A 71,824-nucleotide genomic window follows, 5' to 3' on the forward strand; every position below is an offset into this window, starting at 1 on the left:
CCTCTAGAATTGTTTATACTCCCCTCTCATTCTCCCACAGGACTTATTGCCCAACAAGAACACCCAGTAGAATGGATGTATACCCGTTTTAAGGAAATAAAGTCACTTACACCCTACCTTGATTGAATTGCTCTAATCATTATCAATGGCAGAATTAGGACTAAAACTCTAATTGGCTCCGATCCTCATAAAGTTGTAATACTATCAATAAATACATATTACAGGTATTCCTTATAATCCACAGACACAAGACATAGTCAAAACAAACAGGTCACACACGAAAGTTACAAATAAAAAAATTTAAAAAGGGGGAATACACAGGTACACTACTGTCTTCCTTATCTAAAGCAGACTTTACTAGATTCTAACATATTTTCTAAACCTATAACTATTGTTAATACAGCTTTATTTGTTTTCAATTTAACTTCTTCTTAAGATTCGAGCCAAGGGGGCCCCAGGCGTTCAAAATGGAGATGAAACAAGAACCCTAGGAAGAAGAAATTCCAACATGGGCTATGTCTGCTCTAAAGAACTCCAGAAAGCACCACCCTCGGCGGCATCACCCCGATGATCTCCTCACTTGGAGACGAATAAAAACCCTACTAGTCAAGCTGAAAATTTGGTCTCTCAACAGGGATTGCCTCCGAGTCCTGAATACATTCTCCTGGCAATGTTTAGTCTTTAGGCCAGTACCTCCCCCGGCTCGAGCTTGGACTAATACCCAACCCCCCTCTATTACAGGTGGTCGGATGGACAGAGAGAGGACCAATCATTTCAACTAATGACTCTATACATATGCTTCCTCCCTAGTACATGAAAGGGCCCTCACACCCTGGGCAGGAAAGAAAACTAATGAACGTTTCTTTAGGCTGTGAAGTCCTTCCCTTGTGCGTGGGCCCAGCAAAATTGTGCATAAATGCCAGCCAACAAATTTGGGCTTTCGTCCTGCCTCCAAAAGAAGACTTTCAGACATTGCTTGGATTACTTACTGCCCTTTCTTTGTCTGTAAACCATGTTTATACTACTGAAACTTTAGGGAAAGAGTTAGGGAAAGAACAAAGAACTTTATGCAAAGGATTTACTTATAAAAACTTTACTTATACTCCCATTCCTTGGGATAAATGTCAAACCAAATCAAGAAAATCAATGTTTGTGGCTAATCATACAGTTGTTGATTGGGGACCCCATGGTATGTGGTTATCTGACTGCTCAGATGATATTAACAACACTGTGTGTGATATGGAAGGTCACTGACCCTCGATGGAACATTGCTATGACAAAGGACTTCTTGAGTGGCGTGACCATGGATTAGCCCCACCTCGTCCTAGGATCGTCCTCGATAAAGAGTGGGCCTGAACAATGGGCCATTTGGAAACTTGCTGCGAGCACCAGAGCACGGAAGAACTAGGAACTTGGACCGGACATTTCATAGGCAAGAAGAAATTCCAATATGGGCTATTTCACTATAATCAGTCATGTTTAATACAGGCCTGTGTCCCACTTCCTTTTGTTATAGCCATAGAAAATTTACAATTTAATGAGACTTTTACGTTCTGTACCTTGTATTAATTGCAAACTATCAGTTCAGTTCAGTTCAGTCGCTCAGTGGTGTCCGACTTTTCACGACCCCATGAATCGCAGCATGCCAGGCCTCCCTGTACATCACCAACTCCCGGAGTTCACCCAGACTCACATCCATCGAGTCAGTGATGCCATCCAGCCATCTCATTCCCTGTCATCCCCTTGTCCTCCTACCCCCAATCCCTCCCAGCATCAGACTCTTTTCCAATGAGTCAGCTCTCTGCATGAGGTGGCCAAAGTACTGGAGTTTCAGCTTTAGCATCATTCCTTCCAAAGAAATCCCAGGGCTGATCTCCTTCAGAATGGACTGGTTGGATCTCCTTGCAGTCCAAGGGACTCTCAAGAGTCTTCTCCAACACCACAGTTCAAATGCATCAATTCTTCAGCGCTCAGCCTTCTTCACAGTCCAACTCTCACATCCATACCTGACCACAGGAAAAACCATAGCCTTGACTAGACAGACCTTAGTCGGCAAAGTAATGTCTCAGCTTTTGAATATACTATCTAGGTTGGCCATAACTTTCCTTCCAAGGAGTAAGCGTCTTTTAATTTCATGGCTGCAGTCACCATCTGCAGTAATTTTGGAGCCCCCCCAAAATAAAGTCTGACCCTCTTTCCACTCTTTCTCCATCTATTTCCCATGAAGTGGTGGGACTGGATGCCATGATCTTCGTTTTCTGAATGTGGAGCTTTAAGCCAACTTTTTCACTCTCCTCTTTCACTTTCATCAAGAGGCTTTCTAGTTCCTCTTCACTTTCTGCCATAAGGGTGGTGTCATCTGCATATCTGAGGTTATTGCTATTTCTCCCGGCAATCGTGATTCCAGCTTGTGTTTCTTCCAGTCCAGCGTTTCTCATGAAGTACTCTGCATAGGATTTAAATAAGCAGGGTGACACTATACAGCCTTCACGTACTCCTTTTCCCTTTTGGAAGCAGTCAGTTGTTCCATGGCCAGTTCGAACTGTTGCTTCCTGACCTGCCTACAGATTTCTCAAGAGGCAGATCAGGTGGTCTTGTATTGCCATCTCTTTCAGAATTTTCCACAGTTTATTCTGATCCACACAGTCAAAGGCTTTTGCATGGTCAATAAAGCAGAAATAGATGTTTTTCTGGAACTCCCTTGCTTTTTCCATGATCCAGCAGATGTTGGCAAGCTATATACTTGTATTAATTCCTCTATTTCTTTAAGCTACTCGATTTTGTGTTATTCCTGTTCAATTCAATCATTGTGCCTACGACTGGGAACAAATCAAATTTCATTTACAAAATATACATGATCATGCCTCTCTGGATGTACAATTACTGTAAAAGAAAATCTTTAAAACTTTTTCTAAAAACCTGCCCTCTTCCCCTAATTTGGAAACTTTAGCTGAACAAATTACCTGGGCTAGATCCACGAGGATGGTTTCAAAGTATTACCCACAGTATCTAGTCTAGAACTGTAGCTTTGGTGATTGTCTTGATAATTATATTTGTTGTTTATCTTTGCCTTTCTATAAGATAGGTTAATACCAAACTTATTTGGTCAAGACCTTTTTTTTGCAAATGTAATAAACTATGGGGAATTGTCAGGAAGCATGTAACAGGAGGCTTCCTGTGTGCTGTTTTGGATCTGTCAGAAATTCTCTGCTCCTTGAGAGGCAAGCCTCTCCCGGGTGTTGAAGAATCCAGGCATTTCCCTTCATTAGTTTTTCTATACAGTGATTAGTACCCTCTTCCTTCTTGTGAACCATACACTAAAAGTGATTTGTTTTCAACTCTCTCTCTCTTTAATATGGATCGCCTATGTTTTGTAAGTCTGGAATTTTAATCTTTATCTTTGCTGAGAATAACTACCTTGTAAGACAGTATATATGCCCACACCATGTTGATTAAAACACCTTTGCTCCATCAGAGCTCTGGTTCCGTGTCTTTCTTTCTCTCTGTCTCTCTTTTTCAGGCTGATCCCTTGGATCTCTGAGTTCACTTTCCTGCCTGGGCTTCGAAGACCCTCTCAAGAAGGTGCTCTGCATCTTCACTCCATCGAGTGGGCGCCTGAGGCCTCCATGAACAGAGCAAGTCCCATGTCAGTGACATTATTGGCTTTCCGCGTAAACCAAGGAATATCATCCTCTTTCTCTCCTTTACCTTCTTATCGCCAACTCTGGACCACCAGGTTCTGGTCCTTAAAGGACCTCAACAAAGTGAGAGCAGCCTGGGGCTGGGCCCTTTGGATTGGCCCTCACCCGGTGAAGCGTCGGGATTGTGTTTCATTTCGTTATCATGCTGTGGGCTGTGACCGCCAGGGTGTTTTGGCCTTAATGGGCAGGATCGACCCCAGCAGTTTACCTTGTAAGAGGTTGTGCAGGTACCATCTTCTACTCCAGGGAATCTTCCCAACCCAGGGATCGATCCTGCCCTCTTGCATTGGCAGGCAGATTCTTTACCACTGAGCCACCTGGGATGCCCCCAGTTAAAAAGTATTACTTGGCATGAATGTCTCGAGATTTATTATATTCTGTATATCAACTTGCAGTGAAAAACTGGGTAATAGAATTAGTTTAGGATAACATTTTGTTCTCTCAAACTTAGAATGTAAAGCTGTTAACAAGCAGATTTTCTTGACGTTAAGATCAGTGAGAGACATTAAAGGTATTCTGTTACAGTATCCATGTGTTAGGGTGAGTATACACTAAGAGTGTACTAACGCATATACACACATCAACACACAGTGTCTCGGCCCCTTTTATTTGAGTTGAGAGTGCAGTTATGCATAGCACTTGAAAGATGTAGTTTGTTAGAAGAAGAATTAGGTCCCGCACATAAAGAGGTAAGTTTGATCAGTCATCCTGTAATTTCAGTTAAGGGTTTGTCGTTTGAATCTTTTCATTTTAAGAAAGAATGAAGGCTGTAGTGGTGGGCACCAGGTGTTATTTCTCTTTCTGATTGAGGACCCGCCCACCTCGGTTATTTAATGACTAGTAAACTAGCCTTGTGGCTCAGCACTGCAGGATGTCTTCAGTACCCCTTTGTCCAGGAGAAGACAAATTCTGACTCTAATCACCTGGTGGTATTCGGGATGGATAGCATCCCCATGTATTTTCTTTTTATGTTGTGTTTTCAGTTTCGAGTTGAGTTTTTCCAGGTGCAGTTTTGCTTATTTGTTTAGTCTGATTCAGTTTTTTGGTTTATCCACATTTATCCACAGTCAGGGCTTCCATGTAAAATTGGGTTCAGTTCCTGATAGACTTGAGCTGCCCTGAATGTCGCTGATGAGACGTGGTCCTCTTGTGCCCAGGTGCAGACCTGAAGGAGCAGGACTGGGAGCGTGCGCAGCAAGCCAGCGTGCTGGCCGACGTGGCCCGGGTGTTCGAGAGTGACGAGGGCACGTCTGACAGCGAGGGCGACAGGGTCACCCTCTTCAGCTCGGCCACTGAGCTGTCGCCCAGGGGGCAGGCCGATGCCGAGATTCTGAGTGTGAGGCTGCAGGAGCTGCTGGACGCCATGAACGAAGAGATCTGGTGGGTGATCCCAAACTCAGCTCCCCGGAAACTCGATTTCTCTCAGGAGCTGCCTTCTCCTAGAGAGGTCTGATTGTTCCATGGTAAGAAACATGACCTCAGATCTGCTTCAGGAATTTTCAGTTTTACGATTGCCCTTGATTATAGAGCTCAGTCAGCCAGGGGGTTCTGTCTACAGTGTGATGTCAGCACTCTGTGGGGGGGCGGTGTTGTGGGGTGCTCCCCCCAGCTCTAAGCCCCAAGGTGGGTGTGGTGCCAAGGCGGTGTCCCCTGTGGCCCGTGTAACCTCCTGTGTCCCTTGGAGTCCCCCATGTTCTGGTGAAAAGCCATCTAGTGAAAGCTGGGGTTTTGGGGTTGGCAAATTTCCACTCAGATCTGCATTTTCCTTTTTAACTTAATACAGTGTGAAGATTGGTTTGTTGTAAGACAGTGGTCCAAGGACGTGTGTTTGAGTTTTTCTCATCTCATCAGTATATTTAAGTTGTTTTCTTTAGACACCATCTTGGCAGTTATAACAATTTACAAAATGGGATAGAATCCAATGGCTGGCCTCATGGTGAGCAGGGGTCCTTGGGTCTGGGTGCAGCCGGGTGGCTGGGGGCCCGGAGGCCTGCCTGGTGCCACACCCGCACAGCTGTGCCCGTGTCCCGAGTCCACGTTCAGAGTGGCCGCAGGCCGATGACCCTGCACAGGACCAGGCAGAGCTGCTGCTCAGACTGTTCTCATCACATCAGCCCAGGCCGAGGTGCCCATTCCTGTCAGCCGAGCGCGGCGGGCTGGGGAAAAGGCGAGGGGGGGGGGAATGGGACAACCAGCAAACGCAGCTGGTGCCACCTGCCCATTTGACGCCAAGACAGACGGCTTTCTAGGCCGTGTTGGAGCACATACAAGCTCAGAAAGATGGTCTGTCTGCGTCCCCGCAGGAAGTATGGTACAGTTATATATTAATATTTTATTTTACAGCAAGTTGTCATGTAAAAGTGATTTTTCCTTATGCAACAAGTTGACTTCATGTAAATGTTAGATTCTGTCCATCAACTTGTTATCAACAGTGAAAAACTTTTGAGATGTATAAGTAGAAGTGAAGCTGGAGAGTTTACTTCCTGTAAGAATCTTGTATTTTAATTTGCAAATCATTTTATTTGCATCATCGTGTATTTAAACTGCTATATAAAATCATCCACGACACATTAGGGGAGAAGAGCAGAAACCGTGAGTTCTAGGTTAATGCAGCACATTGACCTGAATCCAGAAACTCACACAAAGCTGGTGCAGAACTTCCTCAAGTGATGTGTTTGTTCATATTCAACCTTGCATTAAAAAGAAAAAAAAAAAGATCAACTCAGCACTTCATCTGGTCTGCTCCAGCTTGTTCGTGAATTGCTGTTTTGATTGTACCCAGTTCCCGATTCCCAGTGGAAAAGACTTGCAGCACTGACGTGCATCTCTGCCCTGAGAGCGGGGAGGTAAAGGTTGTCAACATCAGGTATCTCCTCACAGGAAGAGCGTCGCCACCAGGGCCCCTTCAGAATGTTAGAGGAAAGAAGTGAAATCAAGCGTGAATGATCAGGGGCCAGTTTGTAAGACTCAATGCTAAGTTAGTTCTAAGTTTGAGAATATTCAAAAGAGGAAAAGCCGAACCTTTTGGCTGAGATGTTAATTGAGCAAGTGTTTCTGGAATTTGCTAATCGTGACACAGAATGGCAGCCCAAATTTGTTGTCTGGACACGTTCCTCTGCTGACAAAGGCAGGTGACAGGTTTTATTCTATTTAGGTTGATGGAAGAAGAGAAGGAGAACACGGAGCCGCGGGCCGAGGAGACTGAGAGCAGGGAGGGCAGGGGGAGCTTAGGCAGCCTCCGTCGTTTTAAATCGGTGAGCTCCCTCAACCTGCTTGCCGGCTCCTGGGAGCCCCAGAGTGGGCACTCCAAGCCCTGAAGGAGGCAGCACAGCCCAGCCCGGGAGGGAGACCAGCTGGGCATTACGACTGTGGTGTGTGTCTGCCTCCTCTCTGCAGCATCCTTTCCCCAGGAACCTGGTTTTCTTTTGTTTGTTCGTTTTTTTGGTTTTTCTCTTTTTACCCATAAGAAAATCAGGTACACTTGCTACACTTAGAGGTCTAAAAGTTTTTAAACTGCCTAGTCTTTAGTCATTCCACAGTGACAAATTATTCTTGATATTTGGACCACGGGCTTAGCCCGACATCATGAACTCAGCCAGAGCCTGCCTCTGTAACGTTGAGCCTGGCCTGTGCTGGGCACAGCAGCTGCAGGGAAGTTTTTGTCTCAGGGAGCAGACTGCTTCGTGAAAGTAACCATAGGCAGCCCTCATGGCGTGGGAAAGCGGTGCAGCACATGTTCCATTGGGGCTGCCTGGCTGCAGGGTGCAGGGCATGCGGTGGGAACAAAACCAAGAATCTCCATGGTCTGCTTGCTGATGGACCCGGCCGCGGGCTCAGGCCAGCCCTGCGTGTGAAACCAGGTTAAGAGCCTGGTGCCCCAGGGCCCCAGGGAAGAGGTTGGGCTGCCTCACTTTTCTGAGTCTAAAAATGGGATGACGACCTAGGGCTTTTGGTGACAGAGTGTGTGGCTCTAAAGCACGTGTTCTAGTTTCTTGCGTGTTTAGCTTGGATTTTGTAAGTGCATTGCTGTTTACCCTGTGAAATCATGTGTACAACACTCTGCTTTGTAACTGGACTTGTATTATCTCTTTTTTCTGTGACCACCCATTTCATGTTAGCTGCATTGTTAGTCAGCTTATAATTAAATTAACCGTGAATCCTTTTAGCGGCCTGTGAAGTAACTAGTCCATTTTGTGGTCTTTTGACACACTGTTTTTATAATTTGCATCATTGGCTAATTAGTTGCCATTTAAAACTCTTTGAGGATTTCTCTGTGGTTTCATGCTTGATTTCTTTCGGAATATTTGTTACAGAACAGTTCTGTATGTTTTCCTCGCTGTTGGAGTTCTCTGGCGGTGTGTCTGCTTTCATCATTGGTTTAGATTTCCTGTCTCATCCTGTTGTCTGCTTGGTCGTCATCAGTCCAGACCCCTCCCCCGCCGCTGAGGCGGTAGTTTCCCATCCATCTCCCCTCCCCCATCCCCCACTTGCTCTGGTCATGGCCGTGCTATGGTCCACAGCGTGTGTGCCCTTGTCGGGTCTGTGCTTTGTCTTCATGTCTCATTAAATGGTGTTTTTCTCCCATAGCAGTAAGTTGAATTGGTGTATCACTATGCAGTTACAGGATGAGGCCATGGCACCCCACTCCAGTACTCTTGCCTGGAAAATCCCATGGATGGAGGAGCCTGGTAGGCTGCAGTCCATGCGGTCGCACAGACTTGGACACAACTGAAGCGACTTAGCAGCAGCAGCATGCAGTTATAAGCATAATGTAGATGGATCCTAAACTGCATATCATGTGTAATTCATTAATGAGATTGTGCTGACATAAAGAAATGATCCTCTTAAGTGTAGATTTAATGGAGTTTTAGATATGCTGATGACACCACCCTTCTGGCAGAAAGTGAAGAGGAACTAGAAAGCCTCTTGATGAAAGTGAAAGAGGAGAGTGAAAAAGTTGGCTTAAAGCTCACCATTCAGCAAATGAAGATCATGGCATCTGGTCCAATCACTTCATGGGAAATAGATGCGGAAACAGTGGAAACAGTGTCAGACTTTATTTTTGTGGGCTCCAAAATCACTGCAGATGGTGATTTTAGCCATGAAATTAAAAGACGCTTACTCCTTGGAAGGAAAGTTATGACCAACCTAGATAGCATATTCAAAAGCAGAAACATTACGTTGCCAACAGAGGTCCATCTAGTCAAGGCTATGGTTTTCCCAGTTGTTATGTATAGATGTGAAATTTGGACTGTGAAGCAAGCTGAGTGGCGAAGAATTGATGCTTTTGAGCTGTGGTGTTGGAGAAGACTCTTGAGAGTGAGTCCCTTGGACTGCAAGGAGATGCAACCAGTCCATCTTAAAGGAGATCAGTCCTGGGTGTTCATTGGAAGGACTGATGTTGAAGCTGAAACTCCCATATTTTGGCCACCTGATGCGAAGGGCTGACTCATGTGAAAAGACCCTGATGTTGGGAAAGATTGAAGGCAGGAGAAGGGGACGACAGAGGATGAGATGGCATCACCGACTCAATGAACACGAGTTTGGGTAGACTCTGGGAGTTGGTGATGGACAGGGAGGCCTGGCGTGCTGCGGTTCACTGGGCTCGCAGAGTCGGACATGACCGAGTGACTGAACTGAACTGAACAGAAAAACAAATGCCGTTGAAGAACACTGGAAGAATCCTAATGTTGAAAATCAGATCTGTATTGTGAGCAATGCCTAGAAATCCATGAGTGGAAGCATAGTATGATGCCTATCATCCTTGTCATTCCCTTAGTGGAATACTCATGGTGTAGATTCATGAAGAAGCTAAGTAGAATTAATCCTTTACGTCAACAACTGTGAATTTAAGTCTCCCGAGAATCCTATCCGACAACCACACATACCAACATGATTTATTAGTATTAGATCAATATTTTTAGTCCTCAGTTCAGTTCAGTTCAGTCGCTCAGTTGTGTCCGACTCTTTGCCACCCCATGAATTGGAGGACGCCAGGCCTCCCTGTCCATCACCGACTCCCGGAGTTCACCCAAACTCACGTTCATCAAGTCGGCGATGCCATCCAGCCATCTCATCCTCTGTCGTCCCTTTCTCCTCCTACCCCGATCCCTCCCAGCATCAGAGTCTTTTCCAATGAGTCAACTCTTCGAATGAGATGGCCAAGGTATTGGAGTTTCAGCTTTAGCATCATTCCTTCCAAAGAAATCCCAGGGCTGATCTCATTCAGAATGGACCGGTTGGATCTCCTTGCAGTCCAAGGGACTCTCAAGAGTCTTCTCCAACACCACAGTTCAAAAGCATCAATTCTTTGGCGCCCAGCCTTCTTCACAGTCCAACTCTCACATCCATACATGACCACAGGAAAAACCATAGCCTTGACTAGACAGACCTTAGTCAGCAAAGTAATGTCTCTGCTTTTCAATATGCTATTAGGTTGGTCATAACTTTCCTTCCAAGGAGTAAGCGTCTTTTAATTTCATGGCTGCAGTCACCATCTGCAGTGACTTTGGAGCCCCCTGAAAATAAAGTCTGACCCTGTTTCCACTGTTTCCCCATCCATTTCCCATGAAGTGATGGGACCAGATGCCATGATCTTCGTTTTCTGAATGTTGAGCTTTAAGCCTACTTTTTCACTCTCCTCTTTGACTTTCATCAAGAGGCTTTTTAGTTCCTCTTTACTTTCTGCCAGAAGGGTGGTGTCGTCTGCATATCTGAGGTTATTGGTGTTTCTCCCAGCAATCTTGATTGCTTCATACATCATGCTGCTGTATCTTGTGTTGTGTTCCAAGTTGGTGCCTTCTTTTGGACTCAAGGATAGAGTGTTTTTTAGGTGTTTTTCTCTTAAAGCCCTGGCTTACTGCAGAGTTCTAATAAATGCCTCTGTGCAATGTTTCTGTCATTTGGCTTTATAATCCAAGCCTTGTGAAGAAAATGGTTTGTATTAATCGGCTTCAGTCTACGCTTATACTTGTATTTGGCAAACTTAATATCAGTGACAGTTTCTTGGAAACTATTTGATGCATGTAACTACTGAATATCTTGTTGATGGGAGTCTGAAGGCTTAGAAACTGGTGCTGCCAAGAAAACTGAAAATGCAGGAAGTTCATGAGAACACTACTTCCGATCATGTGAGTGTGTCTGCAGCACGTCCCGGGTTTTTCTGTACTGTGCGTGTGATGCTTTGTCAAGTCTGGAAAATTGTCAAAATGCAGATTTCTTGGGCTCTAACACAAGCATAATAAAACAGGATTTGAAGTGGTGAAGAATGTCTCATCCTCTCCTTCCCTCTCCCCGTGTCCATAAGTTTCTTCTCTATGTCTGTCTCTCCACGGTTGGCCTATAAATAAATTCTTCAGTACTGTTTTTCTAGATTCCATATATATGCATTAGAATACAATATTTCTCTTTCTCTTTCTGACTCACTTCACTCTGTATCATAGGTTCTAGGTTCATCCACCTCATCAGAACTGACTCAGATGCCTTCGTCTTGATGGCTGAGTAATACTCCATTGCATACATGTAGCACAGTTTCCTTATCCATTCACCTGTCAATGGACATCTAGGTTGCTTCCATATTCTGGCGCTTGTAAATAGTGCTTCAATGAACAGTGGGCTACATGGGTCTCTTTCAACTTTGGTTTCCTCAGGGTATATGCTTAGGAGTGGGATTGCTGGGTCCTATGGTGGTGTTATTCCTCGTTTTTTAAGGAATCTCCATACCATCTTCCATAGTGGCTGTATCAGTTTACATTCCCAGCAATAGTGCAAGAGCGTTCCCTTTCCTCCACACCCTCTCGGGCATTTCTTGTTTGTAGATTTTATGATGATGGCCATTGTGACCGCTGTGAGGTGATATCTCATTGTAGCTTTGATTTGCATTTCTCTCATAATGAGCAGTGTTGAGCATCTTTTCATGTGTTTGTTAGCCATCTGTATGTCTTCTTTGGAGAAATGTCTCTTTAGGTCTTTTTCGTACTCTTTGGTTGGGTGGTTTGTTTTTCTGGCATTGAGTTGTATGAGCGGCTTGTATATTTTGGAAATGAATCCTTTGTCAGTTGTTTCCTTTGTTATTATTTTCTCCCATTCTGAGGGCTGTCTTTTCACCTTCTTGTCGTTTCCTTTGCTGTGCAAAAGCTTTCAAGTTTAATCAGGTCCCACTTGTTTACTTTCGTTTTTATTTCCATTACTCTAGGAGGTGGGTCATAGAGTATCTTGCTTTGATTTATGTCATCGAGTGTTCTGCCTATGTTTTCCTCTAAGAGTTTTATAGTTTCTGGTCTTACATTTCGGGCTTTAATCCATTTTGAGTTTATTTTCCTGTAGGTGTTAGGAAGTGTTCTAATTTCATTCTTTTACGTGTAGCTGTCCAGTTTTCCCAGCACCATTTATTGAAGAGCCTGTCTTTGCCCCATTGTAAATTTTTGCCTCCTTTGTCAAAAATAAGGGACCCATAGGTGCACGGGTTTATTTCTGGCCTTTCTATCTCGTTCCATTGGTCTATTTTTGTGCCAGTACCATACTGTCTTGATGACTGTTGCTTTGTAGTATAATCTGAAGTCAGGAAGGTTGATAACTCCATTCTTTCTCAGGACTGCGTTGGCTATTCAGGATCTTTTGTGTTTCCATATGAATTGTGAAATATCTTGTTCTAGTTCTGTGAAAAATGCCATTGGTTATTTGATAAGGATCACGTTGAATCTGTAGATTGCATTTGGTAGCATAGTCATTTTCACAATATTGATTCTTCCTACCCAGAAACATGGAAGATGGCTCCCTCTGTTTGTGTCATCTTTGATTTCTTTCATCAGTGTCTTACACTTTTCTGTGTACAGTTCTTTTGTGTCCTTAGGTAAGTTTATTCCTAGATATTTAATTTTTGTTGTTGCAATGGTGAATGGGATTGATTCCTTAATTTCTCTTTATGATTTTTCATTGTTAGTATATAGAAATGCAAGTGATTTCTGTGGATTGATTTTGTATCCTGCAACTTTGCTAAATTCACTGATTAGCTCTAGTCATTTTCTGATACTGTCTTTAGGGTTTTCTATGTACAGTATCATGTCATCTGCAAACAGAGCTTGACTTCTTTTCTGATCTGAAGTCCTTTTGTTTCTTTTTCTTCTCTGATTACTGTAGCTAGGACTTCCAGAACTCTGTTGAATAATAGTGATGAAAGTGGACACCCTTATCTTGTTCGTGATCTTAGGGGGAATGTGCCGGGGAATCAACCTGAAGAGATGGATGGTGTTGGAGAGTAATGAGACAGCCTCTCAGTTTTCTTTTGGACTGCCTGTTTATTTCAAGTTTAAGATTCTGTTTTATTCTTTTACAAAAACATTAGACCAGAGGTTTGACATTTTCAGATTCCCCTCTCCCAGATTATTATCTCCATAAATCATTGTTGCTCTTCAAACAGAGTCCTGCTTCAGTGATTCCCTGGGAATCAGGCTTATCATCTACTATCTACCTCCTCTAATATGTCCTGTAGTTAACGTGTGATTACATGCTAATCACAAGTTAACCCATGCTACATTGTAACTCATGCTACATTCCTCAGTTTACTACTTATCTTCCTAAATCCTGTTTGCCCCTAACATCCTGAGCTCACTATCTCTTAAAAAGGCTTCTAGGTGTAGTGTCTCTAAAAATTCCTAACTTCTATCAGCGATAGTAAAATGTGCTAACTTTACAGCATTCCTTAAAATCTTTAACTTCTAACTGTTTTAATTATTTCTAAGCCCTAAATTCATGGACCTGACATTCCAGGTTCCTATCTCTTCAACGCTGGGCTGGAAGAAACACAAGCTGGAATCAAGATTGCCAGAAGAAATATCAATAACCTCAGGTGTGCAGATGGCACGACCCTTATGGCAGAAGGTGAAGAGGAACTAAAAAGCCTCTTGATGGAAGTCAAAGAGGAGAGTGAAAAAGTTGGCTTAAAGCTCAACATTCTGAAAACAAAGATCATGGCATCCAGTCCCATCACTTCATGGGAAATAGATGGGGAAACAGTGGAAACAGTGTCAGACGTTATTTTTGGGGGGGCTCCAAAGTCACTGCAGATGGTGACTGCAGCCATGAAATTAAAAGATGCTTACTCCTTGGAAGGAAAGTTATGACCAACTTAGATAGCATATTGAAAAGCAGAGACATTACTTTGCCAACAATCGTCTGTCTAGCCAAGACTGTGGTTTTTCCAATGGTCATGTGTGGATGTGAGAGTTGGACTGTGAAGAAAGCTGAGCACCAAAGAATTGATGCTTTTGAACTGTGGTGTTGGACAAGATTCTTGAGAGTCATTTGGACTGCAAGGAGATCCAACCGGTCCATTCTGAAGGAGATCAGCCCTGGGAATTCTTGGGAAGGAATGATGCTAAAGCTGAAAATCCAGTACTTTGGCCACCTCATGCAAAGAGTTGACTCATTGGAAAAGACTCTGATGTTGGGAGGGATTGGGGGCAAGAGGAGAAGGGGGCGACAGAGGATGAGATGGCTGGATGGCATCACTGACTTGATGGACATGAGTCTCAGTGAACTCCAGGAGTTGGTGATCGACAGGGAGGCCTGGCGTGCTGCGATTCATGGGGTGGCAAAGAGTCGGACACGACTGAGCAGCTGAACTGAACTGAAGCCCTAAATTCAGTAAACTCCTTTGCCATAAACATTTTCCTCACAATTAAGCTTCAGATAGCAATCCCTCCCATGGCCTCAAGCTCGGCCTATGTGGTCATCCTGGAACACTCTTTTGTAAGTCCTTAAACAAATGTCAATGATTAACTTTATGAATTATTCTCTGAGCACAGCTGCAGAAGGCTTTGTGCCTTCTCATGCTCCTCTCAAGAACAATAAGCACCTTAATATTCCTTTTCAGTCAACTCAGCGGAGGAAAGGAAAAGAGAAGTCAGAATGACAAGGCCTACCTCCTTCATCCCAGGTCTGTGCCTGCGGAATGAGGAGAGGGGCTGGGGGCTGTGCCTCCATTTTGTCAGTAATGCCTAACGTGGCTCCCGACAGGAATGCTTTCAGTTTTTCACCATTGCGAAGAATGTTTGCTGTAGACTTACCATATATGCCCTTTACTGTGCTGAGGAAGGTTCCTTCTGTGCCCATTTTTTGAAGAGTTTTAATCATAAATTGGTGCTACATTTTGGCAAAGGCTTTTTCTGCATCCATTGAGATAAAGATCTTTTTTCCAATGTGTTAATCTGGTGTATCACATTGATTGATTTGCATATATTGAAAAATCCTTGCATTCCTGGTATAAAGCCAACTTGATCATGGTGTATGAGCTTTTTGATGTGTTGCTGAATTCTGTTAGCTAAAATTTTGTTGAGGACTTTGCATCTCTGTTCATCAGTACTATAGGCCTAGAGTGTTTTGTTGTTTTTTTTTAATTGTCTTTTTCTGGTTTTAGTATCAGGTTGCTGGTAACCTTGTAGTATGGGTTTGGAAGTGTTCCTTCCGCTGCAATTTTTGAAAGCATTTTAGAAGGATAGGTATTAGATGTTCTCAAAATGTTTGATAGAATGCTCCTTTCAAGCCATCTGGTCCTGGGCTTTTGTTTTTTGGGAGATTTTTGATCTCAGGTTCAATTTCAGTGCTTGCCATTAAGTTGTTCATAATTTCTATTTCTTCCTGGTTCAGTCTTGAAAGATAGAAGTTTTCTAAGCATCTTTTAATTTCTTCCAGGTTATCCATTTCATGACCATAGTTGCTCATAATAGTCTCATAATCCTTTGTAGTTCTGAATTGTCTGAGGTAACCTCTCCATTTCTGATTTTGTTGATTTGATTTTTCTCTGTCTCTTTCTTGATGAATCTGGTTAAAGGTTTGTCAATTCTGTTTATCTTCTTGAAGAACCAGCTTTTAGTTTTATTCATCTTTATTATTGTCTTTTTTTCATTTCTTTTTCATTTACTTCTGTTTGGATGTTTGTGATTTCCTTCCTTCTACTAATTTCGGGGCTTTTCTTTTGTCTGCAGTTGTTTTGGGTGTAAAGTTAGGCTGTCTAGTCTGTATTTTTCTTGTTTCTTGAGGTAGGATTGTTTTGTCATGAACTTCCCTCTTGGAGCTGCTTTTGTGGCATCCCATGTTTTGAGTTGTCATATTTTCATTGTCATTTGTTTCTAGGAATTTTTTATTTCCCTTTTATCTTCTTCAGTAACCTGTTGGTGATTTAGAAACATGTTGTTTATCTCTGTGTGTTTGTGTTTCTTACAGTTTTTTTCTTGTAATTGATATTTGGTCTCATAGCATTGTGGTCGGAGGAGATGCTTGATACGATTTCAATTTTCTTAAATTTACTGAGGTGTGATTTGTGACCTAAGATGTGGTCTAGCTTGGAGAATGTTCCATGTGCCCTTGGGAAGAAGGTGTATTCTTCTGCATTTGGATGGAATGTCCTGAAGATATCAATGAGATCCATCTCATGTAATGTGTCATTTAAGACTTGTGTTTCCTTATTAGTTTTCTGCTTTGATGATCTATCTATTGGTGTGAGTGTGGCATTAGAGTCTTACTACTATTGTGTTACTGTCAGTTTCTCCTTTGGTGTCTGTCAGTGTTTGTCTTAGGTATCGAGGTGCTCCTATGTTGGGTGCATGGATATTTATAATTGTTATGTCTTCCTTTTGGACTGATCCCTTGATCATTCTGTAGTGTCCTTCCTTATCGCTTGTACTTGTCTTTATTTTAAGGTCTACTTTGTCTGATATGAGGATTGCTACTCCAGCTTTCTTTTCCTTCCCATTTGCATGCAATATATTTTTCCATCCTCTCCCTTTCAGTCTATATGTGTTGTTAGGTCTAAAGTGGGTTTCTTGTAGACAGCATATATATGAGTCTTGCTTTTCTATCCATTCAGCCAGTCTGTGTCTTTTGGTTGGAGCATTTAATCCATTTACATTTAAAGTAATTATTGCTCTATATGTTGCTCTTGCCATTTCCTTAATTGTTTGGGGTTGATTTTTTAGATCTTTTTTCTTCTGTTCTATTTCTTGACTGTATCAGTCCTTTTAACATTTGTTGTAAAGCTGGTTTGGTGGTACTGAATTCTCTTAACTTTTGCTTGTCTGAAAAGCTTTTTATTTCTCCATCACTTTTGAATGAGATCCTTTCCAGGTACAGTAATCTTGGTTGTAGATTTTTCCCTTTCAGTACTTGAGATATATCCTACCATTCCCTTCTGGCCTGCAGAGTTTCTGCTGAAAGATAGCTGTCAAGTGTATGGGGTTTCCCTTGGATGTTACTTGTGGCTTCTCCCTTGCTGCTTTGAATATTCTTTCTTTGTGTTTAGTCTTTGTTACTTCGATTAGTGTGTGTCTTGGCGTGTTTCTCCTTGCGTGGATCCTGTATGGGACTCTGTGAGCCTCTTGGACTTGATTGACTGTTTCCTTTTCCACGTTGGGGAAGTTTTGAACTATAATCTCTCAAAATTTTTCTCATACCCTTTCTTTTTTTCTCATTCTTCTGGGGCCCCTCTAATTTGAATGTTGGTGCCTTTGCTGTTGTCCCAGAGGTCTCCGAGACTATCCTCGGTTATTTTCTTTCTTTTAATTCTTCTAGGTTTTGTTAATTGATTCTTGCATTTTCTCCGTTTTGTTTTCAAGGTTTTTGATTCTCTTTACTATCCTTATTCTGAACTGTTTTTCAGGTAGTTTGTCTATTTCCTCTTCATTTATTTGTAATTCTGTGTTTCTGGTTTGCTCCTTCATCTGTGTAGTATTTCTCTGCCTTTTCATAATTTTTTCTGAGCTTGTTGTGTTTGAAGTCTCCTTTTCCCAGGCTTCAAGCGAAGTTGAATTCTTTCATTGAAGAAGGTTGAATTCTTTCTTTTGGTTTCTGCCCTCCTAAGGCTGGTCCAGTGGTTGTGTAAGCTTTGTGTAGAGTGAGATTTGTGCTGAGTTTCTGTTTGTTTGTGTTTCCTCTCCTGGGTAAGGCTGAGTGAGGTGGTAATCCTATCTGCTGATGATTGAGTTTGTACTTGTGTTTTGTTTGTTGTTTAGCTGAGGCGTCCTGCACAGGGTGCTGCTGGTGGTTGGGCGATGCTGGATCTTGTGTTCAAGTCGTTTCCTGTGTGTGATTCTCACTATTTGATACTCCCTACGGCTATTCTCTGGTAGTCTAGGGTCTCGGAGTCAGTGCTCCTACTCCAGAGGTTCAGGACTTGATCTCTGGTCAGAAACAAAGATTCCACAAGTGGTTTGTTATGGCATTAAGTGAGATTAAAACAAATATCCAACAATGAGAAACCAAAGATGAACCCCAGACAAATGGCAGTTACAAAATCAGGCAAATAATAGTTAAAATAATGGAATATACACATCTATTGATTTTTGATTGATGTGATAAGTTTCCATTATCCTGAAAGCCCCATTATAATGTATGCCGTCTGCTACATGATGGTGTCATTAATTTTCTTTATTGGGTTTTTGCTTGAGGACCGTGTCGCTTCCAGTGCATCCAGCCCTGCACAGTATAAGGCTTCCACAGTGACTCAAGGATCTCATAACAAAGCCTGTATCATGCTTTTTATGATACTCTATTTTTTTCACTATGGCTGCCAGCATTTGGTGGGTGATTCTTACCATCACGTGGTTCTTGGCAGCTGTGCCAAAGTGGTGTAGTGAAGCTATCGAGAAGAAAGCCTTGCTCTTTCATGCCAGTGCGTGGGGCATCCCTGGAACGCTGACCGTCATCCTCTCAGCGATGAATAAAATTGAAGGTGACGGTATCAGTGGCGTGTGTTTTGTTGGCCTCTGCGATGTTGATGCCCTGAGGTATTTTGTTCTTGCACCCCTCTGCCTGTGTGTGGTAGTTGGGGTTTCACTCCTTTTGCTGCTGCTGCTGCTAAGTCGCTTCAGTCGTCTCCAACTCTGTGCGACCCCATAAACACCAGCCCACCAGGCTCCCCTGTCCCTGGGATTCTCCAGGCAAGAACACTGGAGTGGGTGGCCATTTCCTTCTCCAATGCATGAAAGTGACAAGTAAAAGTGAAAAATGAAAGTGAAGTTGCTCAGTCGTGTCAGACTCTTCACGATCCCGAGGACTGCAGCCCACCAGACTCCTCCATCCATGGGATTTTCCAGGCAAGAGTACTGGAGTGGGGTGCCGTTGCCTCCGGCATTATATCCCTGAATAGAGTGCGAGTTGAGATTCCATTAGAAAAGGAAAACCAGGATAAACTGGTGAAGTTTCTGATCCGGATTAGTGTTTTCAGCACTCTGTATCTTGAACCACTCAGGGTTGTAATTGGATGCTACTTTTATGAGCAAACTTACCATGGCATCTGGGAAACAACGTGGATACAAGAATGCTGCAGAGAAGATCACATTCCATGTCCATATCAGGTTAGGGAAACCTTGTTCTAAATTTCAAAATATTTAACAGTGAACAGAGCTCATCTTAGCTTGTTTTTTTTTTTTTTTTAACTCTTCATGAAAAACCTGAACTTTAAAATTTTAAAGTGAAGTTAATGAACAAATTTATTGTGGTAAGAATGTGATACACTCGTTTCTGTTAACATCTTCCTTTCAAAAGATCACTTTCTTGAGTCCAAGTCATGGGCTTTTAAGCAGTTTACTTCTGATATCACAAAATAGTTGCTTGTTGATTACTTAGAAGTCTGCAGGTTTGAGGGGAAGATGTTGATTAAAAGACAGTGTCTGTGGAAATTTTACTGATACTTAGAACAGGAGTTTTAACAGTTTTGGAAAACATTCGAATGCATTTGTACAAACAATTTCATCTTTTAGTTGGTCTTAGTTTTTCTTTTTTGCATACTGAATATTTTGTGATTTACCTTTTAATTTAAAGAGATCAGATAATCATAGAATTTTAGATCTAGAGAGGACCTGAGAGATGATTTATTCCAGTTCCCTCTGTAATTTGGAGTTCTTAAACATCTGTCTCATTTGAGGCTTAGAAATGTTAAGTGGCTTGCTTACTTTATTAAAGTACTTATGCATTATAGATAACTTCTGTTTACTTGTCTCTTTCCCCTAGTAGAGTTCCCCTAGTGAACTCTTTAAACGCAAGAACATGTTTTTCAAAGCATGTTTTATAGGTTAGTAGATGATGGCACTGAGAATGGGAATGTGTAGATTGAGAAGAAAAGACATTTTTGAGAAACGTTCCAGTTTTCCTGGAAACAGGAGTGTGTGATTAGCACATAGTCAATTCTTGTAAATACTTCATACTGAAAATGCCATCTCCTTTTTCATTTTGTGGTATAAATAATTCTACACAAAATTGCATTTTAATTATTATATCATCATCATTTATATTATATATAATATAATATTATAATATTACAAATATTCGCTGCTGGCTTTTAAAAAACCTGTAATTAAGGGACCAGAAAAAATGAATAATTGAAATTTTAGTACATTTCTTGATAGAATTGCTTATTAAAAACTCTGAATATGAGTTTTCAGGCCTGAAGCTAAGTAATCAAATTTTGCCTCTAATGAGAGAGAAAGAGAGGATTGAATTACATCATGTGCTTCTCCATGTAAGGTTTCTAGGATTCCCAATATATATTATCTTAGGACTATAAAAGAAATAATGTTTGGCTCTGAAAGAATGATCTGAAAAATACCAGACCTCAAACATGTAAATCAGTAAATTGGAGTAGTTGTGATGCTACGACTTTTCTAAGAATCTTTAGCATCTTTAGAACCAGTTTGAGCTATATAAAAATCTGTGTGTGTATTCATTTGTTTACAGTCATAGCTGCTATAAATGGTTTTAATTTCCACAACTTACAGAAATAATGTTGGATTTCCAACATCCTAGAAAGAATAGAAAATGGTATAATAACTAACGGAGTTATTAAGGTATAAAGTCTGGGTCAGGAATCCTGGCTTCATATCTCACTCTTATTATTTACTAGTTTTATAGTTTTTGATCAGCTTCACCTCTTTCCACTTCAATTGCTCATCTATAGAATGAGTAATGGAATCTCATAGTAATAAAAGAGAAATCGTGTTAGATAGAAATAGTAGTAGACTCTGTCTCCTCTGCATGCAGTTAGAAGAGTGCCTTCTGTATAAGAAGTGCTCGACTGTTTGTCCTGTTACTCATTTTTTCATTTATTGTTGCTGCTGTTGCTGGTATTTACACACACACGTGCGTACATAAACTGTTTTTTAAACCATTCAGTACGAAACTTTAGCAAATGCCATGTTGAAGTTACTGAGAATATACATGACAGTGTGTGTACCACCAACTTGTTCATTGTAACTGCAGTAGAGAGATTTAATGGACAAATGCACTTTAATGCCTTTACTCATTCTTTTACTGAGGGACATAGAGTTCCAAGTGTTTTACTGTTGTGATACCTATGTTCCTTGTACATCACCAAGAATGTTCATGGGTTGGATACCTAAAAGTGTAGTCGTGGCATTTTAATATACAGGCATCTTCAGCTCAAGTGGTCCTTTTAATTTCCACTGGCAGTATAGAGTTGGGATTCCCCATTGCGCCCCATCTTGGTGTTCTCAGGCTTTAGAGTTTTTGTCAACCTTTGAGACAGTATCTCAAGCCTGTCTTGATTTTTGTTTTTATTTCCCTTGTGCCTCGGTGTTTGCCTATGTTTATTGGCTGTTTGGGGTTTGTCTTCTGTGATTGGCCTATTTGTTGCCTTTGTCCTCTGCTCTGTCAGGTTATTTGCCTTTTGTTGTTATTCTTGTTTTAATTCTTCTTCAGTTACTTGCATTGCACATATCTTCTCCTGCTCTCTAGCTTGTCTTTTCACTTTGTGTTTTCTTTGCGTTTTCTGTTTAAGAAATCCCTGCCTGCCTCTAAAAATCATCAAAATGGTCTGCTGTTTTCTTCCAGCAGTTTTTTCTATTTGATCTTTAATTCACGACTCTAATCTCTTGAAATTAATTTTTATCTATGTTATGAGTACCAAACTTAGTTTTTCATATAAATGGTGCATCCGTTTATCAAATAGCCCATGTAAATACTAGTGCATTACTGTAATATACAAGTTCCATTTTTAGGCTCCCTTATTTACTGCTCTGTTTGAACAACCTTGTTTCAATCCCACATTTCCTCTACCTTATGCATCTTCAAAATTATTTTAACTGTTCCTGGCACTCTTCTGTTTGAATTTTGGAATAATTTTTTCATGAGAATCAGGTTGTATTTTGTTGAAATTGTTTTAGGTTTTAACTGAATGCAGGGGAAATTTCTATCTTTGTGATACTGAGTTTTAGTATCTTTTTGTTTCTTTATGTGTGTATTCATTAATTTGTTCCTAGGTACCTTACAGTGTTTGTTTCAATTGTGAATGAGATCTTTTCTAGTTGGTTATTGCTGGTCTCCAAGAATGCCACTGAGTTTTATATATTGACCTTATCTTGAGCATCCCTGCTGAACTCTCCTGCTAGCTCTAATTGTGTGTAAATTCTCATATGTCTTCTTTGTAGAAATCCTGTTGGTGCAAGCAAGGCCAAGTTCATATCTCACATTCCAGTTCCTATGTTCCATTTAAGATTTTTGTGCCTATACTCATGAGAGATACAGACTGCGACAGTACTAGTTTTTCTTTTCTTGCCACGTATTTTTCCTTTCTGGTGTCAAGGATGTAACAGCGTCATCAAGTGAGGTCTTTTCCTCCTGTTCTTTGAAACAGTTTTTACAATGAATAGGGACTGTCTGCTCTTTGAAAGAGTCGGTATTTCATCCTGTAAAAATCCTCTGTCATGGTATCTTTGAAGGAAAGAGAGAGAAATTTCATCTTTCCAAACCGGAACTCTGCGATTCTCCGTTCCTCCCTGTCTCCTGGCCTTCGGCAACCACTGTTCTACTTCATTTCTCTGTGACTGTGACTGCTCTGGGTGCCTCATGTGAATGAAACTCAGACACTAGAATTACAGTGCTAGTTTTCCTTCAGGATTTCACTGGAGAGGAATGTTAGACAGACTTGTAGACTGAGCCGAGAGCTATTGAATTCCTATTTGAAGTAATATCCATACATAATTGAATGCGATTTTCTGTTACTGAGCATGCCTCAAAGAATGCGTGTCAAGTTTTGAGGATAATTCCTAATGAGAGGCTTTTAAAATGTATTAAGCAATGATGTGATCCTTGAAGTAGCCTCCTCAGGTGTCTTGGAGAACATAATATTTGAATAAATGTTCACGTGAAAATCGGTGGGGTTTCTATCAGTGTCATTTCTCATATTCATGAAACTTTCAAACATTTGAAAATTGTTTGCGGTAGTTGATCACATTGTTTCAAAATACCCAGTTGGGTTTCAAGTAAGTTGCATGTATTTAAGTCCCTGATTTGAAGAAAAGTGGGCTTGTGTAAAGTATTTTAAAATATTTAAAATGAATGTCCTTGCTGAAAACAGGAATTCACTGTTGGATTTTAAAATGCTTTACACCAACTGTTTTTAGCAAGAACAGTTTTTAAAAATGTGTGTTAAATAATTCTTGAGAAGGTAATATTTAATGTCTGAAAAGAGTTGGTCATGAACTGTAGCTTGAACTTTCAGAATAATGTATATTTTACAGTTTAAAATCAGTGAAGTTTATTCTTAGAATATGTGTCCTCTTATGTATTCTTTAAGTAACACTAATTTTCCAGGTACTTAGTTTTTTTTTTTTTTCCTTTTAAAGTATTTCCTTCTATTTGTTTAGGGGCTTCTGAGAGGCTCAAAGCACTTTATGAAAGAGTTAAACATTTCAAAGTTTGAAGATATTTCTAGAAAGCCATTCACATGTAACATATTTATTAAAAACATGGGATTTAAAGTCCCGTCTGTAACATTTTGAGTCTCCGTTTCCTCATGTAAATATAGGGAATCATATGTTAAATACAGTAATATCTACCTCATAGGTGGCTGTGAAGATTAAATGAGAAAATAAAGTTCAGCCTCTTACTAGAATGCCATGCACAAAGAAAAATTTCATTATTCTGTTGTTGCAAGTACATAATTCCTGAGGTTTAAAAAGAATTGTTTTTATATTCTGTATTAGAATCATCATTTTGTCTTTTAAACATTGATTTTCAAAAGAACATGTTTCCTTTCCTAACGTTTCCCCCTTTGTTTTTCTCTCTTTCATCCATCTAATCCAACTATCTATGTCCCGAGGAATTTTGATACTAGAACCTGTGTTTCAATAATAGAAATGTGTTACGGTAAGAGAAGCAGCTTAGCCAAGACTGTCAAGTTCACAGTAGAGGCATTTGTAGAATTTTTAAAAAAAATTATTTGTGTAGAAAACAAACAAAAACCCCATTATTTCTCTTTTCAGCCACAGAAGGCAGCCCATCTGTTGTTTATCTAATCTTGATTCGGAAACATACTAAAATAGAATAATAGCATCCTATCTAACTTATGATTTTAGCTTCATTTTCTGATAACAGTGTTTCCCCTTCACCGGACAATACCAAAAGGAATCAGCATTGTTTATGAAAGGACCATAAGGAAATGGGTATGTTCTGCTCTTCCAACATTAATGGCAGCAAATAATTCTCTATAAATATATAGTATATACGACTAATCTTTTTCTGTTCCTGCTACTAATGTTTAAAGTGGTAAGTATCCTGCCTGTGACTTCCTAGCACCAAACTGATTTTTCCGCAAAATTGTTCAGTGCCTGTAATAGAGGGAAAGAGGGAAAGTTACAGAGAAATTATTCTAAGTCTCTTACAGGAAAATATTTTGAAATATTATATTTTAGAAGTATCAACTATTAAATTTATTTTCGAAGTATTGATACTATTAGGTAAAGGCTGTAAAATGCTACCAAGGGCCACTTTTGGATAAATACTTTAAAATATACAAGTCGTTTTGGCCTCTGCTAAACAGGCTAAGTAGCTTAAGCCGTGAGTTCCGTTTTAGTCTTAACTCAGATAAACTGGTGGTGGTGGTGGTCATTCACGAAGTCGTGTCGGACTCTTTGTGACCCATGAACTGCAGCATGCCAGGTTTCCCTGTCCTTCACTATCGAAGAGCCCCGTCTTCATCTCTTTTGGGCTGCTGTTACAAAACCCGTAGACTAGCTGATAAACAACAGAAAGTTGTTTCTTGTAGGCCTGGAGGCTGGGGAGTCCCAAGATCACCAGCAGGTACCACGTCTGGTGAGGCCTGTTTCCTGGTTCCTAGACTGCCTGCTGCTTCTCCCTGTCCTCGCAGCATGGGAGCCCATTCCCTCCTGGCCTGACCCCTCCCAGAGTGCCTGCCTCCTAGGATCATCACCACGTGTGGGGTGAAGTTTCAGGGCCCATAAACCATCAGCCGATTGTAATCCCTAGGTATACCCTGCATTGTTTCAGTCCTTTGAAATAATTCGAGCTTTCCTAATGGCCCAGTATATATTCTTTTTGTTATACCTTCCTTGGGCTCTTGAAAATAACATGTGTCCGTGGGAACGCAATGTTCCGTGTGTATAAGTTACATCAGGTATGTCACTCATGTAATTCAGACTCCGGTAGCCACGCTGAGTAAAAGCAGAAGAAGGTGAAATTACCTGTAATACATTTTATTTTAACACACCCCAAATATTATCATTTCAGTGTGTAACCAACATGATAAAACCTAATGAAATAGTTCACATTCTTTTTTTCACGCCAAGTCTTTAATATCCAGTGTGTGTTTCAGGCTTGCAGTGCATCTCATTGTAGAGCCAGCCGCATTTCAGGTACTTCATGGCTGCAGGTGACTACGTACCAGGGGGCCCGGTTCCACGAGAGATGTGTCTTTAATGTCTCCCACTGGGGTTATGAACTCGGCTGTTACTCCTTTTCTGTCAGTTTTTATGTATTGATATTTTGAGGTGATGTTATTAGGTACACTCAAATTGAGAATCCTCATCTTCTTGCTAGACTGCAGTTGTATCAGTATGAGATGCTCCGTTTATCGCTAGAGATGCTTCTTTCTTTAGACGCTATTTGACAGTGATGTTGCCACGTCAGTTTTCTGTCCTGGTTGGCCTGGGTATCTTTTACTTTCACCTGTCTAAAAGACCTTCCATCTTAACATGGGCCTCTGTGAAGAGCGTATAGTTTTCATTGGAATCAGTTTGACACTTTATCTTTTAATGAGAGTATTTGCTGTGTTTATAATGCTGATATTCAGTGTGTAGACACCCAGTTGCTGTGTATTTTCTATTTGTCCCACCTAGTCTGTGCTCTTTGCTCTTGCCTTCTTTGAGAAGTATGAGGTGTTTCTCTAGTTCTGGGCTCCTCTGCCAGGTTGTTGGGTTCCCATTCGCAGACACGGCGTGTGTTTTACATTCAAGCCTAACTTAGTACTCTTACCGCCTCCCTGACACGGCTGTTTCCTCCTTGTCACTGTTCTCCTTTAAACTGTTAGATATATTTTTGGCGTTAACATCAGTTTTGTAGAGTTAACATTCACTCTCACAGTTACCTCATTGTTGGTCTTTACTTGTTTTTTATATTTCCATCAGAGACTACTTTTCTTTTTCCCAAAGCACTGCCTTAATATTTATTTTAGTTCATTTGTGTGGGTGATGAGTTGTGTCATTTCCATTTGCCCTAAAAGTCTTTCTTTTGCTTTCACGTTTGAAGAGTGTTTTTGTTGGGTGTAGAATTCCACGTTGGTGGTTATTTGCTTTTCAGCACTTTACAGATGCCAGTCCATGATCTTCTGACTTCCTTGTTCTGGGAAAGTCAGCTCTCAGTGCTTTTGTGCCATTCAAAGCCACACCATTTTTCCTCTGAGCACTTGAACATTTTCTTTTTGCCTTAGGCACCCACAGAGCTGCTGAAACCAATGTGTGGTTTTCATTTTTGAGTCACTGGTCTGATTCTTGAACCAACTCCCTGTCAAACAGTTCAGTCGCTCAGTGTCTGACCCCTTGCGACCCCACAGACTGCAGCATGCCAGGCTTCCCTGTCCATCACCAACTCCCGGAGCTTGCTCAAGCTCATGTCCATCGAGTCGGTGATGCCATCCAACCAGCTCATCCTCTGTCGTCCCCTTCTCCTCCTGCCTTCAGTCTTCCCCATCATCAGGTTCTTTTCCAATGAGTCAGTCCTTCGCATCAGGTGGCCAAAGTATTGGAGCTTCAGCATCAGTCTTTCCAATGAATATTCAGGACTGATTTGTGTTAGGATTGACTGATTGGATCTCCTAGCAGTCCATGGGGCTCTCAAGAGTCTTCTCCAACTCCCCAGTTCAGAAGCATTGATTCTTTGGCGTTCAGCCTTCTTCATGGGCCAACTCTCACATCCATACATGACTACTGGAAAAACCATAGCTCTGACTAAATGAATCTTTGTTGGCAAAGTTATGTCTCTGCTTTTTAATATGCTGTCTAGGTTTGTCATAGCTTTCCTTCCAAGGAGCAAGGATCTTTTAATTTCACCATCTGCAGTAATTTTGGAGCCCAAGAAAATAAAGTTTGTCACTGTTTCCATTGTTTCCCCATTTATTTGCCACAAAGTGATGGGGCCGGATGCCATGATCTTCATGTTTTGAATGTTGAGTTTTATGCCAGGTTTTTCACTCTCCCCTTCCACTTTCATTAAGAGGCTCTTTAGTTTCAACCCCTGGAGGTATTTCTTATTCCCCTTTCTGTCTTTTCTCCACCATGAGGGTCCCCATTGACAGTTTTTAACAACGTAGTGTAACGACAGGCTCCTTCAATATATTCTATACTTTTTCCCTCTTATATATTTTAAACGATTGATCTTTCAGTTCACTGATCCTCCCCTCAGCTACGTCCAATCTGAAGTTAATCCCAGAGACTGAGTTCTTACATTCAGTCACTGTTATTGTAAAGTTCTAGAGTCAGTTTTGATTCTCAGAAATGTTTCCTTTTTTCAAGTATATTTTCGAACTGGTGAGGTTTGCATCTGATAACTCTAGCATACTCTGATATGCTGATATACATCTGATGCCGCTGGATCTGGTTCAGTTCCTTTTCTCTTGGTCCTCTTTGTTGTTACACCCTCTTTTGCTTTTTTGCTTGCACGTGGACATTATGTTTGGAAAACCCTAGAGGTTCTGAGTGATGCTGCCTTCTCCAGAGTTTCCTCTGATGCAGACCTCCAGTGGGGACAGAGCTGTCTGTTCACTCTGGGCCTGAGGGACTTGAAGCTGGGGGGGTCCTTGTAAGCTCAGTCTCAGCAGCCTTCACCCACCTTCTCCCGTGACCCCAGGGAGGAGCTTTCCAGCATCTCAGTCTGGAAGCCTGGGGTGCCTCCCTTCTCAGCATGTTTTGAAGCCCACCGACTGTCTCCTGAACACCACGAGGTGGCTGATACTCAGCGCTTAGCCGGTTTGGGCAGAGTGTTGGGTACGTTTTCTGACATCTGGACTGACTCATCAGGCCTGCGCTCGAATTTTTGTCTCCCCAGCCCAAGGAACCTTCCAGAGCTGTGTTAGCCAGCCCCCTCTGCTTGACCTTTTCCCTGCCTTTTCTTCGCAGAGTGGGCTTTGCTCAGATGCCCTGAGGGAAGGAGCAGCCCTCTCAGTCTCTAGCTCCCTCACTGGGCTTCCCCTTTGTTTGAAATCTTGGATTGTGGCTGCCTAAGAACCTCTTTTAAACCGTATTTTGCTTTTCTAGCTCTTGGTAGGTGGACCTACCAGCTGCTTGCGTCTGTCACTGGAAGTGGGGACACCCTGGGGGTCTTCTGTCATCTGAAGCCACATGTAACAGGCCCAGCAATTGTATTGATCAAGGTTATTTGATACCGGGGAAAACAAGAACCAGGGGTCCTTGCTTGGTACCCATGGTTGTGTTTCTGATCAGAACCCCCAGCTTGCCTGGGCTGTTTCAGTGCCACATGAACTTGGGAAGGAGGTGGAGCAAGCGGCCCACGCGGCCTGGAGACAGAGGAGCCAGTCTGCCCTCTTCCCTTGCCCCTGCTGGCCCAGGGCAGGCCTTGCGATGCCAGGCTGCTGGTGGTGGAGGAGAAGGCTGAGGAGGGAGGGGTGACGTGACCTGTGTTCTGGGACATGGTCACATGTGGGTTTTCTTTTTCAGTTTGAAAAAATGACTGCTTTTAGTCCTCCCTCCAGTTTCACTTTAAGGTTGAAACTGAAGCTTTTATTCTTGAAGTTGAGCACAGAGAGTTTATGGTGTTTTTGAAAGCAACAGTTGAGGTTTAAAAACACATCTCAGAGAACTCCAGTAGATAAAGCCGAAAACAGAACGTGTTCAGGGTAAACTGCGGGCAGGACCCCCAAACTGCACTCTGTCTCTCCCAGAGTGTGTAATCGCTGAGATGGGTGGCTATAGGACCCCAAGCACCCTGGGGACTTGAGGTCCTCAAGTGACAGCAGAGGTCCGGGCTGAGCCAGGAGCAGTGGGGCCTGTGCCCTGGTGAGTGGAGAGCCTCGAGGGTGGGAGTGGGGCCAGGAGAGGGGTGGGAGACTCGGGGGCGGAGGGTGGGGAGCACCTGGTGGGGTCTGGGAGGCACTGGCTCTCACGGCTCGAGGCAGGGACACCCCTGAACCTCCACTGTGCAGTCCCCACGGGGCAGAGTCGTCTGGCAGCTCAGGATCAAAGTTTAGAGGGTAAGTTCGCAGCAGGTTGAGTGAACCCCGGTATCCACTCTGGGTTCATTTTAGGTGCCTGGAGTGAGGTTGGTCAAGCCCTTGCTGAGCTCGAGTGAGGGAGTCTGACAGGGAGGACCGAGCTCAGGTTGAGAGTGAGGGGCAGCTAGTGTGGTGAGTCCTCCTCAGCCGGGTGGGATCTGGGGACACCCTTGACTTCAGGGGTGCCTTTCAGGAGCCTCCCTGGAGGGTTGTTTGGGGGTTATTGGGGGCAGAAGCCCGCTTAGAAGACGTGTTCATTCCCAGGGGTGGTGGTTTCTGAAGCAGTTTATACTGGTCGGTTCGACTGTGACCCAGTATCTTGCAGGGTCATGTTTTACAGGGGGCCTGAGCCATGGGCACGGCCTTCCTTCTCCCGCACCCCACACTCCCCTGTCGTCTTTCTGGCAGCCCCTCCCCCCTCTCTGCACCCTTGATGGTGGGCCTGGGCCCAGCCCCCCTGTTACCACGGAGCCCCTTGTGACTGAGCGGGTTCCGGTTCCGGGCTCCTGGGAGACGTGCTGGAGGCAGAGCCTTGGTGCCATTTCTCCTTGAGACAGCGGTGCGGGTGGTCATAGTGTGAGAGCAGTGGTCCTAGTGTGAGAGCAGTGTGTGTGAGAGTGGTGTGTGAGAGCGGTTGTGTGAGAGCGGTGGTCGTAGTGTGAATAGTGGTGGTCGTAGTGAGAGATCGGTGGTGCTAGCTCGGGAGCCGAGGTATCCTACCGTGAAACAACGGTTGCCCCCGAGTGGGGGGCTGCCCCCATCCGCGAGGATGGGTCGCCGAAGGGCCTACCTGTGGGGGTTATTCCAGTGCTGCAACCCCAAGGCACAGGCCAAGACAAGAAAGAACCTGGCCTCCGACCGAGTCCTGGAAGGAGAGTGGCCTGAGGTGAGAGCAGCCCGCAGCTGAGCCCGTCGGAATGGGCCTCACCTGGCAAAGCGTCGGGGTTGTGTTTCATTTCATTAGCATGGCTGTGGGCCCTGTCAGCCTGGGCGCTTTGGCCTTAGTGCGCAGCGTTGACCCCAGCAGTTTACCCTGTAAGACGCTGTGCAGGTGCTGTGTGGAGGGTGGGCGGGGGCCCCACAAGAAGGGAAACACTGGCTGGAGGAATCACTGGGGCACGTGGACTGAGCTACTGAGTCAGTCCTTGATGCAGAAATGCTAAGCCCCTTAACGATTCCCTTCTTCCAAAGAAAGCAGATACTGGCTGGAGTAGTCTCTGGGGCATGAGGATCCAGCTAGAGAGTCAGTCCTTGAAGTAGAAAGGCTAAGTGCATTAAGGTCTCCCATCTTCCAAAGCACAGAGCAGTGTGTCCAGTATTTTAATCACGGGTACCTGCTGCTTCCGTGTCTGACATACACCCTCATAGCTACACATGTCTGCTACATGCCTCTCACGAGTGCTGGGCACTGTTCCTGGTGCTGCACACTCAGTGTGTAGTAGGGGATACGTAGCCCAGGATTTTTTAATTTCTGCAAAGAAAAATAGAACGTGTGGTCAGCTTGAGCAAGTTCACCACGTGGACGGCCCCGCGTGCATGCAAATTGTGGCAAAATACATATAACATCCATTTCACATTTTAACCAGTGGATTGAATGACTGGGTGGCTTCCGTGGAGTCAGGCTAACAGATGACCTTGGGGTGCCATCTGCCTTTTTCCCAGAGGAACACTCCAAAGCCTGGTGGCTTCCCTTTTTTCTTCCTTCTCCCCAGTGGCTCTAGGTCACTGGTCTGTGTGTCCTTTAAGAATCTCTTTATCCACTTTGTTGTTAGGTTTATCTTTTGGAAAGCTTCTCAGACATCCTGGGCCTTGAGAAGGCAGGCTTGGATTCCTGGTTCTCCCCTACCGTGTGCCTGCCAGGTCGAGGGGGAGGCTGAAGGCCGGTCTGAATTATAGTGGTCTGTGTGGTCTTGGGGTCAGTGGAGCCCCTCTTCTCTGGAGGGGCTAGGAGAGCCTTTATGTGGAACCTGGAGAGACTTGACAGGGCTAGTCGTGACAGTCTCACTGTCTTTTTAAATTATGTTTGCATTTAGTTTCTCATTTCTTTGTTTTTTTAGGAGAAGAATATACAACTAATTAGGGAGCATCTTCGGAGACGAGAAGAAGAAATATCAGTGCTCAAGGCTGAAATCAACAACACCAGGGTCAGAATGGGGATTCTCACGTGTTGACATTTGCCCCGTGTGTGTCACCGCTAGCCTCCATGTTGCTGTCCTTAATCTCTGTCTGATTTTCAAGTCATTTTTCACATCTTCCCACTGAGCAGACCTGGGTGGATCAGTTTGAGGTTCTCATACCTTGTTTCAAAGTTATGATGAGACAATGTAATTTTAGTACATTTGAGGGGGGAGTGCTCTTAACTTAGATTTTTGTCCACACTACACTTTGTGTGGGATCTTAGTTCCCCAACCAGGGATTGAAACCTGAGACCCCTGCAGAAGTGTGGAATCTTAACTACTGGGCCCCTGGGGAAGTCCACTCTAAATTTCGACGGAACTGGCGGGATTCGGACGTGCCTTAGCATGTTTCTGGCTATAGTGTGAGGCTGAGAGGAGTTATCGGGCCTGAATTCGAGCAGGAGGTTAAAGGTGCTCCTTTGGCCCCGCCCTGCAGCTGCTGCTGGACCACCTGGAGTTCCTGGTTTCCCGGTACCAGCCATCCTTCCAGTTGACGGCGGGCAAGCGGCAGGCACAGTCCCCAGCCAGCATGACCAGTGAGGTGGAGGTGCTCAGGGCGCTGAGATTGATCTTTGAGCACCACAAGGCCCTGGATGAGAAGGTACCAGCCCCCCGGCCGTCTTGGATTTGTACACTTGCTGCCTTGTTTGGAGGGTGATGCACTTATTTATGTAACTACTTGACTTTTGAGCTTCCAGAATTCTTGTATATACATTTTTTCTCTGTAAGAAGTCAGAGTTTTATATGGTTAAAAAGCATTGCCTGCGTACATGCTCAGTCATGTCTGAATCTTTGCAACCCTGTGGACTGTAGCCTACCACGCTCCTCTGTTCATGGGGCTTCCCAGGCATGAATCCTGGAGTGGGTGGCCATTTTCCACTCCATGGAATCTTCCCGACCCAGGGATCGATCCTGCCCTCTTGCATTGGCAGGCGGATTCTTTACCACTGAGCCATCTGGGAAGACCCCAGTTAAAAAGTATTAGTTGGCATGAATGTCTCGAGATGTATTATATTCTGTATATCAACTTTCAGTGAAAAACTGGGTAATAGAATTAATTTAGGATCACATTTTGTTCTCTCAAGCTTAGAATTTAAAGCTGTTAACAAGATTTCCTTGACGTTAAGATCAGTGAGAGACGTTAACGGTATTCTATTACAGTATCCATGTATGAGGGTGAGTATACACTAAGAGTGTACTAACGCACATACACACAGCAACACACAGTGACTCGACCCCTTTGATTTGAGTTGAGAGTGTGGTTACGCGTACACTCGAATTAGGTGCCACACATAAAGAGGTAAGCTTGATCAGTCATCCTGTAATTTCAATTAAGGGTTTGTTCTTTGAATCCTTTCATTTAAAAAAGAATGAAGGCTGTAGTGGTGGGCATCAGGTGTTCTTTCTCTTTCTGATTGAGGACCCACCCACCTGGGTTATTTAATGCTTAGTAAGCTAGCCTTGTGGCTCAGAGCTGCAGGATGTCTTCAGTACCCCTTTGTCCTGGAGAAGACAAATTCTGACTCTAATCACCTGGTGGTATTTGGGATGGATAGCATCCCCATGTAGTTTCTTTTTATGTTGTGTTTTCAGTTTCGAGTTGAGTTTTTCCAGGTGGGGTTTTGCTGTCTTTACTTATTTGTTTAGTCTGATTCCATTTTTTGGATTATCCACATTTCTCCAGAGTCAGGGCTTCCAAGTAAAATTGGGTTCAGTTCCTGATAGACTTGAGCTGCCCTGAATGTCCCTGACGAGATGTGGTCCTCTCATGCCCAGGTGCAGACCGAGAAGGAGCAGGACTGGGAGCGTGTGCAGCAAGCCAGCGTGCTGGGGGACATGGCCCAGGTGTTCCAGAGTGATGAGGGCGTGTCAGACGGCGAGGGCGACAGGGTCACCCTCTTCAGCTTGGCCACTCAGCTGTCGCCCAGCGGGCAGAGCGATGCCAAGACTCAGAGTGTGAAGCTGCAGGAGCAGTTGGACGCCATCAACGAAGAGATCAGGTGGGTGATCCCAAACTCAGCTCCCCAGAAACTCGATTTCTCTCAGGAGCTGCCTTCTCCTAGGGAAGTCTGAGTGTTCCATAGTAAGAAACCTGACCTCAGATCTGCTTCAAGAATTTTCAGTTTTGAGATTGCCCTTGATGATAGAGCTCGGTCAGCCGGGGGGTTCTGTCCAAGGCGTTTTGGGGTGTTCCCCCTCAGCTCTGAGCCCCAAGGTGGGTGAGGTGCCGAGGCGGTGTCCGCTGTGGCCCGAGCACCCTCCTGTGTCCTCAGAGCCCACCAATTTCTGGTGAAAGGCCACCTGGAAGAGAAAAGCTCAGGTTTTGGGGTTGGCAAATTCTGACTCAGATGTGCATTTTCAGTTTTCACTTAATAAACAGTGTGAATATTGGCTTGTTGTAAGACAGTGGTCCAAGGACATGTGTTTGAGTTTTTCTCATCTCATCAGTATATTTAAGATGTTTTCTTTAGACACCATCTTGGCAATGATAACAATTTACAAAACGGGATAGAATCCAAAGGCCGGCCTCGTGGTGAGCAGCGGCCCTTGGGTCTGGGTGCAGCCGGGTGGCTGGGGGCCCCGAGGCCTGCCTGGTGCCACACCCACACAGATATGCCCGTGTCCCGAGTCCATGTTCAGAGTGGCCGCAGGCCGGTGACCCTGCACAGGACCAGGCAGAGGCTGCTGCTCAGACTGTTCTCATCACGTCAGCCCAGGCCGAGGTGCCCATTCCTGTCCACCGAGTGCGGGGGGCCGGAGGAAAGGCAGGGGGCGAATGGGACAACCAGCAAACGCAGGTGGTGCCGCCTGCCCATTTGACGGCGAGACAGACGGTTTTGTGGGCTGTGTTTGAGCACAGACGAGATCAGAAGCATGGTCTTTCCATGTCCCCTCAGGAAATGTGGAACGGTTATGTATTAAAGTTTTTATTTTTACAGCAAGTTGTCATGTAAAAGTGATTTTTCCTTATGTGACAAGTGACTTGATATAAATGGTAGATTCTGTCCATCAACTTGTTATCAACAGTGAAAAACTTTCAAGTTGTATATGTGGAAGTGAAGCTGGAGAGTTTACTTCCTATAAGAATGTTTTATTTTAATTTGAAAATCATTTTATTTGCATCATCGTGTATTTAAACTGCTATAGAAAATCATCCACAACACATTAGGGGAGAAGAGCAGAATCCGTGAATTCTAGGTTAGTGCAGCACTTTGACATGAATCCAGAAACTCACACAAAGCTGGTGCAGAACTTCCTCAAGAGATGCGTTTGTACATATTCAAACTTACATTAAAAATAAAAAGAAAGATCAACTCAGCACTTCATCTGGTCTGGAGACTTGTGTTTACAAACTCCAGCTTGTTCGTGAATTGCTGTTTTGATTGTACCGAGTTCCCGATTCCCAGTGGAAAAGACTTGCGGCACTGACATGTATCTCTGCCCTGAGAGCAGGGAGGTAAAGGTTGTCAACATCAGGTATCTCCTCACAGGAAGAGCATCGCCACCAGGGCCCCTTCAGAATGTTAGAGGAAAGACATGAAATGAAGCGTGAATGATCAGGGGCCAGTTTGTAAGACTCAATGCTAAGTTATTCTAAGTTTGAGAATATTCAAAAGAGGAAAAGTCGAACCTTTTACTTGAGATGTTAATTGAGCAACTGTATCTTGAGTTTCTAATCATGACACAGAATGCCAGCCTAATTTGTTGTCCAGACACGTTTCTCTGCTGACAAGGGCAGGTGACGGGTTTTATTCTATTTTAGTTTGGTGGAAGAAGAGGAGAACACGGAGCAGTGGGCCGAGGACACTGAGAGCAGGGAGGGCAGGGGGCGCTTAGGCAGTGTCCGTCGTTGTAAGTCGGTGAGCTCCCTCAACCTGCTTGCTGGCTCCTCAGCTCCCGGCTCCTGCCCGCCCCTGCCCAAGCCCAGAAGGAGGAGGCACTGCCCGGCGCAGCAGGGAGACTGGCTGGGCATCATGACTGTGGTATGTGTCTGCCTCCTCCGTGCCCATCCTTCCCCCAGGACGTGGGTTTTCTTTCTTTTGTTTGTTTTTTGCTTCTTCTCTTTTTACTTAGAAGAAAATCGGGTACATTTGCTACACTCAGAGGTCTACACTTTTTTAAACTGCCTAGTCTTTAATCATTCCACAATGGCACAGCAATGAATTAGTCTTGATATTTGGACCATAGGCTTAGCCCATCATCATGAACTCAGCCAGAGCCTGCCTCTGTGTTGTTGGACCTGGCCTGTGCTGGGCACAGCAGCTAGAGGGAAGTTTCTGTTCTCAGGGAGCAGACAGCTTTGTGAAAGTAACCATAGGCAGCCCTCATGGCGTGGGAAGCCGTCCAGCACATGTTCCATTGGGGCTGCCTGGCTGCAGGGTGCAGGGCATGCGGTGGGAACAAAACCAGGAATCTCCATGGTCTGCTTGCTGATGGACCCGGCCGCGGTCTCAGGCCAGCTCTGCATGTGAAACCAGGTTAAGAGCCTGGTGCCCCAGGGCCCCAGGAAAGAGGTTGGCTGCCTCACTTATCTGAGTCTAAAAATGGGATGACGATCTAGGGCTGTTGGTGACAGTGTGCAGCTCCAAAGCAAATGTTCCTACTTTCTTTCGTGTTTAGCTTGGATTTTGTGAGTGCATTGTTATCCCATGAAATCACGTGTACAACACTGCTTTGTAACTGGACATGTATTATCACATTCTTCTGTGACCACCCATTTCATGTTAGCTGCATTGTTAGTCAGGTTATCGTTAAATTTACTGTGAATCCTTCTAGCGGCCTGTGAAGTGGGAACTAGTCCATTTTGTGGTCTTTTGACACACTGTTTTTATAATTTGCATCATTGGCTAATCAGTTGCTATTTAAAATTCTTTGAGGATTTCTCTGTGGTCTCATGCTTGATTTCTTTCCGAATATTTGTTACAGAACAGTTCTGTATGTTTTCCTCGCTGTTGGAGTTCTCTGGCGGTGTGTCTGCTTTCATCATTGGTTTAGAGTTCCTGTATCATCCTGTTGTCTGCTTGGTTGTCATCAATCCAGACCCCTCCCCCGCCCCCGAGGCTGTAGTTTCCCATCCATCTCCCCTCCCCCGTCCCCCCGCTTGCTCTGGTCATGGCCGTGCTGTGGTCCACAGCGTATGTGCCCTTGTTGGGTCGGTGCTTTGTCTTCATGTCTCATTAAATGGTGTTTTTCCCCATAGCAGTAAGTTGAATTGGTGAATCACTATGCAGTTCCAGGAGAAGGCAATGGCAACCCACTCCAGTATTCTTGCTTGAAAATCCCATGGACAGAGGAGCATGGTAGGCTGCAGTCCATGGGGTCGCACAGAGTCAGATATGATTGAAGCAACTTAGCAGCAGCAGCAGCAGCATGCAGTTACAAGCATAATGTAGATGGATCCTAAACGGCATATCATGTATAATTCATAAATGAGATTGTGCTTACATAAAGAAATGATCCTCTTAAGTGTAGAATTAATGGACTTTTACATATGCAGATGACACCACCCTTCTGGCAGAAGCGAAGAGGAACAAAAAGCCTCTTGATGAAAGTGAAAGAGGAGAGTGAAAAAGTTGGCTTAAAGCTCACCATTCAGAAAACGAGGATCATGGCATCTGGTCCCGTCATTTCATGGGAAATAGATAGGGAAACAATGGAAACAGTGTCAGTTTATTTTGGGGGGCTCCACAATCACTGCAGATGGTAATTGCAGCCATGAAATTAAGACGCTTATTCCTTGGAAGGAAAATTATGACCAACCTAGATAGCATATTGAAAAGCAGAGAGATTCCTTTGCCAACAAAGGTCCATCTAGCCAAGGCTATGGTTTTTCCAGTGGTCATGTATGGACATGAAAGTTGGACTGTGAAGAAAGGTGAGCGCCGAAGAATTGATGCTTTTGAGCTGTGGTGTTGGAGAAGACTCTTGAGAGTCCCTTGGACTGCAAGGAGATGCAACCAGTCCGTCCTAAAGGAGATCAGTCCTGGGTGTTCCTTGGAAGGACTGATGCTAAAGCTGAAACTCCAGTACTCTGGCCACCTCATGTGAAGAGTTGACTCAATGAAAAAGACTCTGATGCTGGGAGGGATTGGGGACAGGAGGAGAAGAGGACAACAGAGGATGAGATGGCTGGATGACATCACCGACTCAATGGATATGTGTTTGGGTGAACTCCAGGAGTTGGTGATGGATGGGGAGGGCTGGAGTGCTGCGATTCATGGGGTTGCAAAGAGTCGGACATGACACAGGGACTGATCTGAACTGAGCTGACACAATCTCCTTTCTGTGTTGGTGCTTGTATTTAAGAGTGTAAATCTCATCAGCTTTTGCACAGTTAATGTCTCTATTAGACTCTAGAAACGTGTCTTTTATGGTTAATAAAATGTAAAGACGGCACCTGCTATTATGCTAGCTTTCATTCTTATTTTCACAGGAAGCCTGTTTTAATGAATTTATTTTGAGAAGTTTTAAATCAAATTCTATGTCAGGATTTTACATTAATGTCCAAGAGGTGGTTAAATTTGTTCCATGTTAAAATAGGTATTATGGTAACTTCCTTATCAGTTAATTTAATAATTTAAAGTATAAGATGTTTTTATTAAGGGAAACTAACTTATACAGAAGTTTGCCTGAGAATAGACAAGTGTTAAGGGCCTTTGTTGTACGGAATCCTGTGCTTTAATAAATCGTGATGATGTAATAGAATTGTATCTTCCTGAGCAATAATTTCTAGTGTTTCTCTAGTAAATCTTGAATAGCTTATTTAACTTCTGTGGTCAAAAAAATGATCTGTTTCCAGTCACGTGTTCTCTGAATCTTCATGTCACTTACACGTTTGCCATCATTTTTGCTTTCCTGTATTTGCCTATTCGGATGCTTGAAATTATAGCTTCAAAGTCGCAGCGAATCTGGTTTCTCTTCATTTCTTTGCATGCATCTATCAGCCTCATGATTTAAGGAAGCGGCATCGAAAGGTAAACTATTTAGTAACTGAGCAGGCCTTTCTTTCTCTGTGAAGTATTAAAGAGTCCTTTTGGTTTAACGTGAATGAACACCGTGTGGTTATGTCCTGGTGAATAACTGACGTTTTAATGGAAGTAATGAAACTCACCCACCACTTAAACTGTGCTGATGGTTCTGTTGGAAATAGGTCATTCGTTGGGACAATTGTAACAGTTTCCCTTTCTCCCACTTGTTTGCCTTCTGATCATCTCATGGTTGTTTATAATAGACATAGTATTATTTATTATTTTTAAAATTTTCTTTACTTATTTCTTTGGCCATGCTGCACAGCTTATGGGATCTTAGTTCCCCAGCCAGGGATCAGACCAGTGTCCCAGCAGTGAACGTGCCAAGTCTTAACCTCTGGACCACCATGGAATTTCCGCTTAGTGTTTTCTTACAAGGAATGACTGAATGAGAGCCATAGATGTTAGATTTGCGGGAAGCCAGTTTAATGATGGTGGGTCGCAGTGTGCAGGAGACTCTGTGTGCCAGGCTCGTGCTTTCCGCGTCTGTCATCTCATCCCCAGGTGAGGTCCAGGCTGCTGCTCTCCCTGTTCAGGAGACATGGACACTGAGGCTTAGCGAGGCCGGGCACCCTGCCCAGGCTCTCATACCCAGCAGCGCGATGCAGACTGGTCTGATCAGAGCCTGGACACTTAACCGTGGTGCCGTCCAGCCCGCTTTCCTCCAGACGCTCTCGTGTCCATCATGGCATCATGATGGAGGGAGCCTCAGGAGGGAGCTCGCTGCCTCTCCACTCGGGTCACTTGGATGAGCCCCTGTTATTGGAGTCCGCTGCCAAACGGGCTGGCCTTCCTTGTCCCTCTCCTGCTCCCAGCCCGCTGACCGAGCACTCCTGGGCCTTCCCGCAGGACTGGGGTGGCCGCGCTCCAGTTCACCCCACTCAGTGCCCGGGAGCCCTTCTGCTGGGCACAGCAGAGCTGCGCTGTCCCCCAGGGGTTGGTAACCTGGGTGTGCCGCTCGCCCACTCTGTGGCCTGCTTTGCCCTCCTGTTAAGTGGACACGGTGCTGCCCATCCTGGCCACGTGGGCACCAGAGGGGCGGCTCCCATCCTGGGGGAGGGCGGCCAGGCTGCGGACCCAGAAGCCTTGCTCAGGAGGAGGCCCGGGGTTAGGGGCCGGCGTGGTCCCTGACCTTGAGGCAGGTGTTTGTCTCCACTGAGTCCATAGTCAGCCCAGGTGCGTCACTTCCCTGCTCTGTTCGTTGTTTTCTGATTTTTAGAAATGCTTATTTTAACTTGAATTTGAGATTGATCCCTGTTCAGTTCCATGTGGATAATTTCTAGGCTCTGTAGCCTTCTGGTGTCGGAGGGTCTTGTTAGAGCGCAGGGGAGGGTGCCCAGTTTATCCAGTTGCTATTAAACGAGTTCAGCTGTGTTTTGCAGTAAGTCACTTTGTTGTCACCAAGCTCCTGTGGAGCTGCACGGGACCAGCATTCTTTACAGAATCCCACTGAAAAGGCACAGGTTAGTTGGTTAAAACAACGCACTCATTGTTTATAAAAATACATGCCATGTGTGTTTCCCAAAACTTTCCCTGGCTTAACCACACACCCAGATGTATCAGTGAGACCTGTCTGGACCCTGAGGGGTTAATCTGTTCCCTACACTGTCCTTCCTGTCCTCACACCCAGGACCAGCAGAAAAGCTAGGAGTCCAGGAGAGATCACCTTCATTTGGGTTTTTATTAGTTTATTTGTTAATTGAAAGATAATTGCTTTACAGAATTGTCTTTTCTGTCAAACGCCAACATGAATCAGCCATAGGTACCCATATATCTCCTCCCTTTTGAACCTCTGACCCTCTAGGGTGATACAGGATCATCTCGTAGTGAAGACCTCGGGGTGCTTTATGGAAACCGCTCTGAGCGCATGACCCTCAAACTGCGTGTAAGTACTTCAGTGTGTGGCCCCCAGTCTGTCTGTTACCGAGAAATGTGATCCCGGCGCATGGTGTTCGCGTGGAGGTGTAGGTACCTTTTCTGTGTTTCTCTTGTTGTCATGGGATCCAGTAACCTGCATCATCTCTCCAAATGACCTTGGGTGGTGGCACAAGCTGTATCTTTCCCTCCTTCAAACAGAAAGGTCTGGGCGGCTTTGCTGAGAGGTTTCGTACTCTCGCTGTGGTGCTTCTGAGCAGCATCTGGCGATGAGGACAGTCCTTTCATCAGGGCAGTTCATGCCATGCAGGGTTCATGGGGCTGGCGTCGCTCTGCTGTCCTGCTCGGCAGGGCCATCTGGTCGCTGGATTCCAGGGAGGGCAGAGCCAGGCTGCAGGGAGGCTCCCGTCCAGGGTCTCTGCACTCAGTCAAATGCTCTCGCTGCCCCATAGCCCCGCTTCTCTTGAACAAGACAGTCCTTAAGGTGGCATTAAGCTAGAACAAGGGTTTCTTTTTGTACTTGGGGGAAAGCATAGCTAATAGATTTTCAGATAAGATTCTGGCTATGATGTAAATCCTGTGATTGCCATTTTCAAAACAGTCTATTGTTAGCCAATGTTACACTTATCTCACTCCCTCAGCTGCCAGCTTTACGGGAAGAGGTAGGAGATGATGAGACTGCTATCAAACCTAAAGCCTCGACCCCCGCCACACCGCGGTCCCTTCGGCTGGACCGCCTGCACACAGGATCGCTGTGCACAGCCAAACAAGAGGACATCAGGGACGCCCACAAGTAAGCGGCCTGTGTGTGCGTCGTCAGTTTCAGGAGCCCTGCGCCTCTTGCCCTGAAAGAGTTGCAAGGATGATTTTAAAGGAATACCATTGGGTTCAGTGCCTGTGGTTAGTGGTGAACTTCAGGTGCTGGGGAAGAAGAGCGCAGTGACCTCAGTGATTTTAGAAAATGTCCTTCTCTGGAGATTGACTCCTGTGGGAGCTTTCTTCCTGCTCTTGAGAGAGGTCTGCCTGGCCTGGGGCACGTTCCTGCCGGTGACGGCCCCGTGCCTCTCGGGTTCGCTCTTGAGGGTCCCTCCCTTTTCCTCAGGGGTCTCGTCTCAGGAGACTCTGTCCCCTCCTGTGACGGACACTGTCCTCATTCAGACCTCCACCTGGGCTCCCGTCCTGAGCAGGGCAGCACGCGATCGGGGGCACGTGTGGTCACCTGACCAGCAGCCCCGCACGGTGACCATCGCTCTCCTGCCACGGCCAGGGCCCGTCACCCTGCAGGAGGCGGGGGCAACCGCCCAGAGCAGGGGAGCTCGCCTTCCCCTGGAGCGTTGTCACCTGCTGAGCAACGACCCTGAGGGAGGGTCGGGGCGCCCTCTGCACCAGCTGGCCTGGAGTGAAGCCCTCCTCGGGGGAGAGCTCGAGGCAGAGAATCTCAGCTTCCTGGGGCGGTTGTCTGTGTCCGGGAGCCTGCACTGCTCGTGTGAAGCGTGTTTGGTGAAGGAGACTCCACCGTCTGCTGCGAGGTTGAGGCGCGGGTGTTGCTGGGTGCCCGTTTCTCTCAGTAGCTCTTGTGGAGGGGTGTGTGTTTGCACGAGGGTGCCCATTAAAGGTCGTTTTTTCTCCCAAAAGCTCGACAGGCTCTGAGGACAGCCCCGAGAACAACCCCAGCAATAGCACCAGCAGGCAGGACTCGCTGCAGAAATCCCAGAAGAAGAAGGGCATCAAGTCCTCCATCTGCCGCTGGTTTCATAGGAAGGAAAAGGGCCGGCCTGAACGCCCCAGCAAGGAGGCGTTAGCAACAGGTGGGTGCTTCACTGTTCAGAGGGAGGAGAGCTTGCAGGCATGTCCCTTCTGTGTCTCCCCCATTGTCCCTACGAGGCTCCTGTCACTCACGCTGGGGGTCCTCCTGGGAGCCAGAGAGGAGGAGGTGTCTGTCTTCTCAGTGGGTCTGAGATGATCAGATGAGTTAGTGAGTGGATGGATGGATGGATGGAGGGATGGATTAGTGAGTGGGTGGATGGATGAAGAGATGGCTGGCTGGATGGGTGGATGAACGGAGCATAGAATGAATACAGCAGATGATTGTACTCCAATGCTAGAAACATATTCTAGGAATTTGATTGAGTAGGAGCTGGGCAATGATTGTTTCCTCCTAACAGTGACACGTGTTTGGAAACGGCCTAAGTGCTCATCAGTGAGGGGTGAAATGCAATCTGTGGACACCCCGCAATGAACAGCCCGCCCTCCTTCCTGCCACCTTCCCCAGGAGCTCATCATGGGTTCTTCCCATGCCCCCCACCCCACCCCACAGCCACGCAGGTCCTCCTGGGGTCCCCTCATCACACAAGGTTATCATTAGGCCCTCATCTCACTTGGCTTCATCTCCTTGAGGACAGTACGTTCCTGCCTCTTCAGCCACAAACCTGTTGAGTCTTGTTCGTGCTGGGTGTGGGATTTGCAGGGGTAAGTGGAGCAGATGTGGTCTGGAGCACAGTTAAGTGGCAAGAGAGCAAAAGGAGCAGGTTATTAAATGCTATCCCTAGTATTAATAAATACAATGCTGAGATGGATGGTGCATTGATTCTATACTGATGCTGTGTGTGCCCCTTACCAAGCAGGTGCTGCCCCCTCCCAATTTACAGAGGAGCACGCAGTGACAGTCACGCAGTCAGGGAGTGGTGAGGGTAGGTTCACACCCACGCGGCGGGCCCAGGCACTTTCCCGAGCCCCAGCCACCTCTCTGGTGGATGCGGCAGCAATGAGACGGTTCTGTGGCATGATGATTCAGTGGACATGAGTTGGAGCAAACTCCAGGAGCTAGTGACGGACAGGAAAGCCTGGAGTGCTGCAGTCCACGGAGTGGAAACGAGTCGGACACAACTGAGCAACTGAACTAAAACCTGAGTGTGTGCTCCCCTGCTTCAGGTGTGTCTGAGTCTTTGCGACCCCAGGGACTGTAGCCCACTAGCTCCTGTGTCCATGGGATTCTCCAGGCAAGAATACTGGAGTGGGTTGCCATGCCCTCCTCCAGGGCATCTTGTCGACCGAGGGATTGAACCCACATCTCTTGTTATCTGTTTCATTGGCAGGCAGGATCTTTACCCCTGGCACCACCTGGAAAGCCCCAGTGGACGCTGACAACTAGAAATGCAGAAAATCCGGGCTGCTCCCAAGGTAAACTGGGAGAGCAGCAAGCACAGGTTGTAAAGACAAGGACACAGGATGAGTGACAAAAGCGCCCACAGAGACAGGCAGGAATGCGGTGTCCCACATAAAGGAAACACCTGTGCCATTCGGAAGAGGGGCCCGTCCGCCCTTGGAGGGACAGTTGGAACCGGAATGAAAACCGAGGCCATGGTCAGCAGTGCCCACCCACACGGCCCAGGTGGCGTGGTGTCCCTCACTGGGCTTCCCGCATCCCCACAGCTGCTGGCGGTAACATCTCTGAGTGCCAGGCCAGGCGGCGTCCCCGTGTGAGCCAAGGCATCACTGCTCTCCTTCCAGTGCTGCTGCGGGCCCTCTGTGGGCGGCCACCCTCATCCCCTGCCCTGCCACCCTCTGGGGCCCGGCTCTCCCCCTGGGATGCTTTCAGCCCTTGAGCTTGGGTGTTCCCAGCCCTCTGCCACGCTGGACTGGGACGCGACTCAGGACTTAGGCTTGAGATGTCAAGGAGACCTTGAATCTGGAAGGACAGCGCCGTGGGAGCAGGAGAGCAAAGCCCACACGGGGAGGAAGCAGAGCTGGGGAACGTGCCCACAGCCTCCAGAGCCTCCTGCACAAGTGCCTCTCTTTGCCTCTCCTTGGCCTGGACAGACCCCAGCTGCTGCTGCTCCGCAGGTGATTCCTAAAGATGCACCTCCTGCAAGAGCTATTGTCCTGCTGCTCTGGGGCTGCCTGAGTGTGTTCAGGAGCGTCAGACAAGTGGGGCTCCCACACCTCATACTGGAGGTGAGGGGCCTGGTACTGGGGAAGGGTCTGAGGGTGGGGGAGGGCCTGATGCTGGACTAGGATGTGATGGTGGACTAGAGCCTGATGCTGGACTAGGGTCTGAGGGTGGGGAGGGCCTGATGCTTGGGAAAGGCCTGATGCTGGGGGAATGTCTGATGCTGGACTCGGGCCTGATGCTGGGGGGCACATCTGATGCTGGACTAGGGGCTGATGCTGGGGGAGGGCCTGATGCTGGGGGAAGCTCTGATGATGGTGGACAGCCTGCTCCCAGATGTACATGGAGGTGAGGATAAATCTCTATGAGAAATCTTTTTTTCATACTTTCCTCACCACCTTGCTTGTTCTTTTTAACTTAAAGATAATTTTGTGCAGTATCGCTTGATTTCTGCCATACATCAGCCTGAATTACCAGTAGGTTACGTATGTCCCGTCCCTCTTAATCTCCCTCCCACCTCCCCTTGCTACATTCTTGTTTCTATGGATATATGAATAATAGGCTGTTGATAACGTAACATGAAGAGCTTCCACACACAAGTGTGCACACGCACACTCCCTCATGCATCATTCGGGTCCGCGTCAGGGTTGCCCTGGCTCCCCCGCCCTGTGAGCCTCGACACCTCCACTTTGTTCCCACCCTCTGCCTGCTGCCCGCGCTTCAGCAGCAGAGGGGCCCTGTCCCCGCAGATGCTGAAGTGATGGAGCCTCTTGTCTCCGGAGCCAAGGGCATGAACACACCATCGGTCGTCCTCTGGGGACACCTATGCTTCCGCCTTCTGGCCTTTCCATTGTATCCGTCCATTTCTCTTTAACACAATGTCCGTGTGATGACTCGGGCTCCTATTACCAGCTCTTGTCTGTTCTCAGTGAGAGTACAGCTTACCCTCCGCACTCTTTATTGACCCTGGGAAATTTTGCTTCAGTACTTGATTGAAAGAAAGCAATAAACAATCCTGTGATAAAAATAGTTCAAAAGTAGCCTGTACATTCTTTGTCACATATTCGGGAAGTTCACAAAAGATTAATAGGAAAATAGAACGATAACAATGAATTGTACAAGTAAGTTAAAGGTGGAACCCACATGTAAGGAGACATGCTGTCTGTCTACCGAGATACCAGCTGCATAATAAATATCGCACCATGACCTGAACACATCTCTTGCTGGCTTTTTTAATGTGCCGCTGAAAAAGTAAAAGTTACATTTGATACTTACACAATCCAGAACGGCTGCGTCATCACAATCTAAAAATGTACACCTGGGCCCATTCTTTAAACATGTTTACAAACAGAGGTAAGAAGATGATTTACATACAAATAAGGCCTGTGTCAGAGCTGCGCTCCGCTGTCTGTCTGGGAAGGGGCACCTTCACTGTCCAGCTCCATGGCTCCGCGGCGGGTGCAGGGCATCGCAATTGGTCCCCGAAGCTTCTCACCGGAGAGGAGGGATCCGGGTCCACACAGACTAGGTTATGGCAGAGAGTTTCATAGTAACCAGGACCTGGTTACATCCTGGAAGGATAATGCACACAGTGTCATGATGATTTTACAACCTCAGGAGAACCGCTTCTCATAGTTTAACATTTAACAATTAAACAAGAGTAATTACAGTAAATGCATTATTTTCAAAAGCCCTATATTTGTTCACAGGATTTATACAGACAAGCACTACAGTATATTGGTTTGAAAGACTAAAATCAGGTATCAGAACATGAATTGATCTGAAAGGATATTTATAGTCAGAATATACAAGAAAAAGTAATAATAGAAATGAAGTCATAAGTTTACATAAATATAAGAAACATTAAATTTGTAAATTGCTTTGGGTAGTATACTCATCTTCACTATATTGATTCTTCCAATCCATGAACATGGTATATTTCTCCATCTATTAGTGTCCTCTTTGATTTCTTTCATCAGTGTTTTATAGTTTTCTATATATAGGTCTTTAGTTTCTTTAGGTAGATATATTCCTAAGTATTCTTTTCGTTGCAATGGTGAATGGAATTGTTTCCTTAACTTCTTTTTCTACTTTCTCATTATTCGTGTATAGGAATGCAAGGGATTTCTGTGTGTTGATTTTATATCCTGCAACTTTACTATATTCATTGATTAGCTCTAGTAATTTTCTGGTGGAGTCTTTAGGGTTTTCCAAACCTCGAATAGCCAAAGCAATCTTGAGAAAGAAGAATGGAACTGGAGGAATCAACTTGCCTGACTTCAGGCTCTACTACAAAGCCACAGTCATCAAGACAGTATGGTACTGGCACAAAGACAGACATATAGATCAATGGAACAAAATAGAAAGCCCAGAGATAAATCCACACACATATGGACACCTTATCTTTGACAAAGGTGGCAAGAATATACAATGGAGTAAAGACAATCTTTTTAACAAGTGGTGCTGGGAAAACTGGTCAACCACTTGTAAAAGAATGAAACTAGATCACTTTCTAACACCGCACACAAAAATAAACTCAAAATGGATTAAAGATCTAAATGTAAGATCAGAAACTATAAAACTCCTAGAGGAGAACATAGGCAAAACACTCTCAGACATAAATCACAGCAGGATCCTCTATGATCCACCTTCCAGAATTCTGGAAATAAAAGCAAAAATAAACAAATGGGATCTAATTAAAATTAAAAGCTTCTGCACAACAAAGGAAAATATAAGCAAGGTGAAAAGACAGCCTTCTGAATGGGAGAAAATAATAGCAAATGAAGCAACTGACAAACAACTAATCTCAAAAATATACAAGCAACTTATGCAGCTCAACTCCAGAAAAATAAACGACCCAATCAAAAAATGGGCCAAAGAACTAAATAGACATTTCTCCAAAGAAGACATACGGATGGCTAACAAACACATGAAAAGATGCTCAACATCACTCATTATTAGAGAAATGCAAATCAAAACCACAATGAGGTACCACTTCACACCAGTCAGAATGGCTGCGATCCAAAAATCTGCAAGCAATAAATGCTGGAGAGGGTGTGGAGAAAAGGGAACCCTCCTACACTGTTGGTGGGAATGCAAACTAGTACAGCCACTATGGAGAACAGTGTGGAGATTCCTTAAAAAATTGCAAATAGAACTACCTTATGACCCAGCAATCCCACTGCTGGGCATACACACCGAGGAAACCAGAATTGAAAGAGACACATGTACCCCAATGTTCATCGCAGCACTGTTTATAATAGCCAGGACATGGAAACAACCTAGATGTCCATCAGCAGATGAATGGATAAGAAAGCTGTGGTACATATACACAATGGAGTATTACTCAGCCGTTAAAAAGAATTCATTTGAATCAGTTCTGATGAGATGGATGAAACTGGAGCCGATTATACAGAGTGAAGTAAGCCAGAAAGAAAAACACCAATACAGCATACTAACACATATATATGGAATTTAGGAAGATGGTAATGACGACCCTGTATGCAAGACAGGGAAAGAGACACAGATGTGTATAACGGACTTTTTGACTCAGAGGGAGAGGGAGAGGGTGGGATGATTTGGGAGAATGACATTCTAACATGTATACTATCATGTGAATTGAATCGCCAGTCTATGTCTGACGCAGGATGCAGCATGCTTGGGGCTGGTGCATGGGGATGACCCAGAAAGATGTTATGGGGAGGGAGGTGGGAGGGGGGTTCATGTTTGGGAATGCATGTAAGAATTAAAGATTTTAAAATTTAAAAAATAAAAAACTAAAAAAATAAAAATAAAAAAATAAAAAAAGAACAAACAAAAAAAATAAAATAAAATTAAAAAAAAAAAGAAACATTAAATTTTAAGTATTTTCTCTATGGAATTCATGAATTTTTCACTAATTAAAAACCCTGTAAAAAAACATCTTCGGGTCCGTGTAACAAGTGTCAGCAGAGTAAAGATTGCATCGAGTTCAAAATGTAGTCTTTGTCGTATACTGGATGTTGTATAATCATCTGGAGAATTAGTGCAGGTAAACTGGAAATACAGAGAGGAGTCAGTCCTGGGACAGCAGCTGGTGCCCGAGCCCCTGCCCCTCCAGACACCCCCTCCACCCCATTCGGGGCCTCAGCTGCTTTGAGAATTCAGAGAAACATGGAGGACCAAGCAGATCAAGGAGAAAACTCTGTGGCTGACCTTATTTTGGTATATAGCTAAAAGCTGCTGGTAAAAAAACCTCAAAAGCCCAATCCAGCTTTCTAGCTGAGACGTGACCAGGACAGAGCAGACAGCCTCCTGCCCTCAGAGCAGCTCCAGGAGGGCTGGGCCCCCGGGCCGGACCCACCAGAGGCCCACCCAGAGCGGCACCTGCAAGGGAGGGTGGCCCCTCAGCGGCGGCCGAGACCCAGATGCCGGTGCACCTCCATGTGAAATGCTGGCCTCCGCACGGAGAGGCCCAGGGCAGGGCAGCCTCGTGAACCCTGACTCTCTGGGCCCTGCTCCCTCCGAGAACGTGCACGCAGGGCGTGGCCGGCAGCACCGCCACTGTGGGAGGGACACCCATGTGCACGGACACGAGGGAGCCTCGGCCGTGCTCTCACCACTCCGGCGGCAGCGGGGCGCCAGGGTCATGTTCTCTGCTGCCGAGGGCTCCCTCGGCCGACCTCTGGAGACCTGCTGACCCTCTACTCCAGGAGCGTGGACTCCGTGCCCCCGTGGGACCAGGCTGGCCTGTACTCACCCCAAACTCAGCAGGTCCAAGTCCTCACAGTAGCAGAATCCAGCCCTGCGTTCCCACCACGCTGCCCGGTCCCACGAGTGCAGGAGGAAGCGAGCAAACACAGAGTGTGGTTCGTCATGTAACATCACAAGGGGCACGAGGACACACACACACGCGCAGCAGCGCCCACTCGTGCTTAGGGTCTGGGGAAACTTCTTGAGGGTGGATGAGCTGGAGAGAGCAGCCTGGGGGCTGCCACGTGGGGGACCCTGCCACCCGGGGGGGGGGCGGGTGGGGAGGGCGGTCACACTAGAGCAGCAAACGGCACATTCAATGACAGAAACGCCATCATGGGGACAGCCACTCCCTGTGAGCAGCTGCCACTCTCTCATTAGACCTCTGGATTCACAGGGCTGCGGGACCTCTCTTTCAGCCCTCACAGGATCTGTGAGATGGGACATGGGGAGGGACTAGATACTTGTGCGTCAGAGGCCAGGCACCGGTGGCCTGAGCCCCGCGATCTGCTGTCCTGGGGGCCGGGCCGCTCTCCCCAGGCCGCTTCAGGGAGGGCAGAGCACGGGGCTGATCTAAGAAAGTGGAAACTCAGTCTCAGCCTCCCTCGGAAATGTCACCACTGACGTTTTCTCGTCACAACACAGGCTGTAGGGCCCAATGGGTCAGCCCCGACCCCCAGCCCCCGCTCCAAGTTGACTAAGAAATCTACAGAAACCGCTAGCAGAAACTCGCTGCTCCCAATTGAACGTTTTCCGTCTTCCCCTGGGCCCACCAGGAACACATCTGATGAGTGTCTGGCCAGGCTTCCAGAGAGGGCTGAAGACAGTGGGGGCTGCTGATGGAGCAGGCCACCTGTCCAAGCCCTTCTGATTCTAAGAGCCCCGGACACCTGCTGCACTGTGACTTCAAAAGCCATGAAAACAACCCAGTTACACGGTTTACGCCCTGCCTATCTCACGCGGTTTGTAAAAGGTCACCTCCAATATATTATATTCCCAACACCTCGCTCTAGGATTGTTTCTAATTTATCTAAACTCTAATGTCTACGTCACCATGTCCATCTGACAGGGAAATGTTGGATTTATAATGAGGAGAATGGAAAATAAAAAAGCAAGCACTTCGACTCTTCAATCGACTGAAAGCTAAGCTACGTTAGGAATTGTAAAAATGAGCTGCATGCTCCTTGGAAGAAAAATGCTGTTTAAAAAAGGAGAGAGGCACTGGGTCTCCCCCACCCCTGGTTAAGCGTATTATTGAGTTCTAGTGAAGAGACGATGCAGCTTCCCCATAATCCCCCTCACTGAAAGTGCCCAGCTTAGCACAGGCTTTCCCTAAATATACTTTGCTCTGTGAGAGCCAGTGAGAGCAAAGCTTATTAATCTACTCACGGGAAGAGCTAATAACAGGAAAAAATGCACCAAAGAGACCCTCCAGGCCCCATTCCCATGGGATGAGCACACACTCTCTCTGGGGCGGGCAGAGCCAACCGTGGAGAAAGCATCCAGTGAGACACCCCTGTCACAGATGGGACACTGGGGCGGGGGGGTTGGTGCAGAAGGCAACTTCTGACCCACAGAGCCTGACCCCGGCCCAGGCTGTCTGGCTGTCTATCTTGCCATCAAGTGGGGACACAGAGGCCCTGAGCACCCAGCCTGAACTAGCAGCGTTCTCTGGCAGAGAGGCTGTCAGAGGGAAAACCAGAGCTGAGATTGAAAGGGCAACTGCCAGGTCATGTATTTACAGCCCGGCCGAACTCGGGGGAGGACGTCTCCTGGCCTCACCTTCTTCATTCACCCCATTGACAGTGTGCAAGGGACCAACGACGGTGAGGACAGGGGAGGACAGGAAGGTGGACGCTTCTGTCACTGAATTTGGATTCAGCCATCCTCCCAGTGGGGAGAGTCCTTGAGGGGCAACTGGCGTGGCCTGCGAGCGACCCTACTGCTTTACGAAAGAGCTCTTGAGCGCTGCCGGCCACACACACATCTCTACAAGCATGGGTGTCAACCTCATGCTCTGAGAACAGACGTGTGTCTTGGTTTTATTAGTTGCAAGAATATGCTAACATTCAACCAGACAAGAACTTGAAGAAAAACCAGCACGACTGTTAAACGTTTATAAACAGGTGTTAGGATTCCCGGTAGAGCACTGCCCCTTGGGCGTGTGATGGCACTAAAGAGCCCTGTAACCTGGGAAGCAGGCCATTCCAGCTCATCCACATTCTAGCCCAGGGCTGCACACGCCACCCGACCTGTCACCTACCGTCCGGCTGCATCTTCTTTGACTGCACCGAGGGCGAGGGCAGAGAGGATGGGACCCGGAAGTTTGCGGGCAGAGTCTCTGCGCACCAGGCAGCTAAGCCACGGACATCCTTTGGTCTGAATTTTTTCCTCCAAGAAGGTGCCTTCCTAAAGCTTTTATCTATGTTTGGAAATTACAGGACAGACAAAAAGACAATTTAAAACAAAGAACAAAACAAAAAGCCACTAGCCCTTTAAAATGGCTGAGTTTGCTCCTGCACTTTTGTCCACGAGTATCTGACCCGTTTGTGATGACCGTGTGACTGATCTGCCCAAACTGGGAACAGAGGAGCATGGCACAAGGTGGGGTCACACGTGTACCAGGACCCTCACTGGACCGCCCTGGCTACCCGGGTAGAGGTTCCTCCTGACAGTTAGCAGGTTTCACTTCATGGAAACATTTTCAAGCTGTAACCAGTTCTGTCGCACGCTGGGACGGAGCCAATGGATGCTTCTTCGGGTGTCCCATTCTCCTTGCCAAATCAAGTGTCCTTAAGGTCCAATGAAGACAAGAACTATAGTGTGGCCCTGAGCAGCCAATGGAATGGGCAAGGCCTGGAGAGCCCCAGGGTGGGAGGGCACTGAGACCTCCACACCCCTCACCCACCCCCCATGTCCTACATGCACCCAATCCCGGCCAGCCTCTGGGGGTCATGGAAGCCCTCCGGGCCTCCAGGCCCAGCCAGGCGACTCCTGGCCTCAGGTTGGCGGGGTTCGGGGGCGTGGTGTCATCGGCAGGCCAGAGTCCGGGTCGCCAGTCTTGCCGCTCAACTTCAGCGCGTGCCGCCTGTCAAGAGGTGCAGCCGGCTTGGCCAACTGGCAGGTCAGGCAGGTCAGAGCTAAAGGGAGGCACAGCGCAAGGCTCTTAGGGTGCCCGGCGGCAGCTGTGTCCGTCTAGGGCCATCGCAGCCTGAACACACCTGATTTCTTCCGATCTCGTAAGTTAAGGAGAGTCGGGCCTGCCTTAGTCCTTGGATGGGAGACCATCTGGGAATACCTGGTGTTGTAGGCTTTTTGCCTCCCCTCTCCTTTAGCCCCCGGCCCACGTCCCAACTCTTGGGCCCCCGCAGCCCGAGCCCCTCCCAGGAAGGCGGGAGTGGGTGGCCGGGGCCCGACTTCCGCTGCAGACCTGGGTTGCCTCCGTGAGGCTCCGAGCCCCTACACGTTCGGCTTCCAGGAAACCAGACGACTGGCCCTCGAGTCTCCGTCTGGGGCTCCCTTGGCATGCCTCAGGAAATCCCAGCAGTTGAGGCTCCAGCCCCCAGCCCCAGCACCAGCCTCACAGGCGATCTCGCGAGCTCTCCCGCCCCCGCGCGCTCACACACAGATATATGTGCACAGACGGTGCATGGATCTTGTTGAGTTCTACTTTTGGTGGATATATGCCTGACAGTGGGACTGCTGAAGAATATGGTACTTCGAGTTTTAGTTCCTTGAGTGGCCTCCATACTCTTTTCCATAGTGGCTGCACCAACTTCCATTCCTACTAACAGTGGAGGAGAGTTCCCTTTTCCCCACAACCTCTCCAGCATTTGTTATGGACAGACTTTGCAATGAGGACCATTTGGACTACTGTGAAGTGGTCCCTCCATGGAGTTGGGAGTTGAGCCTCTCCAGTAATTACTCATATGGAGAGAGATGGCCCTTTTCAAATGCAGATCCAATTCTATCCCCTACCTCCCTGCTCAAACTGTGCTTGTCTTTCCCCATCAATATTTAATATACGACCAAATCCCGTCATTGCTTGCTCCCCACTTTCTTCTCTGATCTCTTGTCACTGGGATGCCCTCTGCACTCTTTGGGTTACATCCCATAGGGCATTTTTCATTTCTTGAATGCACTAAGGTTCCCTTGTCACATAGCCTTCCAAGATGCTATCTTTCCTGCCTGAAATTCTTCCTGCATCTGAACCCTGGTGTACGTTCGTTCAAACAAGGGTTCTCAGCTCAATCATGACTCTGAAAAGCCTTCTCTGACACCCAGTTTTTGGTGAGGGAAGAGGCCTCTGTAGAAGTTCTCAAAGGATCTGCCTGGTATTTATCATTAGATTCATCTCAGTGAGAGCATTCATTCTCAGCATTCTATTTCCAGAAACGGATTCCATGCCTCCTAGCTCATAGTAGGTGCTCAGTATTTATTCAGTGTGTGAAAGACAGAAACGTTCTTGGAAGCCTCAACTTTGCACTTGGCTCAGCACTTTTGATCTCTTTGTATCTTTGTCGATCCAATTCTTTTCTTTCTTCTGGTGATGTGCACGCGATATTCAAGGCACAATCGAAGGCATGAAGACACAGCAATAAGCATAGGTTCTTGCTCTCAAGGAACTCGTACAGCAGATTTCCATTGTTTAGGGTTTTTAGAATGCTCTAGAACCAGGTCAACTCTTAGCATTATCTGTTTCCATTTCAAAGAAAGGTCATGTTACTTAGATAGCAAAGGGGGAGGCCTGCCAACATTGAGTCCAACACTTATACCGTTCCCATTTCAGGCAGCTCTTGTGGTTCCTTCTGTAGGCGTGTGGCTCTTCCAGAAACGTGAAGGTCTAGCACAGGCCTCAGACTTTTGTGGGATTTGGAATCAACTAGAAAGCTTCCCGTGATAGGTTCCAGAGCACCACCTCAAACGGTCAGTGGCGAATGGAGTGGATTCCAGGGATATGCATTGTTACCCAGCATCACCGGTGCTTCTGTGGCTACAGACTCAATGCAGTGGGCAGGGCCTGGACTGTCCACTGGGTCTGATGTGGAAGGGAAAGAAGGGCTTCCCCACCACTGTTTATAGCCTTGTGACTAGAAACGGTCCCCAAACAACAGTCAGACAGACAAGAGAATCCAGGTCGTAGCCCATGAGATGAAGGAACAAAGCAGCTGGGTGGGATGGAGCCAAGGGGAAAGGTTGCTCTTTTCCTCTCCACCTCGACTCCTTTCTTCCTTGAGGCCTTAGGGATTCATCATGGAGATTTGAAATAAAGCTCACAAGAGTCATATTTGTGGAATACAGAGTTTGCATTGAAGCAACTCTAAAAAATGAAGAGAGTTTAACCTGCCACCTGTTTCTTTCCAAAAAAAGGCAATTGCTTTTCCATTGTGGGGTTTCTCCGTTGCCTTGTTCGAGTAGCCTTCATAGTAAAAACAAATGAAAACTAAAGAAAGATTCAAAGATAGCAACAAAGGACACCTTCTGTTCTGAAATCCTCTTTCCACTAGTAGCACACGAGGTCTTTCCTGTGCATTTGGACTAGGGAATTAGCAGGCTCCTGGCTGGGATGGGAAGGCATGTGCCTGCAGGAGACTCGGGTTGCATCCCTGGGTTGGGAAGGTGCCCTGGAGAAGGAAATGGCAACCCCCTCCAGTATTCTTGCCTGGGAAATGCCACGGACAGAGGAGCCTGACTGGCCGCAGTCCATGGGGTGGTCAGAGTTGGGCACAGCTGAGCAACTAAGAACAGAAGCATCTCCAAGGCCCACACTCAAGTGTGTGTGTGCGAGGCGTGGCATGTGGTGTCGTGTCGTGTCTGTCTGTCTGTCTGTATCTCCCTCTCCCCGTCTTGGAGTCTGTCTAGGAAGCTTCGTCTCTTTCTGCCTCTGTCTCTCCCAACAGCCGGCCGCCGATCCGTTCCTCCGGCCCCGGCCTCTCACGGGTGCCATGGCTCTGGCTGAGGAGCTTGCGCCAGGAGGCTGTCTCCCTGGGCGTGGGTGCGTGCGAGTGTCTGTGCGTCTGTCGGTGTGCTGCCTGTCGCTGGGCTGCTCTCTCTGGAAGGTCGTGTGCTTGGCGGCGGCCTGGGGGCAAGGGGGTGTGGCCTCGGGAGGGCAAGGGGCGGGGCTGAGGCGCTCCAGTCGACCGCGCCTCCGTGGCCCCCGTGGGTCTGGGCACCGGGCAGGTGCCGCGCAGGATGGGCGCTCAGGGCCCGGCTGGGCTGCGCCTAGGCCCACAGGACGCTCTGAGGCCCGCAGGCCGCAGCGGGGGGATGGGGGGCGGTTTGGGGGGGCCGTCTGGAGGCTGGAGGCGGTGTTGCCGGAAGCCAGACACCTCCGGGGTCGCGTGGCCCTGAGCAGCGATCAGGATGGGGGCAGACTCCTCAAGTCATTTTTCTCATCTTCCCACTGAGCAGACCAGAGTGGATCAGATAGGGGTTCTCATTACTTGCTTCCAATTTATGATGAGAGCTAATGTAATTTTAGTACATTTGAGGGGGGAGTTGTCGTAACTTAGATTTTTGTCCACGCTACACTTTGTGTGGGATCTTATTTCCCTGACCAGGAATTAAAACCCATGACCCCTGCTGAAGTTTGGAGTCTTAACTACTGGGTCTCTGGGGAAGTCCACTCTAAGTTTAGTCGGAACTGGTGGAATTCCGACGTGCCTTAGTATGTTTCCGGCAATACTGTGAGGCTGAGAGGAGTTATCGGGCCTGAATTCGAGCACGAGGTTAAAGGTGCTCCTTTGCACACCACCACCACCACCCCTCCAGCACCCCCATCCCCCCACCCCCGGCAGCTGCTGCTGGAGCACCTGGAGTGCCTGGTTTCCCAGTACGCGCTGTCCCTCTGGATGATGGTGGACAGGCGGCAGGCGCAGTCCCCAGCCGGCATGACCAGCGAGGTGGAGGTGCTCAGGGCGCTGAAATTGCTGTTTGAGCACCACAAGGTCCTGGATGAGAAGGTACCAGCCCCCTGGCTGTCCTGGAGTTGTACCCTTGCTGCCTTATTAGGTGGATGATGCACGTATTTATGTAACTAGTTGACTTCTGAGCTTCTTGAATTCTTGTATATACATTTGTTTCTGCAAGAAGTCTAAAGTTTTATATGGTTAAACAGCATTGCCTGCATACATGCCCAGTCATGTCTGAATCTTTGCAACCCTGTGGACTGTAGCCCACCACGCTCCTCTGTTCATGGGGCTTCCCAGGCATGAATACTGGAGTGGGTGGACATCTTCACCTCCAGGGAATCTTCCCGACCCAGGGATCGATCCTGCCCTCTTACATTGGCAGGCAGATTCGTTACCACTGAGCCACCTGGGAAGCCCCCAGTTAAAAAGTATTAGTTGGCATGAATGCCTCGAGATGTATTATATTCTGTATATCAACTTGCAGTGAAAAACTGGGTAATAGAATTAATTTAGGATAACATTTTTTTCTCTCAAACTTAGAATTTAAAGCTGTTAACAAGCAGATTTACTTGACGTCAAGATCAGAGAGAGAAAGGTATTCTGTTACAGTATCCATGTATTAGGGTGAGTATACACTAAGAAGTGTAGTAAGGTATAAACTCACATCAACAGTGACTCGGCCCCTTTTATTTGAGTTGAGAGCGTGGTTACGAGTAGCGCTCGAAAGATGTAGTTTGTTAGAAGAATTAGGTGCCACACATAAACAGGTAAGTTTGATCAGTCATCCTGTAATTTCAGTTAAGGGTTTGTCATTTGAATCCTTTCATTTTAGGAAAAAATGAAGGCTGTAGTGGTGGGCATCAGATGTTCTTTATCTTTCTGATTGAGGACCCACCCACCTGGGCTATTTTTGTGACTAGTAAACTAGCCTTTCGGAGAAGGCGATGGCACCCCACTCTAGTACTCTTGCCTGGAAAATCCCATGAACGGAGGAGCCTGGTAGGCTGCGGTCCATGGGGTTGGGAAGAGCTGGACACGACTGAGCGACTTCCCTTTCACTTTTCACTTTCATGCACAGGAGAAGGAAATGGCAACCCACTCCAGTGTTCTTGCCTGGAGAATCCCAGGGACGGGGGAGCCTGGTGGGCTGCCGCCTATGGGGTCACACAGAGTTGGAGACGACTGATGTGACTTAGCAAACTAGCCTTGTGGCTCAGAGCTGCAGGATGTCTTCAGTACCCCTTTGTCCAGGAGAAGACAAATTCTGACTCTAATCACCTGGTGGTATTCGGGATGGATTGCATCACCATGTATTTTCTTTCTATATTGTGTTTTCAGGTTCAAGTTGAGTTTTTCCAGGTGGAGTTTTGCTGTCTTTACTTATTTCTTTAGTCTGATTCCATTTTTTGGTTTATCCACATTTATCCACAGTCAGGGCTTCCATGTAAAATTGGGTTCAGTTCCTGATAGACTTGAGCTGCCCTGAATGTCGCTGACGAGACGTGGTCCTCTCATGCCCAGGTGCAGACTCTGAAGGAGCAGGACTGGGAGCGTGCGCAGCAAGCCAGTGTGCTGGCCGACGTGGCCCAGGTGTTCCAGAGTGATGAGGGCATGTCTGATGGCGAGGGTGACAGGGTCCCCTCTTCAGCTCGGCCACTCAGCTGTCGCCCAGCGGGCAGGCCGATGCCAAGACTCTGAGTGTGAGGCTGCAGGAGCAGCTGGAGGCCATCAACGAAGAGATCAGGTGGGTGATCCCGAACTCAGCTCCCCAGAAACTCGGTTTCTCTGAGGAGCTGCCTTCTCCTAGGGAAGCCTGAGTGTTCCATAGTAAGAAACCTGACCTCAGGTCTGCTTCAAGAATTTTCAGTTTTGAGATTGCCCTTGATTATAGAGCTTGGTCAGCTGGTGTGTTCTGTCCACGGTGTGGTGTCAGCACTCTGTGGGGGGGGTGTTGTGGGGTGTCCCCCCTCAACTCTGAGCCACAAGGTGGATGAGGTGCCGAGGTGGTATCCCCTGCAGCCCGTGCACCCTCCTGTGTTCCTTGGAGCCCACCCTGTTCTGCTCCACCTAGAACAGAAAAGCTCAGGTCTGGGGGTTGGCAAATTCCCACTCAGATCTGCATTTTCCTTTTTAACTTAATACAGTGTGAGGATTGGCTGGTTGTAAGACAGTGGTCCAAGGACATGTGTTTGAGTTTTTCTCATCTCATCAGTATATTTAAGATGTTTTCTTTAGACACCATCTTCACAGTTATAACAATTTAGAAAATGGGATAGAATCCAAAGGCCGGCCTCATGGTGAGCAGGGGGGCTTGGGTCTGGGTGCAGCTGAGTGGCTGGAGGCCCCGGGGCCTGCCTGGTGCCACACGCACACAGCTATGCCCATGTCCCGAGTCCATGTTCAGAGTGGCCACAGGCCGGTGACCCTGCACAGAACCAGGCAGAGGCTGCTGCTCGGACTCTTCTCATCACGTCAGCCCAGGCCGAGGTGCCCGTTCCTGTCGGCCGAGCACGGGGGGCCGGGGGAAAGGCAGGGGGCGAACGGGCAACCAGCAAACGCAGGTGGTGCCGCCTGCCCTTTGACGGCGAGACAGATTTGTGGGCCATGTTTGAGCACGGACGAGCTCAGAAAGATGGTCTTTCCACGTCCCCACAGGAAATATGCAATGGTTATATATTAATATTTTAATTTTTACAGCAAGTTTTCAAGTAAAAGTGATTTTTCCTTATGTGACAAGTTGACTTGATTTAATGGTAAATTCTGTCCATGAACTTGTTATCAACAGTGAAAACCTTTCAAGTTGTAGAAGTAGAAGTGAAGCTGGAGAATTTACTTCCTGTAAGAATTTTGTATTTTAATTTGAAAATCATTTTATTTGCCTAATCATGTATTTAAACTGCTATACAAAATCATCCAAGACACATTAGGGGAGAAGAGCAGAAACCGTGAATTCTAGGCTAATGCAGCACATTGACATGAATCCAGAAACTCACACAAAGCTGGTGCAGAACTTCCTCAAGTGATGTGTTTGTACATATTCAACCTTAAATTAAAAAAAAAAAAAAGAAAGATCAACTCAGCACTTCATCTGGTCTGGAGACTTGTGTTTACAAACTCCAGATTGTTCGTGAATTGCTGTTTTGATTGTACCGAGTTCTCGATTCCCAGTGGAAAAGGCTTGAGGCACTGACGTGCATCTCTGCCCTGAGAGCGGGGGAGGTAAAGGTTGTCAACATCAGGCATCTCCTCACAGGAAGAGCGTCGCCACCAGAGTCCCTTCAGAATGTTAGAGCAAAGACATGAAATCAAGTTTGAATGATCAGGGGCCAGTTTGTAAGACTCAATGCTAAGTTATTCTAAGTTTGAGAATATTCAAAAGAGGAAAAGTCGAACCTTTTGTCTGAGATGTTAGTTGAGCAATGTTTCTAGAATTTGCTAATCGTGACATGGAATGCCAGCCCAATTTGTTGTCCAGACAGTTTCCTCTGCTGACAAAGGCAGGTAACGGGTTTTATTCTTTTAGGTTGATGGAAGAAGAGAAGGAGAACACGGAGCAGCAGGCGGAGGAGACTGAGAGTAGGGAGGGCAGGGGGAGCTTAGGGAGCCTCTGTCATTATAAATCGGTGAGCTCCCTCAACTTGCATGCCGGCTCCTGCCCACCCCTGCCCAAGCCCAGAAGGAGACAGCACAGCCCGGCGCCGGAGGGAGACTGGCTGGGCATCATGACTCTGGTATGTATCTGCCTCCTCCCTGCCTCATCCTTCCCCTAGGACATGGGTTTTCTTTATTTTGTTTGTTTTTTGGTCTTTCTCTTTTTACTTAGAAGAAAATCAGGTACGATTGCTACATTCAGAGGTCTACAATTTTTTAAACTGCCTAGTCTTTAATCATTCCACAATGGCCCAGTGACAAATTAGTCTTGATATTTGGACCACAGGCTTAACCCGTCATCATGAACTCAGCCAGAGCCTGCCTCTGTAACGTTGGGCCTGGCCTGTGCTGGGCACAGCAGCTGCAGGGAAGTTTCTGTTCTCAGGGAGCAGACAGCTTCGTGAAAGTAACCATAGGCAGCCCTCATGGCGTGGGAAAGCCGTGCAGCACATGTTCCACTGGGGCTGCCTGGCCGCAGGGTGCAGGGCATGCAGTGGGAACAAAACCAAGAATCTCCATGGTCTGCTTGCTGAGGGACCCGGCCGCGGGCACAGGCCAGCTCTGCCTGTGAAACCAGGTTAAGAGCCTGGTGCCCCAGGGCCCCAGGGAAGTGGTTGGGCTGCCTCACTTTTCTGAGTCTAAAAATGGGATGACGACCTAGGGCTTTCGATGACAGAGTCTGTGGCTCCAAAGCACATGTTCCAGCTTTCTTGCGTGTTTAGCTTGGGTTTTGTGAGTGCATTGCTATTTACCCCAGGAAATCACGTGTACAACACTCTGCTTTGTAACTGGACTTGTATTATCACTGTTTTCTGTGACCATCCATTTCATGTTAGCTGCATTGTTAGTCAGCTTATAATTAAATTAACCGTGAATCCTTTTAGTGGCCTGTGAAGTAACTAGTCCATTTTGTGGTCTTTTGCCACAGTTTTTATAATTTGCATCATTGGCTAATTAATTTATATTTAAAATTCTTTGAGGATTTCTCTGTGGTTTCATGCTTGATTTCTTTCCGAGTATTTGTTACAGAACAGTTCTGTATGTTTTCTTGGCTGTTGGAGTTCTCCGGCGGTGTGTCTGCTTTCATCATTGGTTTAGATTTCCTGTCTCATCCTGTTGTCTGCTTGGTCGTCATCAGTCCAGACCCCTCCCCCGCCGCCGAGGCAGTAGTTTCCCATCCATCTCCCCTCCCCCATCTCCCCACTTGCTCTGGTCATAGCTGTACTGTGGTCCACAACGTGTGTGCCCCTGTCGGGTCTGTGCTTTGTCTTTCTGTCTCATTAAATGGTGTTTTTCCCCCATAGCATTAAGCTGAATTGGTGTATCACTATGCAGTTACAGGAGAAGGCAATGGCAACCCACTCCAGTATTCTAGCCTGGAAAATCCCTTGGATGGAGGAGCCTGATAGGCTGCAGTCCACAGGGTCGCACAGAGTCGGATTCGACTGAAGCAACTTAGCAGCAGCATGCAGTTACAAGCATAATGTAGATGGATCCTAAACAGCATATCATGTATAATTCAAAATTAAGATTGTGGTTACATAAAAAATGATCCTCTTAAGTGTAGAATTAATGGACTTTTAGATATGCAGATGGCACCTCCCTTATGGCAGAAGTGAAGAGGAACTAAAAAGCCTCTTGAAGAAAGTGAAAGTGGAGAGTGAAAACGTTGGCTTAAAGCTCACCATTCAGAAAACGAGGATCATGGCATCTGGTCCCATCACTTCATGGGAAATAGATGGGGAAACAGTGGAAACAGTGTCAGACTTTATTTTCGGGGCTCCACAATCACTGTAGATGGTGACTGCAGCCATGAAATTAAGACGCTTACTCTTTGGAAGGAAAGTTATGATCAAACTAGACAGCATGTTGAAAAGCAGAGACATTACTTTGCCAACAAAGGTCCATCTAGTCAAGGCTATGGTTTTTCCAGTGGTCATGTATGGATGTGAGAGTTGGACTGTGAAGAAAGCTGAGCGCCGAAGAATTGATGCTTTTGAGCTGTGGTGTTGGAGAAGACTCTTGAGAGTCCCTTGGACTGCAAGGAGATGCAACCAGTCCGTCCTAAAGGAGATCAGTCCTGGGTGTTCCTTGGAAGGACTGATGCTAAAGCTGAAACTCCAGTACTCTGGCCACCTCATGTGAAGAGTTGACTCGTTGGAAAAGACTCTGATGCTGGGAGGGATTGGGGGCAGGAGGAGAAGAGGACAACAGAGGATGAGATGGCTGGTTGGCATCACCAACTCGATGAAAATGAGTCTGAGTGAACTCTGGGAGTTGGTGATGGACGGGGAGGCCTGGCGTGCTGTGATTCATGGGGTTGCAAAGAGTCGGACACGACTGAGTGACTGATCTGAACTGAACTGACACAATCTCCTTTCTGTGTTGGTGCTTGTATTTAAGAGTGTAAATCTCATCAGCTTTTGCACAGTTAATGTCTCTATTAGATTCTTTAGAAAAGTGTCTTTTACGGTTAATAAAATGTAAAGACTGCACCTGCTATTATGGTAGCTTTCATTCTTACATATTTTCACAGGAAACCTGTTTTAATGAATTTATTTTGAGTTGTTTTAATTCTGTGTCAGGATTTTACATTAATGTCCAAGAGGTGGTTAGATTTGTTCAATGTTAAAATAGGTATTATGGTAACTTCCTCATCAGGAAATTACTTTTTTAAATTACTAATTTAACGTAAAAGATGTTTTTTATTAAGGGAAACTAACTTATAGAGAAGTTTGCCTGAGAATAGACAACCATTAAGGGCCTTTGTTGTACGGAATCCTGTGCTTTAATAAATCATGATGATGTAATAGAATTGTATCTTCCTGAGTAATAATTTCTAGTGTTTCTCTAGTAAATCCTGAATAGCTTATTTAACTTCTGTGGTCAAAAAAATGATCTGTTTCCAGTCACGTGTTCTCTGAATCTTCATGTCACTTACACGTTTGCCCTCATTTTTGCTTTCCTGTATTTGCCTATTCGGATGCTTGAAATTTTAGCTTCAAAGTCGCAGTGAATCTGGTTTCTCTTCATTTCTTTGCATGTATCTATCAGCCTCATGATTTAAGGAAGCGGTGTCGAAAGGTAAACTATTTAGTAATTTAGCAGGCCTTTCTTTCTCTGTGAAGTATTAAAGAGTCCTTATGGTTTAACGTGAATGAACACTGTGTGGTTATGTCCTGGTGAATAACTGACACTTTAATGGAAGTAATGAAACTCACCCACCACTTAAACTGTGCTGATGGTTCTGTTGGAAATAGGTCATTCGTTGGGACAGTTGTAACAGTTTGCCTTTCTCCCACTTGTTTGCCTTCTGATCATCTCATGGTTGTTTATAATAGAGTATTATTATTTTTAAAATTTTCTTTACTTATTTTTTTGGCCATGCTGCACAGCTTATGGGATCTTAGTTCCCCAGCCAGGGATCAGACCAGTGTCCCGGCAGTGAACGCGCCAAGTCTTTACCTCTGGACCACCATGGAATTTCCGCTTAGTGTTTTCTTACAAGGAATGACTGAATGAGAGCCATAGATGTTAGATTTGCGGGAAGCCAGTTTAATGATGGTGGGTCGCAGTGTGCAGGAGACTCTGTGGGCCGGGCATGTGCTTTCGGAGTCTGTCATCTCATCCCCAGGTGAGGTCCAGGCTGCTGCTCTCCCCATTCAGCAGACATGGACACTGAGGATTAGTGAGGCCGGGCACCCTGCCTAGGCTCTCACACCTAGCAGCATGGTGCGGACTGGTCTGATCAGAGCTGGACACTTAACCGTGGTGCCGTCCAGCCTGCTTTCCTCCAGAGGCTCTCGTGTCCATCACGGCATCCCTGATGGAGGGAGCCTCAGGAGGGAGCTCGCTGCCTCTCCCCTCGGGTCACTTGGATGAGCCCCTGTAGTTGGAGTCCACTGCCCCAAGGGCTGGCCTTCCTTGTCCCTCTCCTGCTCCCAGCCTGCTGACGGAGCACTCCTGGGCCTTCCCGCAAGACTGGGGTGGCCGCGCTCCAGTTCAGCCCACTCAGTGCCTGGGAGCCCTTCTGCTGGGCACAGCAGAGCAGCGCCGTCCCCCTGGGGTTGGTAACCTGGGTGTGCCGCTCGCCCACTCTGTGGCCTGCTTTGCCCTCCTGTTAAGTGGACACGGTGCTGCCCATCCTGGCCACGTGGGCACCAGAGGGGAGGCTCCCGTCCTGGGGGAGGGCGGCCAGGCTGCGGACCCAGAGGCCTTGCTCAGGAGGAGGCCCGGGGTAAGGGGCTGGCATGGTCCCTGACCTTGAGGCAGGTGTTTGTCTCCACTGAGTCCATAGTCAGCCCAGGTGCGTCACTTCCCTGCTCTGTTCGTTGTTTTCTGATTTTTAGAAATGCTTATTTTAACTTGAATTTGAGATTGATCCCTGTTCAGTTCCATGTGGATAATTTCTAGCCTTTGTAGCCTTCTGTTGTTGGAGGGTTCTTGTTAGAGCACAGGGGAGGGTGCCGAGCTTATCCAGCTGCTCCTAAATGAGTTCAGCTGTATTTTGCACTAAGTCACTTTGTTGTCACCAAGCTCCTGTGGGGCTGCACGGGACCAGTATTCTTTACACAATCCCACTGAAAAGGCACAGGTTAGTTGGTTAAAACAAGGCACTCATTGTTTATAAAAATACATGCCATGTGTGTTTCCTAAAACTTCCCCTAGCTTAACAACACACCCAGATGTATCAGTGAGACCTGTCTGGACCCTGAGGGGTTAATCTGTTCCCTACACTGTCCTTCCTGTCCTCACACCCAGGACCAGCAGAAAATCTGGGAGTCCAGGAGAGATCACCTTCTTTATTGTTTTTTCAATTAGTTTATTTGTTAATTGAAAGATAATTGTTTTACAGAATTTTCTTTTCTGTCAAACGCCAACATGAATCAGCCATAGGTACCCATATATCTCCTCCCTTTTGAACCTCCGACCCTCTAGGGTGATACAGAATCATCTCATAGTGAAGATCTGGGCGTGCTTTATGGAAACCACTCTGAGTGAATGACCCTCCAACTGCGTGTAAGTACTTCAGTGAGTGGCCCCCAGTCTGTATGTTACCGAGAAATGTGATCCAGGTGTGTGGTGTTCGCGTGGAGGTTTAGGTACCTTTTCTGTGTTTCTCTTGTTGTCCTGGGATCCAGTAACCTGCATCATCTCTCCAAATGATCCTGGGTGGTGGCACAAGCTGTATCTTTTCCTCCTTCAAACAGAAAGGTCTGGACAGCTTTGCTGAGAGGTTTCGTACTCTCGGTGTGGTGCTTCTGAGCAGCATCTGGCGATGAGGACAGTCCTTTCATCAGGGCAGTTCATGCCATGCAGGGTTCACGGGGCCGGCATCGCTTTGCTGTCCTGCCCGGCAGGGCCATCTGGTCACTGGATTCCAGGGAGGTGGAGCCCACCTGTAGGGAGGCTCCCGTCCAGGGTCTCTGCACTCAGTCAGATGCTCTCGCTGCCCCATAGCCCCGCTTCTCTTGAACAAGACAGTCTTTTCAGATGGCATTAAGCTAGAACAGGGGTTTTTTTTGTACTTGGGGGAAAGCATAGCTAATAGATTTTCAAATAAGATTCTGGTTATAATGTAAAGCCTGTGTGATTGCCATTTTCAAAATAGTCTATTGTTAGCCAATGTTACACTTACCTCACTCCCTCAGCTGCCTCTTCTTTACGGGAAGAGGTAGGAGATTTCAAGACCACCATCAACTGTGCAACCTTGACCCCCACCTCGCCGCAGTCCCTTCGGCTGGACCGCCTGCACACGGGGTCGCTGCGCACAGCCAACCAAGAGGACATCAGGGACGCCCACAAGTAAGCGGCCTGTGTGTGCGTCGTCAGTTTCAGGAGCCCTGCGCCTCTTGCCCTGAAAGAGTTGCAAGGATGATTTTAAAGGAATACCATTGGGTTCAGTGCCTGTGGTTAGTGGTGAACTTCAGGTGCTGGGGAAGAAGAGCGCAGTGACCTCAGTGATTTTAGAAAATGTCCTTCTCTAGAGATTGACTCCTGTGGGAGCTTTCTTCCTGCTCTAGATAGAGGTCTGCCTGGCCTGGGGCACGTTCCTGCCGGTGACGGCCCCGTGCCTCTCGGGTTCGCTCTTGAGGGTCCCTCCCTTTTCCTCAGGGGTCTCGTCTCAGGAGACTCTGTCCCCTCCTGTGACGGACACTGTCCTCATTCAGACCTCCACCTGAGCTCCCGTCCTGAGCAGGCAGCACGCGATCGGGGGCACGTGTGGTCACCTGACCAGCAGCCCTGCACGGTGACCATCGCTCTCCTGCCACGGCCAGGGCCCGTCACCCTGCAGGAGGCGGGGGGAGCCGCCCAGAGCAGGGGAGCTCGGCTTCTCCTGGAGTGTTGTCACCTGCTGAGCAGCAACCCTGAGGGAGGTTCGGGGCGCCCTCTGCACCAGCTGGCCTGGAGTGAAGCCCTCCTTGGGGGAGAGCTCGAGGCAGAGAATCTCAGCTTCCCGGGGCGGTTGTCTGTGTCCGGGAGCCTGCATTGCTCCTGTGGAGCGTGTTTAGTGAAGGAGACCCCACCGTCTGCTGCAAGGTTGAGGCGCGGGTGTTGCTGGGTGCCCTCTTCTCTCAGTAGCTCTTGTGGAGGTGTGTGTGTTTGCACGAGGTTGCCAGTTAAAGGTCATTTTCTCTCCCCAAAGCTCGACAGGCTCTGAGGACAACCCCGAGAACAAGCCCAGCAGCAGCACCAGCAGGCAGGACTTGCTGCACAAAGCCCCGAAGAAGAAGGGTATCGAGTCCTCCATCCGCCGCTGGTTTCATAGGAAGGAAAAGGGCCGGCCTGAACACCCCGGCAAGGAGGCGTTAGCACCAGGTGGGTGCTTCACTGTTCAGAGGGAGGAGGCCTGCAGGCATGTCCCTTCTGTGTCTCCCCCGTTGTCCCCACGAGGCTCCTGTCACTCACGCTGGGGGTCCTCCTGGAAGCAGGAGCAGAGGAGGCGGCTGTCTTCTCAGTGGGTCTGAGATGTTCGGATGAGTTAGTGAGTGGATGGATGGATGGACAGATGGCTGGCTGGATGGGTGGATGAACGGAGCATGGAATGAATACAGCAGATGATGGTTGTTCTCCAGTGCTAGAAACATATTCCCAGGTCCCCTTCAGCCAAAACCTGGGACAAATTCCATCATTAACCTGAAACCCTCAACATCTGGCAGTGCTGCCATTGATATACCGGCTTTGTTTTTAGATACTATGACGTTAATGAGCTCTATTTAAATTCAAATTCACGTGAACTGAAAAATATTACATATATATAATTACTTAAATATAATCTGAATATAATTGTTTGCTAGTCTAACTAAGACATGTCTTAAGTCATCAACATTATATAATACTTTTATTATGCCTGGGTTTAAGGTAACTAAATTTGTCAACAAAAGGTAACTCTTTATATATATACATATAAATATATAAATGAGATAAACACTTTTAGATAAACTTATATTTTTAATAGAATAATCTAATATATTCTGTTATTATAATCTAAAATCTCTTAGGATTGGAATAACTTAAATTTCTAGAATTGTACTAAACTAAATAATAAATGCTTATTAAATAGCTAGGTCATTTCCAAATAAAATAAGATTTTAAAACATTAATTACTAAACATTAACTTCCTCTTACAGAAGGTTTTTCTTACAGAAAAACTAAAGAGATTTTAAACTATTAAATGTATTTTACAATGTATAATATATTGATATATAAATATATATTTATATGTAATAAATATATATTATAATATGATATAATATCTTCACCAATCTATAATATACAAGACACTTCATAGTTACTAAGGAAAAGTAAGGTATATGCTTTCAATAAAAAGATGTAAGATATGACATATTCAGATATACATTCCACATTTTTCCTGGGGGCCACTGCTCATTTAACAAACAACAATTATTAAAATAACTTGGAAGAATGACGAGCCTGTTTGGACAGAGCAGTGGCCCCTCACGAAAGAGAAATTACAGGCGGCTAAGGAACTTATAGCTACACAACTAGAATTAAAACATCTTGAAGAATCTTGTTCTCCTTGAAACTCTCCTATTTTTGTCATTAAAAACAAAAAAACAAAAAAAAAACAACTAACAAATGGTGTCCCTTAACAGACCTTAGGAAAGTTAATGCATCTATGAAACCTATGGGTGCATTACAACCAGGACAAGATTGCTTTTTTAATATACCTTTACACCCTTTAGACCGAGAGAGATTTGCTTTCTCTCTCTCTTATCCTAATCATATTAGACTTCATAAATGGTACCAATGGACTGTACTGCCACAAGTGATGATGAATTCTCCCACCATGCATTAGTACTATGTAGCCAAAGCCCTTGAGCCTATGAGAAAGCAATTTCCTAACTTTCTTGTTATTCACTATATGGATGATATATTGTTTTCAGCTCCATCTGTCTTACAAACTGAACACATGTTTGATATAGCTCAACTATGCTTTAAAAACTCTAGATTAGTCATTGCCCCCGAAAATATGCAAACCTCTACCCCTTACCATTACTTGGGGTTTGTTGTTAATAGGCAAGGCTTTACTCCCCAACTAATTCAGATCCATGCTGATAAATTATCAACCTTAAATGATAAGCTTTTCCAAAAGCTCTTAGGTGATATTGGGATTAGGCCTTCTTTAGGCATTGCTAATTATCAACTGAATAACCTACTTAATACTTCAAAAGGAGATCCTGATTTAAATAGCCCTCGTTCACTTTCTCAAGAGGCATGAGAAGAACTCTATTTGGTGCAAAATAAATTACAAAAACAATTTCTTACTCGCATCAAAATAGATTGACCTCTAGAATTGTTTATACTCCCCTCTCATTCTCGCACAGGACTTATTGCCCAACAAGAACACCCAGTAGAATGGATGTATACCCATTTTAGGGAAATAAAGTTATTTACACCCTACCTTGATTTAATTGCCCTAATCATTATCAATGGAAGAATTAGGACTAAAACTGTAATTGGCTCTGATCCTCATAAAATTATAATACCTATCAATAAATACATATTACAGGTATTCCTTATAATCCACAGACACAAGACATAGTCAAAACAAACACATCACACACTAAAGTCACAAATAAAAAATTAAAAAAACGGGGAATACACAGGTACACTACTGTCTTCCTTATCTAAAGCAGACTTTACTAGATTCTAACATATTTTCTAAACCTATAACTATTGTTAATACAGCTTTATTTGTTTTCAATTTTTTTAACCTCTTCTTTAGATTTGACCCAAGGGGGCCCCCGGCGTTCAACATGGAGATGAAACAAGAACCCCAGGAAGAAGAAATTCCAATATGGTCTATGTCTGCTCTAAAGAACTCCAGAAAGCACCACCCTCGGCGGCATCACCTCGATGATCTCCTTACTTGGACAAATAAAAACCCTACTAATCAAGCTGAAAATTTGGTCTCTCAACAGGGATTTCCTCCGAGTCCTGAATACGTTCTCCTGGCAATACTTAGTCTTTTGACCTGTACCTCCCCTCTTTCGAGCAGACTAATACCCAACCCCCCTCTATTACAGGTGGTCAAATGAACGGAGAGAGGACCAATCATTTCAACTAATGACTCTATACACATGCTTTCTCCCTAGTAGATGAAAGGGCCCTCACACCCTGGGAAGGAAAGAAAACTAATGAACATTTCTTTAGGCTGTGAAGTCCTTCTCTTGTGCATGGGCCCAGCAAAATTGTGCATAAACATCAGCCGACAACTTTGGATGGACAAATTTGGGCTTTCATCCTGCCTCCAAAAGAAGACTTTCAGACATTGCTTGGATTATTTACTGCCCTTTCTTTGTAAACCATGTTTATACTACTGAAACTTTAGGGAAAGAGTTAGGGAAAGAACAAAGAACTTTATGCAAAGGGTTTACTTATAAAAACTTTACTTATACTCCCATTCCTTGGGACAAATGTCAAACCAAATCAAGAAAATCAATGTTTGTGGCTAATCATACAATTGTTGATTGGGGACCCCATGGTATGTGGTTATCTGACTGCTCAGATGATATTAACAACACTGTGTGATATGGAAGGTCACTGACCCTCGATGGAACATTGCTATGACAAAGGACTTCTTGAGTGGCTTGACTGTGGATTAGCCCCACCTCGTCCTAGGATCGTCCTCGATAAACAGAGTGGGCCTGAACAATGGGCCATTTGGAAACTTGCTGCGAGCACCAGAGCACGGAAGAACTTGGAACTTGGACCGGACATTTCATAGGGACCAGTCGTGGTCATAGTAACTATTTCTTTCACTATAATCAGTCATATTTTATACAGGCCTGTGTCCCACTTCCTTTTTGTTATAGCCATAGAAAATTTACAATTTAATAAAACTTTTACGTTCTGTAACTTGTATTAATTGCAAACTGCATACTTGTATTAACTCCTCTATTTCTTTAAGCTACTCAATTTTGTGTTATTCCTGTTCAATTCAATCACAGTGCCTACAACTGGGAACAAATCAAATTTCATTTACAAAATATACATGATCATGCCTCTGTAAAAGAAATTCTTTAAAAGTTTTTCTAAATACTTGCCCTCTTCCCCTAATTTGGAAATTTTAGCTGAACAAATAAAGCTGGGCTAGACCCACGAGGATGGTTTCAAAGTATTACCCACAGTATCGGGTTTGGAACTGTAGCTTTGGTGATTGTCTTGATTATTATATTTGTTGTTTATCATCGCCTTTCTATAAGGTTGGTTAATACTAACCAAACTCATTTGGTCAAGACCTTTTTTTTTTTTTTAACAAATATAATAAAATAGGGGGAATTGTCAGGAAGCATTTAACAGGAGGCTTCCTGTGTGCTGTTTTGGATCTGTCAGAAATTCTCTGCTCCTTATTAATTCCTGAGGAATTAAGAGGAGAGGCAAGTCTCTCCCGGGGGGCTGAAGAATCCAGGCATTTCCTTCATAAGTTTTTCTATACAGTGATAAGAACCCTCTTCCTTCTTGTGAACCATAGGGTAAAAGTGATTGTTTACAACTCTCTCTTTAATATGGATCGCCTATGTTTTGTACGTCTGGAATTTTAATCTTTATCTTTGCTGAGAATAACTACCTGTAAGACAGTATATATGCCCACACCATGTTGATTAAAACACCTTTGCTCCATCAGAGCTCTGGTCCCCGTGTCTTTCTTTCTCTCTCTCTCTTTTAGGCTGATCCCTTGGATCTCTGAGTTCACTTTCCTGCCTGGGCTTCGAAGACCCTCTCAAGAAGGTGCTCTGCATCTTCACTCCATCGAGCGGGCACCTGAGGCCTCCGTGAACAGAGCAAGTCCCATGTCAGGGGCTTTATTGTCTTTCTGCGTAAACCAAGGAATATCAGCCTCTTTCTCTCCTATACCTTCTTATTGTCGCCTCTGGAGCACCAGGTTCCAGTCCATTAAAGGACCTCAACAAGGTGAGTGCAGCCAGGGGCCACACCTGTTGGACTGGCCCTCATCTGGCAAAGCGTTGGGGTTGTGTTACATTTTGTTAGCATGGCTGTGGGTCCTGCTGGCCAGGGCGTTTTGGCCTTAGTGGGCAGGATCGACCCCAGCAGTTTACCTTGTAAGATGCTGTGCAGGTGTTGCGTGGAGGATGGGCGGGGGCCCCACAAGAAGGGAAGCACTGGCTGGAGGAGTCACTGGGGCACGTGGACTCAGCTATCGAGTCAGTCCTTGAAGCAGAAACGCTAAGCCCCTTAACATCTCCCTTCTTCCAAAGAAAGGATACACTGGCTGGAGAAGTCTCTGGGGCATGAGGATCGAGCTAGAGAGTCAGTCCTTGAAGTAGCAAGGCTAGGCCCATGAATGTCTCCCATCTTACAAAGCACAGAGCAGTGTGTCCAGTATTTTAATCACGGGTACCTACTGCTTCCGTGTATGACATACACCCTTATAGCTACACATGTCTACTACATGCCTCTTACAAGTGCTGGGCACTGTTCTGGGTGCTGAACACTCAATATGTAGGAGGAGATACGTAGCCCAGGATCTTTTTATTTCTGCAAAGAAAAATGGAAGAATGAAAGACTCCGTGTGGTTCAGTTTGAGCAACTTGACCACGTGGACAGCCTCACGTGCACGTAAATTGTGGTAAAATACATATAACATAAATTTAACATTTTGACCAGTTGCTTGAATGCCTGGGTGGCTTCAGTGAAGTCAGGTTAACAGATGGCCTTGGGGTGCCATCCGTCTTTTTCCCAGAGGAACACTCCAAAGCTTGGTGGCCTTGTAGACCTTCCCTTTTTTCTTCACTGTCCCCAGTGGCTCTAGGTCACTGGTCTGTGTGTCGTTTAAGAATCTCT

The 71,824-nt window shown here is 45.9% G+C and overlaps 1 protein-coding gene across 1 annotated transcript; it reads left to right on the forward strand.

Moving 5' to 3' along the window:
* Nucleotides 1-18,040: 18,040 nt before the first annotated feature.
* On the forward strand, nucleotides 18,041-44,637 carry LOC138429714 (liprin-alpha-1-like; the record flags this gene model as incomplete). The annotated part of the gene is given in 12 exon segments (XM_069571444.1): nucleotides 18,041-18,247; nucleotides 18,249-18,539; nucleotides 18,821-19,051; nucleotides 30,041-30,118; nucleotides 31,290-31,376; nucleotides 31,846-32,010; nucleotides 33,186-33,409; nucleotides 35,173-35,392; nucleotides 40,242-40,322; nucleotides 40,954-41,105; nucleotides 41,948-42,120; nucleotides 43,408-44,637. Coding segments are annotated over 12 exon segments (1,965 nt in total), but the record flags the coding sequence as incomplete, so codon positions are not given.
* Between the last annotated feature and the right edge of the window lie 27,187 nt (nucleotides 44,638-71,824).

Source organism: Ovis canadensis, chromosome 24, assembly GCF_042477335.2.
Source record: "Ovis canadensis isolate MfBH-ARS-UI-01 breed Bighorn chromosome 24, ARS-UI_OviCan_v2, whole genome shotgun sequence".
Taxonomy (NCBI): Eukaryota; Metazoa; Chordata; class Mammalia; order Artiodactyla; family Bovidae; genus Ovis; species Ovis canadensis.